The sequence below is a fragment of the Ursus americanus genome, chromosome 11 (assembly GCF_024610735.1).
Source record: "Ursus americanus isolate L20-20 chromosome 11, mUrsAme1.1.p, whole genome shotgun sequence".
NCBI lineage: Eukaryota > Metazoa > Chordata > Mammalia > Carnivora > Ursidae > Ursus > Ursus americanus.
Window position 1 is genome coordinate 7,376,704 of NC_142137.1, and position 72,089 is coordinate 7,448,792.

Below are 72,089 nucleotides of genomic sequence, written 5' to 3' on the forward strand. Positions count from 1 at the left end.
CCAAGTCAGGAAAAATACTCAGATTGAAGATTGAAGCACAGAGACAAAAGAGGATGAAAAATACAAAAAAAAAAAAAAAAGAATGAGACATTTAGAACACAAAGAAAAGTTTTAAACATATGAGTTTTGGAGTCCCAAAAGGAGAAGAGAGAGAAAATGGGAAGAAATAATATTTAAATATTGATCAAGAATCTCCTAAACCATATGAAAATTATCAAGACACTAATTCAAGAACTTTTATGAATCCCAAGCAGGATTAAATACAAAGAAAACGTACTTAGTCATATCATAGTAAGAGTACTGAAACCCAAAAGCAAAGAGAATATCTTAAGAACAACCAGATAAAATGATGCATTCCTTTCAAAGAACAAGTAAGACTGATTGCTGATCAATTAACATTAATAATGGACTCCAGAAAACAATGACATACAGAAGTGCTGAAATAAGTGACAATGTAATACTCTAAACCCAGTGGGAATAATCTTATAAGAAACACATCTCCATCTCCTTTTCTCAAAGAAAACACAAAGATACTGGAATAACTCTGTGATGGCTTTGGAACGTGTCTGTTTGCCTAGGCTGAACTACATTTCCCAGAATTCTCTATCTTGTATGTTCCTGATTAAAGCATGCTAGTAGGGAGATATTTGGGAGATTTGGAAGGTGAAAGGGAAGCAGCAGCTACTGTAGCTGCAGCTCACGGTCGCTGATATGCTGACTCCCCTTGCTGTTGTGGGGCAGCAGCTGGACTCACAATCAGTTCACCTTCTCCAGGATCTTCCTTCAACTTCTCTGACTCCTGGGCCAGGTATGTGTTTAGCTCTGTGACTGAGGGCTGAAGCTTCTGCAGGATGCCCCTGTCACCAAGGTCAGAGGCAACAACAGCAAAGGTTTCAGTGCTCCTTATGGGTTTCCAATTCATGCTTGTTGAGTTCCAGCCTGCTTCATGATCTTCCCTTCCTGAATGCCTGCTCTGTGGACTTCAAACTCCAACATCGGACAAGGAGATAACAGCCTTACAGAGCCTGCTTAACCAGCTCCCCCAATTCCCTGAAAGTCCAGACAGACTCACACATATACAGTCCTTAATTTTTTACAGTGATAGTACTGCAGCACAATGGGGAAAGAATAGCCTTTTCAATAAACAAGGCTGGTCAATTGGAAATCCATATGAGAAAAATGCATCTTATTTTATACCTCACACAATATACAAAATATAACTGTAGAATTATAGATCTAAAAAAAGAAAGAGAAAACAATAAGGATTCTAGGATTCTAGAGGTAATAAGACTATTTTCACGGCCAAGGAAAAATTTCTTAAACATGATATAAAAAGCACTAATCAGAAGGGTTAGTAAAGTGAATTTCAACTTTTCAAGAAATTGATAAATTTAATTTCATTAAAATTAGAACTTCAGAAGATATCACTAAGAGAGTGAAAAGGCAATCACAGGTTGGGAGAAGATATTTGTAATACATCTGAAAAGAGACATATCCAGTATCTTTATAGAACTCATGCAAATTAATAAATAAAAATTAAAAAGGCCAATAGAAAAATAGGAAAAAGAACAGGTATTTTTGCAAGAGGATGCCCAAATGAAAAACAAGCATGGGGCGCCTCGGTGGCTCAGTCAGTTAAGCATCTGCCTTCAGCTGAGGTCATGATCCCAAAGTCCTGGGATTGAGTCCCACATCAGGCTCCTTGCTCAGTGGAGAGCCTGCTTCTCCCTCTGCCTGCTCTGCCTGCTGCTTCCCAAGCTTGTACTCTCTCTCTCTCTGACAAATAAATAGATAAAATCTTAAAAAAAAAAAAAAGAAAAACAAGCATATAAATGGGCAGCAATAGGCAACAAGCAAACAAACAAAAACAACCCAAACCTTGTAGTTTATCCAAAAATTGACTTTAAATGGATTATAGAGATAAATGTGAAACGTATTATTATAAAACCTTTAGAAGGGAAAACAGGAGAAGCTCTTCACAAAGTAGGGATAGGCAGAGAGCTCTTAGAAATGATACCAAAAGCTCTGGTGAAAAAAAAGAAAAGAAAAAGAAAAGTAAAGAAAGAAGAGAAAGAACGAACGAATGAAAGAAAGAATGGAAAGTAGATAAATTGTACTTCATCAAAGTTCAAAACTTCTGCTTTGCAAAAGACCCTGTTAAAAAAATAGACAAGCCACTGACTGGGAAAAAATATTTACATATATGACAAAGGACTTGTATCCAGAACAAATAAAGAATTCTTTAAATTCAACAACAAAAAAAGCAATCCAATTAGAAAATGGGAAAAGACATGAACAGACACTTCACCAAAGAAAATATATGAATGACAAATAAACACATGAAAAAATGTTCAACATTGCTGACCATTAGGTCAATGCGAATTAAAAGCACAATGAAATACCACTACAGATCTATGAATGGCTAACATACAAAATATAAGTAATATCAAATACTGATGAAGTTGTGAAGATACTGGATCTCTCCTATATTGATGGTGAGAATATAAAAAAATTCAGCCACTCTGGAAATCAGTCTGATAGTTTCTTTAAAAATTAAACATACACTTACTGTATGACCCAGAAATTACACTCCTGGAAATTTATCCTGGAAAAAAAATGAGCTTTTATGTTCACACAAAAACCTGCACATGAATGTTTATAGCAGCTTTATTTGTAATAGCCAAAAACTTTAAGCAACAGACTAGGTGGATCTTAAGGACATGATGCTTAGTGGGGAAAAAAGCCCATCTCAAAAGATTACATACTGTATGACATCATTTACATGATAGTCTTGAAATAACAAAATTATAGAGATGTAGAACAGATAAATGGTTGTCATTACTGTCAGTAATGTCAATTCCCTGGGGACTAAAGGGAAGCAGAGGGAGGATGAGACTAGGAAAGCAAAGCACGATCATGTTCCTTTGTGGTGATGCAACACTGTTGAATCTTGATTTTGGTGGTGGTTATAGGAACCTATACATAAAACAAAATGTCAGAGAATTATACACAATGACATAGAAAAAGAATGACTGCATCCAAAAACTGGTGAAATATGATCAATGTCTGTTGTCTAGTTAACTGTATTGTGTTGATCTTTTCCTGGATTTGATACAACACTATGGTTACATAAGATGTCATCATTGTTGGGGGAAGCTGGGTGACGGATATGTGGGGTCTCTGTACTATTCTTGCAACTCCTTGTGAGTCTATCATTTTTTTTTAAGTTTAAAATTGGCGTATGAAAAGAGAATCGTCATCAAGGAAATACAAATTAAATCATAATGAGCTACTCCTACATACTCATCAGAATAGCTAATACTAAAAAGGCCGACCATATCAACTATTGGTTGTAGTGGGTAGCAAATGAAACTCTCATTCATTGCTGGTAAGAGTAGAAATTGGTACAATCGCTTTGGGAAACTATTAAATCTGTTAAAGTGAACATACACCCACTGATGACTCAGAAATCCCAACTCCCAAGTGCATCCGTACGTGCAATACAGGGTTCATAACAGCCTTGAACTGGAAGTGCCCAAATGCCCATCAGCATAAAAATAGGTAAATAAATTGTGATATAATCATATTGGCAACTTCCTCACAAAGACCACCAGGAAAACATGTTGATTAAGCAAATCTTACAGAGTCTTAGTGGAAACGAACAGATGTGAGTTCACTCTTGGGTGAGTCAGAAACTGCACCAGGTTGAGTTGTCACACAAAGGAGATTTTACTTGCAGCAAATAAGGAGATCACAGGGAATAACTTCCAAAGTGGTGACTCCTTGAGCAAGAGCGAATGGGTTCCTTTTATTTAGGGTTAGGAGGAATGTTTAGATAGGGAAGCCTTGTCATTGTATGCAGAGGGGAGAATAAGGTCACGCGTGTGCCTTAAGGAAACACGCCTATACACACATTGTATGTTATATAAATGGAGCTGAGGCTCCTCCTTGGGTGAAGATTTTAGTATTATAATGAGATAAAGGTCATCATCAGCCATTCTAGAGGTCACTCCCTGGTCCATCTGCACAGGTGCCAGTCAGAGGTTCAGCTCAAACAGGTCTGGCTGGTCTGGGCTGGCTGGGAGGTCTTGTTAGGGCAGTTGCTATTGCTCATGGGTGTCTTTGCTTTCCATTTGCCTAAATTAAGAGATAAGTTGAAAAGAAGAGCTTAAGGAAAAATGTGGGACAAAGATCGTTGAGGACAAGCAGGTGGGCATTAAAGGCAAGTCTTCGGGTCTAGCTGGTGACATTAGTAGTGTCTCTAAAAGGGGACATCAGGGAAGAGTATTTGTAGGTTTGAGGATTCTGAACTCAGGTTTATGGCAGGTCTTTTATGGTAGGGAACTGGTTGGGACTGGGTGAAGTTCATGACACAGTATTTTAGGATTGTTGGTCATAGCTAGGTGACAGTCTGGAGATGAGTTTTATGAAGAGCAAACTATTGTCCTGATAAGTGAGTTGTTTACCCAGGTAAGAAAACTATTTGCTTAAAAGAATTGGTTTGCATAGTCATCCTGATGTGAACACTGAAGTACTTTATTGATCTGCTATTGAATTTCCTTTGGTAAGAATTCCCTGGGGATTAAAGGCAGTAATTTGACAGAGGTGGTCTCAGCTATCAGTCCCATCAGTTAAGTTTATGTTGGTGCAAGGAATCGCAATTCTTAAGACAGTGGAATACTCTATAGCAATGGAAATGAATAACTGATAAATGCATCAAGATGGATAAATTTTAAAACATGAAGTTTAAAATATTAATATGGTGATAGAAATCAAAATGGCAGTTGACAGAGGGGAGAGATAGTAACTGAAAGGAGGTAGTCTGGGATGCTGGTGATAGTCGAGTTCCTACTTTGGGTGGTGGTTACTTGGGGGTGTTCACTCTGAAAATCCATCGAGTTGTGCACTTAGGACTTGTATGCTTTTCTGTTTATGTTAGGCTTCAATTAAACAAAATGATTACTTAAAAAATAGAGGTGGGCAAAGAAAAGGCCTAAATTCTGGCATCAGCTTATATCTTAAATGATTGTAATTAAAAATAAATGCAACAACACTATTAAAGAAAATTTGAACAAAAGGAAGTAATTCCTCAAAATTACAAAATCCTGTTATTCTGCTTGCCTTGATTCACCCATTTTCCATTTTTCTGTGCCTGAGTCCTTTTGCCTCACTCCATCAGGCATTAATGGGCTAATGCAGCGCATTGTTTCCTTGCCTGCTTTTTCAAATTGTATTGATCAAAGCTCTACCTCTTGCAAAAACAAAAACAAGCATAAAATATATTTGAGACATGGCTGGAAGACATTCTTGGTTGCTGGAGTGAGTGGTAGAAGTTTATTGATCTAAAACAAAAAGAGTGAGCACCTTGCTCAGAATAGAAAACCCCGACTCCTGTTAGCATATGAGACGCTCCTTTTCTGGAGATTTTATCTTTTTACTGTGACTTTTTAATGACTGCTATCATTAATGAAGAAAAGCACTTAGCTTGTCAGCAGGTTACCATAATTCAGCACATTTGCAGCTTTACTGTGACTACAAACACTTAACCGTAATCCACAAATAACCCTGCCTTCTGCTTCACCTGTTGTAGAACAGCTTCCAAATGACTTGAGGAAAACTCCCCCAAGTGTTTAAGAAGGAAAGAAGGAACAGGGAAAAAAAGAGAGAGAGAAAATCAAGCAAAATAGAAGACAAGGGAATCTTTATTACTTGTTTGAATTTAAAGAGACCTTCCATTGTTGTTTATGGCATTGCAGGACGTCCTATAGAACTATTACAGTAAAGGACTTTATTATATTTCATGCATCTGAAAGAGGACTTCCACTACAACCTCCATTTGGACCTCAGTCTGTACTTTCTAAGTGATTACGTTCTTTCCAGCTCATCTCTGAGCTCAGGCAGAAGACCCAGTGGGCAAAGCGTGGCCCGATGGAAACTAAAATTACCCCCTCAAGCAGTAAGGACTGTTCAGAGCCAGCAAGACCCTGCCCATGACAATGATCCATCTGACATTTGCTGCTCACGGACCTTTGTCCCACGTTTTCCTCAGACAAACCTGGAAGTGTTCTCAGCACTTTGGACACAGTCTTAGAAACACTAGTCTGCTGTCTTCCTGGTGTCGGCCTCACTGAAATTAATTCCTTTCTTGTTTCACTACCACTCATTTCTCTGTTTTTGGATTTTGTCAGTGGTGAGTGGCCGAACCTGGTCTGTGTGGGACCCCCGGAACCAGGTGCTCTTGCAACCCAGCGCCCTGGCGACGCATCCAACTAACTCAATTATTTGCTTTAAGTTCTAAAAGAATGGGGGTAAAAATAATTAGAAGAGAGTCTTTAAATTTCCTAAAATCTCTATTTTTCAAGTCTTAAGAAGCACCTTCTCATGGTGTCATTGCACCCAAATAAAATTGTCCCACTCAATAATAGTTTCACTGATCATAATCCATAGAGACCTATGATAAACACCAACTATGCTTAAATATCCATCATCTGAAATAGTTGTTTTGTGTGCTTTGCTGAAGTCTGATCTATTGGGTCAGATATTTAAATCTTAAGAGGAATTTCTTAAATTAGAATATCATACATCCCTGTTCCCAAAGTAGAAACTGATGTAGGCAGGTTGGGTCAGAGGACTCGGGGGTGGGGGCGGGGGGGTGGGTGCAGGACCAGCCAAGACAGTCCTCAGCTTCACTCAGGATAGAAATCAAATGTGAGCTGGGGAAAGTGGAAGAAGAGTTTGCTGCATAGCACGAGAGAATAGCGACTAGAGTGTTGGGGAGACTAGGAAAGGAAAGGAGAATGAGGCTCATCATTGCTTAGGGTTGAGGGTTGATATTAGAAAGGAGTCTAGGGCATGTGTTCCTTCAGTAATCCAACGTAGGGTCTGATCAAAGGTGAGTGTCAAGTGAACAATAGGTGTTATTCTATAAATTACCAAAGGTAGGGGGGATTGATGCTGGCATCAGCTGAGGTTTGTTCAAAGGTAATGTCCTGGAACACACTTGGAATCCAGCTCTTCTTAGATGTTACTAGGTGTCTGGGGCCTAGAGCAAAATTCAGAGAATGACGAACTTTCTTGCTTCCGCCTTGAGGTGGGAACATAGTTTCTTTGGCTGATTCAGAGGCAAATATCGAACATGAGTAAATAGGACCTCACAGAAAAACAGCAGAGATGGAGCCTTTCTAAAATGGAATTCCCTCAGCTTCTCTACCTCAAAACCATATAATAAAAAGCAATTATATATTATTTGGCAAATGAAGAGGGAAAGCAACCCATGGAGTAGGTCAGAAGTTCTCAAGGTGAGGTCCGAGGAGTGGCAGCAGCAGCACCGGGATTTAAAGTGGAGTTTCCCAGGCCCCACCCCAGACCTATTTTATGAGACACTCTGGAGTTGGGATTCTGTAACCTGTGTTTCATAAGGCCTCCAGATGATTTTGATGCATGCATACTCAAGTTTGAGAACCGCTGATGTAGGATTATGCTGAGGGTATATGAATGTCAGAACAATTGGCAAGGCTTCAGAAACACTAAGGAATCTTATGAGTGCATCCGTGAGGCACTGGGAACTCTAAGAGCTTATCAGTTTGGGAGCACCTGGGTGGCTCAGTCGCTGAGCAGCTGACACTTGATTTCAACTCAGGTCTTGATCTCAAGATTGTGAGTTCAAGCCCTGTGTTGGGCTGTATGCTGGGTGTGGAGCCTGCATTAAAAAAAAAAAAAGTTTGTAAATTTTGTGATATGTGGCATTTTATATGTACATCCAAATTGTTTTATTTCAAAGGCATGGTGCTGCAAACAGCAGTTTCTAATACAGCCCAAATGTCCTCATGTTTCTCTAGTACCTGGATAAAAATAAGGTCACTTGAACATTGATACTGCTATATCACTGACTTATTTGCATGGTTTAGGACCAAGGCCCTCCCTACTCTGGGGCATGGCTAGTTACAACAGCCTGGCATCAAAGTCTCCCAGGGGCCCTTCTCTACCTCTGAGACCTTCCCTCTTTTCTGGAAATTGGGTTTGTGCAAGGGTGGAAGAGTAAGAAGGGTAGTTTGAGGGGTTGTGCTTTTGTGCTCCCAGTAATGGGAGCGAGTTGACAAAGGAATAAAAGATCTATGTCTCAGTATCTAGAGATAAGTTGTTCTGTAGCCCTGGGTGCAATTAAAGACAGAATCAACTGGCACCTGTCGACCTACCCTGGCAGCTCTACCCTCCTCCACTAGGGCTTGCTTTCACAATATCTCACTTCCACCTTTATTCTCATGGTCCATAGGCCCAAAGTAATGCTTTGGTTGGCTTTGCTTCCTCATGGTATCTCCTCCTTAACATCTCCCTAGTTCACACAGCATTGCTTCAACGGATATTTCCAGAGCTTTTCCATGTGTCTGGAAATATAGCTATGAGCAAAACATGGAGCCTTCATGGAACTTATATGGATTTCCATGGAGCTTTCATGGGGTGTTTGTGCCTTCATGGAACTTGCATCCTAATGGAGAAGAAAGACAACAAAGAAACTTTGTGATGTCAGGTAATGATACACCATCTTTTTCTTTTTTTTTAAGATTTATTTATTTTAGAGGGAGAGAGCAAGCGAGCGAGTTTCCTTTTTTCCCCTCACCTCCTGCCCCTTCTACCCCAACCCAAAACAATCACTAGTCTTACCAGTTTTGCCTGCTAATATCACCAAAATCCATCCCACATTCTCTATACTTCCTATTACTGTCCTAATCCAGGTCTTCCTTCCCTCTCTCCTAGAATACTGCATTGGCTATTTAATGAGTTCTGTGTCCTTTAGCCCATCTTGTTCTCAGAGAAATCTATGTGAAACATACATTTGATCATGTAGCTCCTTGTTTAAATGGCTTCAGTAACTTCCCATGACCTTCAGAATACTGTGCCAGTCCCTTACCATGGATGTGAGCCCTCCTGGACTGGCCCCTATCTGTTTCTCCAATCTCATTTCTTCCCATTTTCCATTTTATCATTCACTCTCGGGTGAATATGTAACACACCCCGTCACACTGTATGGTTTCATGCTTCAAAGATTGTGTTCAATTGTTTCCCCTGCCCTGAAACATCCCTTCTAGCTTCCTTGCCTTAGTTAATGCTTCTGATTCTCTCAGCTCAGTCATCAGCCCTTCCAGGCCAAGCTACATACCATTCTCTGTGCTTCCAAAGAAACGTGTGCACATCATTACATTATCGTTTATCACATTATGTTGAGATGATCTGTTTTTATATTTGTGTCCTTCGCAAATCTTTAAGATCCTCAAGGGCAGAGAATATATCTTAATCTTTGAATTCCCAATGTCTAGTATAGTACCTGTCACACTGAATGCACTAATGCACTAGAATGTTTTTTACTAAACTGAACCTAACTGCACTGATAATGAACTCCTGCTTCCTTCACTCAATTAAAAAAATTGGAATAAAAACGTTTTTAATTTTTCTTTTTTAAGGCGCTTTAAGATTATGAGACTTTAGAAAAATTAATATAGAATAAGTCATTATTTTTTCTAGTATTTGGAAATTTGATAAAAGTAAGTATAAGATGACATGACATAGAAAGTATTAAAACCAGTTTGCTAAAAATATTATATGGAAGAAAAACAGTAAATAATATCAGTTGCCCATTCTCGGTTTTTTTTTAAAGATTTTATTTATTTGAGAGAGAGAGTGAGCGAGACCACACAAGCAGGGGCAGAGAGAGAAGGACAAGCAGACTCCCTGCTGGGCAGAGAGCCTGATGTGGGGCTCGATCCCAGGACCCTGGGATCATGACCTGAGCCAAAGGCAGAAGCTTAAGCAACTAAGCCACTCAGATCCCCCCCATTCTCATTTTTTAAACTCATTTATGTTTCCTACCATTTGATAGATTTCATTTCCTTCCCATAACAGATATTCCTATGACACTAGGACCACAATATAGTTTTTACAAATAGCAACCATTTGTTCTTCTTACAATTCCCACTGGAAGCAGAATACTTCTCAAGCTACCAAGCAAATCAAATGCTCTTTGATTTCAGGGAATTTGCAGTGGAGGACATTGTGTCAATTCTCTATTTCCACGATAAAGGTGCACAACAATCAACACACCTATTTAAGCTCAGCTGATCTGGGCAGGCTTGTCTGATCTTGGCTGGGCTTGCTCACATGTGTGGGGACCAGCAGACCAATGGCCAGCCGAGGGATGGCCTAGGTTGGAATGATGAGGATGACTTGGTTTGGCTCTATGTGTTTTTCACCTCCAGTGGGCTAGTTGGGGCATATCCACCAGTTCAAGCACCTTTTCAGCCTCTGCTTGTGTCATACTTGTTAATATCATATTAACCAGAATAAGTCACAAGGCCGATCCCAGAATCAGAGTGGGAGTGGACACGGGTTAGGGGAGGGTATAGAGGAGTAGAGAATAGAGATTATTTTTGTATTATACTACACATACTAAATTTTCTTCTAGTTTGTCAGCTAATAATTCATTCAATGGAGTCAGATATCCCCATGGCCCACAATAATTATATCACCTACTTTGGCTTGGCTTAATGCTGGGGAAAAGAAGCCAGCATTTATTTTATAAAAACAACAGCAACACAACAAAACAAACCCTGCTTTGGATAAAACACCAATAAATAAATGTATGATTTTTATTCAATATTGTTAGTCAACTAATTCATGCCTGAAAAGAAAAGAACCAGCACATCAAAGATTCCCTTAAGAAGGCTCCCGGACCACCAGTATTGTCCCTGGGACACACTTGATGAACTCCTGATGAAAGTAGATATATTTTGAAAATTTGAGTACATTTTCACACAGATGAACTTTTGTTTTATGCAGCTAATCCCATCAAATACAAAATCTCTAATCCTAGTAAATACCAAATCTCCTGTTAAATATTAAGTATTGATGGTTCTGTTTAAAATGATTATAAAAGCTGATTTCAGACTGGCCTCATTCTTCACAGTAATTTCTTAAAAGCATGATAAAATGGAAAGAACTCTTGTTTATTCATATTACTTGCATCGTTTTCATACCCATGACGTTGGCAAGGCCTTTAGGCTTTTCTCTACTGTCTTTACCTACAGTTTAAGCTCTTTTTTTTTTTTTTACATATTCTTAAATTTCATATTCTTTCACCTGATCACTTTGGATTGATCATGACAGTAAAGGTACTTTTGTTTCCTTAGTGATACTTGGCATTTTACTGATTAGGGAGGAGAACCCTAAGGGATAAGGAGAAAATACAGGTATGTTGATAATTCAGCACAAGAACATTTTGTAGCCCTCCATTGTTCTGTGGCGACTGCACAAATAGCTTTTTCTTTTCTTTGAGAGAGTTTTGAACATCATCTGGAAGTCTGGTATTGTATTTGGTATGTAGGTCTTTTGCCTGATTTTGTGGGCAACTTCCCCTCCACCCCAGCTTTACTAAGATATAATTCGCATACATACAACATTGTGCAAGTTTGAGATGTACAATGTCTTGATTTAACACACATATATATTGCAAACTGATAACCACCATAGCATCAACTAGTTAATTTTTTTTGGTGAGAATATTTAAAATCTACTGCTTTAGCAACTTTCAGGTATAAAATACAGTATTATTAACTGTAATCACTATGCTGTGCTTTAGATCTTCAGAAATTATTCACTTCTAACTGGAAGTTTGTAATCTTTGGCCAATATCTCCCCATTTATCCTATGCCCTCAATCCCTGGTAACCAGCATTCTAGTCTCTATTTCTACACATTTGTCTTTTTTAGATTCTGCATATATTTGATATACAGTATTTGTCTTTCTCTGTCTGACTTACTACACTTAGTATAATGTCCTCAAGATCCATCCATGTTGTCACAAATGTCAAGATGTCTTTCTTTCTCAGGGCTGAATAATATTCTATTGTACATATATACCACACCTTCTTTATCCACTCACCCACTGACACTTAGGTTATTTCCAATTTTGGCTATTGTAAAAATGCTGCAAATGAACGTTATGAGGTGCAGATATCTTTTGGATATAGTAATTTCATTTACTTTGGATATATATCCAGAAGTGGGATTGCTGGATCATATGGTATTTCTATTTTTAGTTTTTTGAGGAATTTCCATACTCTTTTCCATAGTGGCTATACCAATCTATATTCCCACCAACAGTGCACAAGCATTCCCTTTTGTCCACATCCTTGTCAACACTTATCTCTTGTCTTTTTTGATGATAGCCATTCTAACAGGTGTGAGGTGATCTCATTGTGATTCTGATCTGCATTTCCCCAATGATTAGCAATAATGAGCACCTTTTCATGTCATAAAAAGCTTTTTAGTTAAAATTTAACTTATTTTGTCAGAAGATTGTCTAGTACTACCAGCTGCTGATGAGCTTTTAGAAATTAAACCTCAAGTCAAATATAAAGTTAATTTGGCTTGAATGAATGAGTTTTAAATTCAAAATTCATTTGCCCAAACTTTACACAAATTCATGCCCAAATCTGGGCATCTGCTATTCTATTTTATTTGTTTTACTATTTTTAAGATTATTATTATTTTAATTATTATTATTATTTTAAGTAGGTTCCAGGTCCAGTGTGGAGCCCAATATGGGGCTTGAACTAGAACCCTGAGATCAAGACCTGGACCAAGATCAAGAGTCAGACCCCTAACCACCTGGACCACCCCTATTTTGTTTTAATGCAACTGGTATACCAACAAACTTTAACATCAGGAAAGTATGTACAAAACAGTAACCGTATCTATTCTTATCACAACCATAGCTACACACACCTTGCATCTTGGAATGTCAAGACACTAAGAGAATGACAGAGTATTAACTGTACATTTGAATGTGCCTCTAAAATCCGTGCAGGAGGTTACCAGATCCCAGCCTTCTTTCTCACCTCAGAATGCTCTCCCCTTTCACTAAATAAATATATATTTCTAGATGGTGTCTCCTTTTATTTCTGCAAAACACAGACACACGAAACGAGAACCCTGGGTGGCTGAAAACGAAAGGTAAGAAAGGAAGAAACTGAAAGCGCCCTTTGCAAACTCCAACAGGTGAATCCGTGGGCCGTGCCAGGGCCTGGGAGGTGGGGAGCCCTGCAGGCCTGGGTCCCTCAGCGCACTCGCCCCTGCGTCACAGCCTCCGAGCTGTAGGGGCCGCTGTGGTGCTGAGCCTGCTGGGTGCGCTGGGCCGCTCTGTCCCGCAGGCGGAGACGAGGGCGGCTGAGAGGACGGTTAGGGGAGGTGACCTCGCGGCAGGTGAGCGGTGGCGGCTGACGTGGGGGAATAGGGCGGCTTCCCCACCACGCTCTGGTCTCTGGCTTTGGCGCGGCGGCCGAAGTGCGGGCCTCATTCCCAGGTGCGCCGGACCTGACGGCGTTGTCCCGAGCACCCCGAATCGTCGCCACTCCGTGGGCGCTCTGAACCGTCTTTAGGATCCCTGGTCCCATAGGGCCCATTTCCCGCCCCTCGCGTGCCCGAATCCCGACACTGGTCACGGACACAAGCATCCTCCCATTTTCTGGGCAGTTTCTCGGTGGCCCAGCCCACCGAACTCCTATTTAGGGGGCAGAGCTGTTGGAATTGTTTTCACATGAAGTGTCTCCTTCCGTCAGTAACTGCGTGAAAAGCCACGTGTTCCCCTTGCAGCGCAGTGTCTGGAACTTAATTGAATTCAGTTTCTTTTTCTGGAGTTTCTTTTTCAGATGCATCTGTCTGAGTAATAGCCGGCTATCGTGTGGGTACCACAATGTGGGGAGGGGAGTAGACCTCGGTGATACTTTCCAGCCTCAGACTGTAACAGCCATTGTGAAAACCTTTCTCCCTCCCTCGGGTACGGTACATTCTAGAGACTTTCTTAAACAGTGTTTATTTTTTTTACATCAAAACACAAATACAGAATCCATTTTAAAAATTTAAGTGATTACAATTTTATGTTTTGAAATTCCGGTGATAACTTGTAAATGCAGTACCTTATCGATTTTGGAGTGTGTGGGGGTGAAGTCGTGGAATAGGGGTGGGCTGGAAATTGAGAGACCTGGATTATCTCACTCCCATTGGCAAAGACAGTCCGTTTGGGTCTAGGCTTCTCTATTTTAAAAAAGGAATTGGACTAGATGGTAAGCATGACAATAGCTATCATTTATTGAACATCTGTTATGTCCTTTAAAAAGTGTTATCTCAGGCAATCCAGCTGTTCTGTGCAGTAGATAACATTACCCATTTAGGTGGAAACTGAGGCCCACAGAGGTTGTCACTTATTCCAAGACCTCCAGCTTATACGTCACAAAGTTAGAATTTGAGGCTGTGCTGAATCCCCTTAAGACATAAAGCCCTCTGATTCTATCCCAAACTTGTTTATTCTAATTTAAATTCTTTTTAAGGTGCTCTGTCCCAGCCTTCAAATGATTTTCTTAAATATTAAGATAGTGTGGTATGTAAAACTAAAATAACAAGTGTATTTTATATCTCGCCAAAATATTTTGTCCATTTTAGAATTCCCTAAGTCTTAAAAGAAAGGCTTTGATTATTGCTAAGGTTCCTTCTCACTAACATTCTATAATTCTGATAATTTTGTTTTGACATCTTCTGTTGAGCTGCTGATTTCAAAAATGAATATCTGAAGATTAAATTTTTCCCTAAAGTAACTCGTGGTCTCTCTATCTTGGTCTAATTTCCATGTACAATGTAATATAGATAGTCATGCCAGTGAATTGTTTAGTATCGGTTGCTAAATACATTCTGGATCATCCGCCTGAGCAAGAATTTTAGTAAAGGAGGGAAAATCATCAAAAAATGATAGTTCAGACTGTCTAGGACTATATTGTACAGCCTCACACATTGTACATTATTATTAATTCCAGGAGGGCACCATTCTCACTCACACTTTGAGGTGTGAATGACCATGAGATGTGTAAGGAGGCATCCTTTCACTCTGCTGCTTCCTTTTCCCGTTACATATTTCCTTCACAAGAAGGTGGGAAGAAGAAAAAGGTGAACTTTTTACCAGGGAGGGACATATGAAGTAAATGCAGCTTAATTTAGATAATTTTTATTTACAGGTAGATATGAAAAATCTTACTCTATTTTTTAAAAAATCTATAAATGACAGTTTCATATCATTTGTCAATAAGGGAACAAGAAATGAGTGATGGAAAAATGAAGAAGAAATATGAGTAGGGGCTCCTGGATAGATTGCACCAGCCGAGGGTGGCCCCTTGGATACCTGATTTATTGAGTATTTTGCAAGTGGGCCCACACACAGACTAATCAAATTGCTTCACCAGGAGCAGTGCAATGCCAAGTTTCCATCATCCCTGCCAGACTCTGTGTGTGTGTTTGTTTTGTGTGATTCCCTTTTTAACACAATAAATGAGGGTTTTTTTCCTAGCTTAGAAATAAACCTATCTTGAAAGTGAGTTTAAGTAGAGATTGGTTAATATCATACGCAAATAAGTAAGTGCTGGTTACTTGCAGTGGAAACAAAAGAGTAAGGGGAGAAGTTGGACAAAGTTATGGGAGGGAAGACAAGAAGTTCTAAAGGAAGTGTGCTAGATGTTAAATAGATGTTTTTGTCTTAGGTACAGTTCATTTGAGTGGTGATGTTAGATTATTGCTGTGCTTTGATTTTATGATTAGTTTTGCACCTTTTAAAAATGGAATTTATATTAGCTCTGCACTTGAAAATAGTCAGCTTTTACTTCTAGATTAAAAGTTTACTTTCGATGTACATATTTGTCTTCCCCAAAAGTTTTGACAGTGAACATATCTGTGAACAGACAACTAAGGTTTTGCACTCTATATGCTTTACTTATCCAACCAACACATCTTGAATTTCTGCTCCAACCATGTATCTATAGCTCCGTGGGCCAGTCATGTGAAGAGATTCAAAAGAACTTTCTACACGAAAAGATTTTGTGTTGTTTTGTTTCTTATAGTTATATGTAACAAATTTTTGGCTACTAAAGCCCTTTTTGGACTCAGTAATCTATATTTTTTTATTTAAGGTGTAGAATGTTGTTAAGATTTCTTTGTTCAATAGATTGTGTAAACAAATTCATGCAATTTTGGGGGGAACTATTATAACATCTTAAGTGACTGTGGCTCATAAAAAACAATAGGAGCCCCTGGGTGGCTCAGTCAGTTGAGTGTCTGACTCTTGATTTCAGCTCAGGTCATGATTTCGGGGTCGTGGGAGTGACCCTCTCCCTCTGATCCTCCTCTCTTTCTCTCTCAAATAAATACATAAAATCTTTAAGAAAAAGGCAATAAAATTGAGCGGTCTTATACCATATCTGATAAAAGACCGATATTTAGTGGAAAATGTTACTTATGTACTTTGCAGAAAGTATCACAAATGATGAAAATTGTGGTATATGAAATCTTTTCAAATGTAATATGGTAGGTAATCCCTTAATTTGTAAATGTCCCTTTAATAAACATTTCTGGTGGCTTCCAGTTCAGGTATTCTTTGTCATTTCTGGTAAAAAGTTTAACATAAATAATGTATTATTAAGGTGAATATGGATGTCTGGAGATTGCAGTATAATACTGCCTTAGTTATTTACTTACTTCATTCATTACAAAGAAAACATAGGTTCTGCTAAGGAAAAGAGGAGACCAAGGAATCTTGCAAAAAAGTCATTACAGGGGCTCCGGGGTGGTCCAACTCTTGATCTCAGCTCAGGTCTTGATCTCAGGGTCGTGAGTTCAATCCCTGCATTGGGTTCCCCACATTGGGGTTTGGGCTCCTTGTGTTGGGCTCCCTGCTGGGTACAATTCATGTTAGAACACTCTTAATCTGTAGTTTTTTTTTTTTTTTTAAAGATTTTATTTATTTATTCAACAGAGATAGAGACAGCCAGTGAGAGAGGGAACACAAGCAGGGGGAGTGGGAGAGGAAGAAGCAGACTCATAGCGGAGGAGCCTGATGTGGGGCTTGATCCCATAACGCCAGGATCACGCCCTGAGCCGAAGGCAGACGCTTAACCGCTGTGCCACCCAGGCGCCCCTTAATCTGTAGTTTTTACAGACATTTCATGTAGGTTGAATTTGGACATTGACGATCACTGCATCCCTTTGATTTGATTTGATTTTTACATTTTTTTTTCATCCCTTTGATATTAAAATAGTGAAATCTCTCTCCCTGTCCCCCCCCCCTCTCGTTTTTGGACTTGAGGTAAGGATTGAATTAACCATCCTCAATTCTTGGCACATTTTCATCAACAAAGAATATAAGTGATCAACTGTGGTTTGAGGACCCTTCTGAGCTTTACAGTATGTGCCGTCATACCCAGCTTCCGCGTTACCTTGTTTTTCTTCCCAGTAAACAATTTTAAACCATAGTGTACTGAATATCTTTGTTTTAATTACATGCAGCAGTTTCTCAATAATTGAAGGAAAATGCCACCTTGTCAGTTTATGGTTAGAATGACTGGCCTTTGTGTATTTGCTTTTTCAGGCCTTCCTAGTATTTTTATCGAATGCCCCAGTTTCAAGTAGCAGTATACTCAGGCTGTGATTTAGTCTTAACATGGCTATTGTGTTAACTATTTCCTGCCTCACATTTTTTATGGGCTTAGCCAATTGCTTCGACTTTAACGTTTGCTTCTTTCTGAATTTTCTTTTCCATATTACAGTCAGTCATGTTATTAACTTAAGTAGAAACATCACTGGCACCTGGCTTAGGCATCTGGTGACCAGCATTCGACACTTAAATTCCAAATGCATTAGTACATGCCATCTACCCTGCTGTCATGGCAGAGAGAGAAAGATGAAATGCTAGCAGTTTTCATAGAAGGAAATGAAAACAATAGGAGTAGGTTGTTGCCATAATAAAGGAGGAGTAGCAAAGGAATTTACCATCCCTCCCCCTATATTATTGAAAGATTAGGCCATAAATGAAGAGGAAGTTAAAGGGGTTCTGGGCCTAAAGCAGAAGGAAATGCCAAGTCCCTATTATAACTGTTTTTGTGTAGTATCAAGAAGTTAGTTCAAGACGGGGCACCTGGCTGGCTCAGGCAGAAGGGCAGGCAACTCTTGATCTTGGGGTTGTAAGTTTGAGCCCCCTGTAGGGTGTTGGGTGTAGAGATTACTTAAATAAATAAGCTTAATTTTTTTTTTTTTAAAGTTACTGCAGGACACAGGCACATAGGTGGACCTTTTGGTCAGCAGAAAGTGGATTTTTTGCCAGCCTTGGACATGATGAGTTTCAAGCGAGTGTATTCTGGCTGAACAAATTTCAGACATGTTATGGAATTGTTTCATAAGTTGTCTATTGTGAAAAGCAAAACAAAACCCAGTGTTCTAGTGGAGAAAATGACTAACTTGCATACAGGAAAAATTAAAAAAAAAAACAATTGCTAGTTACAGTTTGAATGATGTTTGAAATGCTGATGAATTGTGTTTTATGAGTTGTTACCACATATACTTCATGGCTAAGGTGGACTTTGCAAAAGATCTAAACAAAGACTGATGATTGCTCTGTTCCGCTGTAATGCATCTTGGACAGAAAGGGTGAGACTGCTTGTCATTGGCAAGTCAGTTTACCCTCAGTGCTTCAGAAATCTCGTTTGCTCCCCTGTGATTACAAGCCAGTACATGTACCTGAAGGATGAGAGGTTTATTTAATGAATGGCCGGGAAATGTTGACAAGAGAATGGAAGGAGCAAAACACCATATCCTCCTGCTGGTAGACAGTTGCTCTGCCTACAGCACACTCCTATGCTTGGATCATGCACGTGTTGAGTTTTTCCGATTGAACTGCATGAGCCATTCTAAAGCCATTGGATGGGAGTATAATTTTCACAGTGAAAGCACACTTCTGAGACAACTCTTTTTTTTTTTTTTAAGATTTTATGTATTTATTTGACAGAGAGAGACATTGAGAGAGGGAACAAAGCAGGAGGAGTGGGAGAAGCAGGCTTCCCACTGAGCAGGAAGCCTGATGCTGGGCTCGATCCCAGGACCCTGGGATCATGACCTGAGCTGAAGGCAGATGCTTAACGACTGAGCCCCTGAAACAACTCTTTCTAAATTTAGATGGTAAAGAGAAAACGGAGAAAATAGAATGAAGCTAGCTATTGGTATGATTGCTGAGATCTGGTGGTCTACATGTAGAGCCATCCACATAATGAAATTTTGGGAGAAAACAGGCATGATTCCTGTGGAATCCCTTGAGGTCAACCTGAAAGACTGCAAACCAAGCATGGCATTTGAAATAGTCTGGTACTTAATTGCTATCTCCCTTAGTCTCCCAAACCAGTTTGATTTCAAAGACTTTGTGGCTAGAGATAGCAGTTGAACTATTTTCCAAGAGTTAGCAAATCCAAAAATTGCTATAGGAGCGCTAACCAATGTCAGAGTGGAGCCAGAAAGTGATGATGATGATGATAATGAAGAGGACAGTGACAACCGTAACATCCAGTGGATGATGGAACAGGTAACAGTGAGTATTTCAGAAGCCCTGGCGAGTATAGGGAGCGTTGAGAATCCTTTCCTTCAAGTAGGTGTATCTGATGAGGTGTTTATCCAACTAAGTGGTATAGACGAAGTAACCACTTCAATAAAAAGTTTTGAAAAGCAACTCCTGGTGGCTTACGTGGCTCAGTTGGTTAAACGTCTGTCTTTGGCTCAGGTCATCATCTCAGGGTCCTGGGATTGAGCCCCTTGTCTGGCTCCCTGCTCAGCAGGGAGTCTGCTTCTCCCTCTCCCTCTGCCTTTCTCCTCCGGTGTATGCTCGCTCTCTCTCAAATAAATAAATAAATAAAATTCTTCCTTAAAAAAAGAAATAAAATAGTTAAAAAAAAACTGAACTCCTAATTTTCTCCATAATTAATAAAGGTGCAAAAATATTGCTTTTATAAAGTCTGTAAAATGGAAGACTTAATCCTTGTATGAGCAAAGCCCCAATGAGTGTTTAAATATGAATGTTTGATTCTTGTTTCATGACATTTACTGTATGGTAGGGTTACAGCATTTTCCCCAGAGAATTTTATTATATATGTCATTAATTTCAGCCTTTGGAAGGTCTCTTTGCCTACCTCTTCCCTTCCAACCCTCCCCAGCAGTAGGTGGTGGGAATGATAAGAATAAGCTTTTGCTTAATAGTACCTAGAAGAGAATATTCACAAAATATTGACACTCTAGCTGGGAGTACTGGAAGCCAAAAGACACATTTGGATTTAATAGGATGGAGTAATTAAGAGGAAAATAAAAGGATATTCAGATTGAGAAGATAGACCAGTCCTTCCCAGAAAGTCACTGACAGGCAAATGAGGACTGAAAATAACTACTTGCCCTTACTGCTTGGTAGTCATGCTTGGGTCGGCCAGCAGAAGCTAAGGAGCATGGGCCAGGGGGGAAGCTGTGGGAGAAATTGAGGAGTGCTAGTGGGCTTTCGGCTGTTGGAAGGTGAGGAAGAGAAAATGGGAGGAAATAAAGAAGGATATGGATTACCCCCAGCCCCTCTTACCCTTAGGACCCCTTTCATATAACAAGATACAATGTGACTCAGACCAAGGAACAATTCTCCAGGCTTCTGTGAAAGTAGGAAAACAACTTTTGCCCATTTCGCTGGTTTGTTCTAAGAGATGAGAAATAAAATAATTGTTTTACCAAACAAAATTTAAAGCACCATACAAAGTACATGTTATACAAAGTAATAAAATAATTGGCGGGGCGCCTGGGTAGCACAGTCGTTAAGCGTCTGCCTTCGGCTCAGGGTGTGATCCCGGCGTTCTGGGATCGAGCCCCACATCAGGCTCCTCTGCTAGGAGCCTGCTTCTTCCTCTCCCACTCCCCCTGCTTGTGTTCCCTCTCTCGCTGGCTGTCTCTGTCAAATAAATAAGTAAAAAATCTTTAAAAAAATAAAAAAATAAAATTAAAATAATTGGCAATCACTTTGGTATATATCTGGACTGGAATTCAAAAAAATGATTGAGTACAGAATGATTTTTTAAAGAACATTATCAAAAAAAAACATGGTCATGAAGGAAAAAAAATTTTTTTTTAATTTTTAGGTAATAAATCATCATTAGTCAAGAAGATGTCTTCAGCACCTGAGTCTCCTGGCTTTAAAAAGGAACCATCCAAAGAGAAAGACTTCCGAAACCCAGGACTCAGAGGGGCCCGCACAACAACCTTATTTCGAGCTGTGAATCCAGAGCTCTTCATAAAACCTGTAAGAAATATATCCAGGATAAGACATGTTCAGTTTAACTAGGCTGTCAGAAATACAAAGTTTTCATTTTCTTGTAACATTTGATTGTATCATGAAAATTTTATGTTGACTAATAAGACCTCTCTGAATAAAAGCAGGTGGAAGGAAAATTTTAAATGCTATTTCTCTAAATACACATATAAAACTATTTTGAGGGTATTTGAGAACTTTAACAGAATATAGTTACCCTTTAATAGATCAACTTCTCAAATTCCTATTTAAAATTTTATTTTCATAGTTGCACTAATTTGAAGGAAATATTTGTTGTTTGATCAGGTACTATTAAGTAAATAAGATCTAAACAATGAAAATCTGATCATTCTTACAGACTACAATTCTAGCTCTTATTATAATATTTTTACTTAAGGGGTATTGCAAATATGAAAAGTTTCAAACATACTCTTGTACATTGTAAGGGAGTTAGCTAATCATTTATATTCTTGTTGCAAAGTTTTGAATATATTTGACCATTTTTATTTTTAAATAAATACAAATTTATTTTAAAATAAATGTAAATGAAGTAAAATATTATACAATATATTTAAATATATTGAATTTGGTTAGAATATAAGTAACATAATTGCCAGTGTAAACTGTTTTAAAGTTAAATAGGTCAGTTTAACAATCAAATCATTAAGTCAAGGTAGAATGTCTTAAAACCTTTGAAGAAATTTGTTTTAATTGCCAAGTGCATCTCAAGATTTGTAGATTTAAATCCTTTGAGCTTGTGGCCTTTCTTATGTGTCCATCCAAGTGAAAAAGTTCGACCTTTATTCTTTTGATGATTAGGATTTGAAATAGTAATGTAACAGATGTGACAGAAGCAGAAAATACTAATTGAAACTTGTATCACTACTGTGCACTCACACTGACCTTAAGAAAGGTTAATTTGTTGAGTGTGAACATACAAAAAGAAAGATCTGAGTTACACTATAGACAGGACAAAACATTTCCTTAGAGTTGTGAACATCTTTTCGTACTTTTTTGTTCCAATTTCAAAGTTACATCACTTTGTCTCTTACGGTCTTGGATTTTTCAGCAGTTAATCAAGGTTATTATAACAGCATAGTATCTGCCCCAATCACTAAATTTCTTGAGGTTATAGACTAGGTTCCCAGAGAAGAGTGTATACATTGTTATTTTTTATTTTTTAAAGATTTTATTTATTTGACAGAGATAGAGACAGCCAGCGAGAGAGGGAACACAAGCAGGGGGAGTGGGAGAGGAAGAAGCAGGCTCATGGCGGGAGAGCCTGATGTGGGGCTTGAACCCAGATCGCTGGGATCACGCCCTGAGCTGAAGGCAGACGCTCAACCGCTGTGCCACCCAGGCGCCCCTACATTGTTATTTTTGCTGCACTTAATATATGACGTGAAAATGAGAGGCTTTTTGCTAGTGATCCATGAACTCAGGCAAGAAGAGTAGCATATATACTTCATTCCTCACTTCCTAAGAAGATTAACTAATTGAAGGTTTGCCAGTGGAGAAGCTTGGATTCAGGCAAGTTAAGCAACTACTCCATGTCACCAGATAATGGTGAAAACTCTGAGCACCAGAGCCATTTCCATGCCTCGTTTCCCTCGCACCTCTCCCAACCACCACCATCCTGTAGGTGGAGGCCTGAGATCCAGGCTATACACAGGAGAAAGACTGGAGAGGAGAAGCGAGAGTCTTCTCTGATCTCTGAATTATCAGGAGCTGAATTAATTGAATAAGGAACTGAGTAAATTATTATAATGGAAAATATCACCAGAGCAATGCTAGTGTGGTAATAAAGACTTGGTATGTCAAGAGGAAAGTGCAGTGGATATTTGGGTCTCCTTAAATTATGAGTCTTAATGAGGATTTATCATTTTTTTTCTTTGGCAGAACAAACCTGTAATGGCTTTTGGATTGATAACCCTTTCGCTTTGCGTGGCTTATATTGGTTATCTACATGCGACACAAGAGAACACAAAAGACCTATACGAAGCTATTGACAGTGAGGGACACAGTTACATGAGGAGGAGGACATCTAAATGGGATTAATAGTGCTGGATACCACAGATGGAGCTTCGTAAAGGGCTCTGAAATCTTCGAAGGAAAGACTGTGGGTGCATGGTATCAGCTTCTTGTTCTGGAACGTGTTGATGAGGAAAGAAGGTAGCAGTTGCAGCCAGGCCTTGAGGCTGCAGTCCTTTACCTCATTCTTCTCCACAGCAGGAGCTTCTCAATGTTGTTCTTTTATTAAGTCCTCGTATCAAAGTGCTAGGAGAATGGATATCGTTTTAATTATTAAGTTCTATATAATAAAGTACCCAGTGCTGTTAAATTTGCAGGGTATTTTAATATTGTAGGGTGAATTGTGCATTTGCAACTGTTGTGAGGGTTTTGTTTTGTTTTGCTATTTGCAAAGGCAATGTTCATTTTCTTCCTGGCATAGAACCTGTATTTATGGGGAAAAAAAAGAAAGAAAAAATTGTAAATTATTATAAAACCTGTAGTCAACATTCAAGACAGATAATTTTTACAGAATCACATATGGCTCATATATTTTGGCACTCCATTTCAGCTATTTTCGGTCCAGAATTTTATTTCCTTTGAAAAGGTAGTCCCACTCAACTACTAACATGAACAAATGAGAGAATAACCCAATGCAATTGGAGTTTTTCTTTGAAAAAGAAAGTATATTATATTGAGGTATGATGTTTTTATTTGATTACAGCCAAATGTTATCTATTTTAGTTTTTGTAAATTAATATAAACATAAAACCAAATTTTCTTATGGTTATTTTAAAACTAGAACTATTCAACAGATAAGAAAAGAAGGTCTTCTTACTCTCCTGGGTTTACCTTGTATAATTTAGATTTTTCTGACAAGGGTTCTGGACATGTTTCATTTGTAGATTTTTACCCTATTTTTCAAATCCCTGTAATTGGGGCTCAGTAATAAATCTCACCTATGAAATTTTGTTTCATTTATTATTACCAAGTAACAATAACGGCATTCGCAGAGTTTATCATAATAGTATGAGCTTTTAATTTCCAGTACTTTATTGTGGTTTTGTAAGATGTGAAAATGCAATTATGTCTTGTTTGTGGATATTAAAGAGCTTAACTAATTGAGTTCTCTATATGCAACTAAATCAAATCTTTATTTCTGAGCCCTAAATATTTCTTTGCTATGTCTCTCTATATAGTACACTAAATCAGTTTAAAATGCACTTAAATGGTATAAAATGCCTTTTAATTTAAAGTATTATCTTTTGCTTTTGGTTTCCCAGGGCACTTTGGCTGTTAAACCAGAATTCTTTTATTTTCAACTTACGCATTTAATGTCACACTGTCATCTTTTAGAATTAGTCTATTATTCAACAAAATAAGTTGATATTTGGGGTGGGGAGATAGTAGTTCGGTGAACTATCAAGAGACCTTCGAAGCACAGAAGGGCAATGGGAAATGCACACAGCAGCCGTAAGTCATGAGACATCTGTATTCACATGTGTCATTTCTGCTGTATACACTCAGATCAGCTCTTCTGATCAAAGTTGTTTGTCTTTCAGGGGTGTCCGTTTGGCACGAGAAGAATATGGGTTGAAATCTAGCTTCTCCCCTGACCAGTTGTGTGCCTTAGACAGTACACTTAGCCTCTCGGTCTGTTTCCTTATAGGAATGTTAGGGATCCGACATTAATAGGATTGTGTTGTTGCTTTTGGTTATTGGAAAATAACCATAAGAAAATTTGATTTTGTGTTTATAATATCATTGTAACATTAATTTACAAAAACTAAAATAGATAACATTTGTTGTAATCAAAAACATCATACCTCAGTATAATATACTTTTGTTTTTTCTAAAGAAAAACTCCAATTGCATTGGGCTATTCTCTCATAGATAATCCCTATCTTGCAGGTTGGTTATGAGGCTATAATGAAATATTTGTTGACACCTATGCAGTAGATTCAGTAAGGTGCACAGCTGTGAAAAATAATGGGAGGGAACAATCACGTTGAATTTTAGGATCAAGTAACCTAACTATGATACTTTTTACAGGGTGGTTACAAGTGACAGCACAGGCTTTGTGTGCAGAGTGTGAAAGGCTGTCTGGCTGTGTGTTGATGTTCTCATTCATTCTCTAAGGGAAAATGCCACTTTGACAATGTCTGAGAAGGGAATGGTCTGGGCATGAGATGTATAGCATTTTGGGGTCAGGGTTCAAGTGGTTAAAGGAAGGTCTTTCAGTGTGGGAATCTGGCTGAGATTAGGCAAACTCAGGTCTTGAAGCAAGTCTCGGTAAGTAAACCATTAATAAGCGGTAGGTGACCTTTTTTGCCCAGGGAAGTAATCTGTTCTGATAGAAGAGTTGTTTGCCCAGAGGAGCAAGCTGGTCCATTGGTAAATTGATTTTCAAGAATTTCCTGAATAAACAGTGAAGTTATTTATTGGTTTGTAGCCTTATCCTCCATAGGGTGACCAATCTTTCCTACTTTTTCAGGCGTGGAGGTGGTTCTTGGGATGCAGGACTTTCCATTTTTAAATAAGGACAACAAATTACTTAACTACGTGATTTTACAAACCAGGCTTTTTAAAAATCTGACTGAAGGAGTGCTGACTAAAGGAAAGTAATTTTTCCTTTAAGATAACTGTGATGTTTCTCAGTTTTATTGCCATGACACCAAAACATCACATTTGTAGATAACCTGAGAAAAGATTAAGTTCTCTCCTTTGCTGGCCTGAAAGAAATCAGTTGTTTAAATAAACCATTTAAAAGGAAGGAAGGAAGGAAGAGAGGGAGGGAAGGAGGGAGGGAAGGAAAGGAAGGGGAGAGGAAGAGGGAGGAAGGGAAGGAAGGGGGGAAAAGAAAAGAACAGAGACAGAAAGTGGCTGAATAATGATTCCCCTGCTCCCCACCCCCAAAGATGTTCAGATCCTAATTCCTAGAACCTGTGAATATGTTACCTTATATGGCAGAAGGGATTTTGCAGATATGATCAAGTTAAGGATTTTGAGATGAGGAAATTATCCTTTACTATCCATATGGGTTTGATGATACAGTCACAGAGATCCTTGTAAGAAGGAGGCTGAGGATCAGAGGAAGAAGCAATGTCACCATGCCCACGGGCATAGAAAAGACTACGTGATGTGAGACTATGAGCCAAGGAATTTGGTGGCCTCTAGAAGGTGAGAAAGGCAAGGAAAGACTCTCCCCTAAATCCTCCAGAAGGAACCAGCCCTGATAACACCTTAATTTTAGCCTTGTAAGACTCACTTTGGATTTCTGACCTCCAGAACTGCAAGAAAATAAATTTGTGTTGTTTTAAATCACTAAATGTATGGTAATTTGTTACAGCAGCAAAAGGAAACTAGTACAGAGAATATCTGGGAAATGAATGGCTATACCATGCTTCTTTTGTCATTATTTGTAGTTGCTTTTATGAGCAAAGCTTGTCTTACCTAGCAACAGTTGCTAAGTAAGTTAACAATGTAATGCTAGAGCTGGAAGAGAGCCACTGCTTAAATCTTCCCAAATCCAGTGCCCATACCTTATATGACAAAGGCTTTCAGTACCATTCTTTGCCATTAGGCACACAACTACTACCTAATCATGGCAAATCATTTCATTCTTACCAGCTTCTAACATTGTCCTAAAACCTGGAACCTCTTCCAGCTTTCTTAAACTTCTAGCTTTTCTTAAAACTTTTTTTTCATATTATAAGAGTACTTTAACTGCACATAGTAAAATACATCTAAAATTTAATTATGATCAGAAATCCGAATTACACAAGCTTTGTTTGCTGTGCTGTTTGTAATAAAATAATTCCACCAGCCCCTTTTGGGGAAACCTTCAAACGGATCCATGAATACAAGCCATTTAAGACACGCTTTTACACCCACAAAGATATACTGGGTAAGTGGATGCTCTTTTCCTTTGTTCTAATATTTGACAGCATTATGTGTCATTCTTTCTGTTATGTAGACTTTTATCAGCTCTTCTGATCAAAGTTGCTTGCCTTGCAGGGGTGTCTGGCGCGAGAAGAATATGGGTTGAAATCTAGCTTCTCCACTGACCAGTTGTGTGTGTTAGACAGTACACTTAGCTTCTCGGTCTGTTTCCTTACAGGGATGTTAGGGATCTGATCCTATATTAAATAGGGATGTTAATCCCTATTTGCAGGTTGGTTATGAGGCTTTAATGAAATACTTGTTGACACGTAGTAGTAAATGGGAGTTCTTTTTGCCCTTGCCCATACTTGGGCACCTTCCTTACACATAGGAGAGGAAATACCTCTAAGTAACAACGTAATAAGTGGGTGACGCTATAACCTTTACTAGTAGCTGGTGACATAAATGTAGGTAACATGGAGATAACCTGAGACTATTTACTGTCTAAGCAAATCAGATTGTCATCACAGGTTTGTTTCTCTCCTTATTTCCATCAGAGTTTGCAATCTGACTTGGAGCCTTAAAATGTTTTCCTAAGGACTCTCAAAATACTTCTCTGATCCTCTCTTCCTGTAACCTGGTAAACTAGTGATTTGATTTCACTCCTGATCTTTGAAAGTATGAGAAGCTAAAGAATGTAGAGTGTTTTGAAAACACTACAGTATAGGGGAGATCAAATTGGAATTGTTCTCTACAAATATCAATACCAAAACTGATTTTAACTTTCAGTACGTTTAGTATGACATACTAATTATGATGTCTAGAATGATTTGACTTCTTACTCCCAGATCAGTGGATATCCACTCTTAGGTGTGCATTTATTGATTGATTTCTTATGCCTTCTGAGATATCTGAATCCAAACATTAAGTGGATAAATTAAATCTAACTAGCTATAAATTAATATTTTTTATCCAGTGACCTGTATTTGTGATTAACTATTTTAAGTCAAAAGAGTCAAAGAATAAATTCAGGAGCATGGGGGAATGTCTGTATAAATGTTAAATGAATATTGCATAGGGCAGTAGTCCTCAACTTTAGCAGTGCACACAGCTTTTATTTTTTGTGTTTTTTTGGTTTTTGGTTTTTGGATTTTTTTTTAAAGATTTTATTTATTTATTTGACAGAGAGAGACAGCCAGCGAGAGAGGGAACACAAGCAGGGGGAGTGGAAGAGGGAGAAGCAGGCTTCCAGCAGAGGAGCCTGATGTGGGGCTCGATCCCAGAATGCTGGGATCACGCCCTGAGCCGAAGGCAGACGCTTAACGACAGCGCCACCAGCGCTCCCATGGTTTTTGGTTTTTTAAGTAGTCTCCACACCCAACGTGGAGCCCAATGTGGAGCTTGAACTCATGACCCTAAGATTAAGACATGAGCTGAGATCAAGAGTCATCCACTTAACTGACTGAGCCACCCAGGTGCCCCAAAGCACACAGCTTTTAAAACATTTGTTTTTACTACAAATATCTAAATACAGAGTCATAGGACTTAATTTAATACAGACCCACTAAATTAGAACCTTCAGAATCAGGCTTCAGCATGTGTTGGTTTTTAATTTTTTTATATTTGTTTCATATTTTAATAGCTTTTTATTTGGAAATTGTTTAAGACTCACAAGTTTTAAAAACAGAACAAAGTTCCCTTGTACTCCTCCAATTTCTCTCATTGATATCTTACATAATGCTAGTATATTGTCAAAACCAGGAAATTGATATTGGAACAATACTGTTAACTCAGGTGTAGACCTTACATGCATTCTTTTCTTGGTATGTAGTTTTATGAAATTTATTATGTGTAGGCTTATGTAACCATCGCCACAATCAGGACAGAGAACTGTTCTGTCGCCACAAAGGAACTCCCTTGTGTTACCCCTTAACACACCCTAACCTGACCCCCTGGCAACCACTAATCTGTTCTCCATCACTATAATTTTATCCCTTTGAGAATGTTATATAAATAGAATCATATAGTATGTAACTCTTTGAAATTGGCTTTTTTTTTCCACTCAGCATAATGCCCTTGAGATCCATCCAAGTTGTTCTTTGTACTAGTAGTCTTTTCCTTTCTGAGTATTTTTTTTTAAAGCTATGCTGGAATCTTGTTGTACAGTCAGGGTTGAGAAGAATTAATATAAAATAATGGAATTTAAGCATGAAAAAGAGGAAAAGCAGCCCACAGTTGTGTCACATTTTTATGAAGTTTTAATACATTCGTGTCCACGCTTAGTCACCTTTCTTCCTAGATCTTTCATAATCCTATCTACACAGTGTTGGGCCTGTGTAGTATGTGTCCATCTCTACCATAGTATTCACTGCCCTATGTGTTTAGATTCACTAATAATCTAGTAGCAAAGACTCTTAATGCCACCAAACATGGATTTTCAGTGGCAGGTGACAGAAACAAAACTCAGACAGACTATGCATAAAAGAGAATTCCTTGACCCTTTAACAGAGAAACCCAAGAGGAATCTGGTACCAGGGCTTTCGGTCTATCCTCGCTTGCTCTCAATGGTTGGCCCGATTGTTTACTACCAGCCAGGCTTAGTCCTGGGAAAAGAGTAGAAGTGTCCCACACTGCTCTAAGTGGCTATTACCACCAGTTTAGAAATCTCAGAGGAAAAAGCTATATTCTCCTTACATCCTTATATAAAATCCTAAAGAAGAGCTTGGTTAGCCAGGCTGGAACATGTGCCCAACCCTGGGCCAACTATTATGGCCTGGAGGATGGCGATGATATGATGGGCCAAGCAGGTTGGCTGCTGTGATTTGCAGTCCCCCCAGAACAACCCGAAACGAGAGAGGAACGTTCTTGAGAGAAATGGGTCCTGTTACCAGAGGGAGAACAGAGATGCTGGGCAGACACATACGTCCACAGTGGCTTCTCTGTGCTTATCACCAAGCTGGACACTGGGAGAGAGACAACGCAATATAGGATATGCTTTATAATTTTCAGAAGTTGATCGTCAAGACCTAATCACATGAAAAGGTAATAATTCAACAAATCTAAGATATGAGAAATAAATGGAATGAAGAGTAAATAGTGTAAGAGCTTAGACTGGGCAAAAGATGACCATGTGTGTGCCATGAGCACTGAAAAGGCTCGTCGCCTGCACACAGACCTGAGCGACCTCTGACAGTCCGCTCTGGCAGGCGGGATGGAGCTCGGCAGCAGGTCTAGCTCCACCCCTAGCTATCTGGTACCGTGTAGTCCTCTCACCTCTTTAGGCTTTTATTTTTTTGTCCGAGTAGGGAGGCTATTATTATGGAAATATTATCATGTGGAAATTAAATGAGGTCAGTGACCGAGAAGTACCAAACACATTTACTCACTCCACAACTGCAGCAGCTGAACCAGAAGACCTGCACATGAAGAAAGGCCGCACCAGAGTGAAGAGGGCGTCCTGCTACCCCTTCCCTGAGGGAGGTAACGCCGGCACCCAGATTGGAGCAGAGAGAGGAGCAGGATAATGTGCTGATATCGCTTCAATATTCTCTCACTCTGTTGCTCTGGAATCGCAGAATGCGCTCTTTTCTGCCATTTTACTTCCCCAATTGCTTAGTGTGTGGCCTGAGTGTAATGAAGGGAACAGACGATCTCCAGACCCAACAGTGCTGTGAGTTCCCTCCTCATTAGTTAGGGGAAAACTTACCCCTTTCATCGGTATCTTTAAAGAAAAGATTGACATCTAAAAGGCTATATCTTTTAGAGAACATTAATAAATAACTAGGTGATAGTGAAAAGGAAAAAAAAAAACAGTCTGTGGATTCTTGTGATTGTTTTTCCTCAAATACACAGATATTGGGGCAGATATTCTGAACAAAGAAGAGCAATTTCAAGAGGCAGTACTCAAAGAACGTATTGCGAAAGCAGAAGCTGACATATGGGTTCAGGTAAGAGAAGTTGGATATCAACCTCAATGCATCTTTATAGTTCTTTCACTTTTTGGATTTGTTCGAAACAATAGGCGGAACTGACTTTGAATCCTGGTTATTCGTGGGACCCTGGGCCAGGTCTTCAGCTCTACAGTCTCAGCTTCTTCAGATGTGAAACAGGAGCAGTCAGATTCTATAGCATTGTCGAAAGGGTTCAATGCAATAATGTGCCTGGCACACAGGAGCTGTTTAGTGAGAAGCAGACACCATTAGGGACTTCCTTCCTTCCAAATCGCCCTCTGTGTGGATGCCTCCTGCTCTCTTTAATCTCTTTGGATTAAAACTTAAAAAAAAAAAAAGACATCCTTGTTGATAGTTGTTTCATATGTAGACCATCCATTTGTGCGGTGTGTTAACACCCCTGACCAAGTGCCTGTTTTGCCGAATTCTGCATTATGGCCTGCTCTCCTTGCTCCTCCAAAGTCCTTGATACCTTGTCCCAGTGACTGCTGAGGGTTGTAGGGGCAATTTGAGTGTGTTGGGACTCACCGTCAGATCCCAGACACTTAACTGAAGCAAGATCTCAATCCTCCAGCTCATACTTCTTCTAGTCATAGATAGAATAACATAAACAACTTCCCAAAGGGAATTAATGCTCTGTGAGAGCAGGACAAGCTACAGCCCTTGGAACATTATTTCTCAGTTTCTTTATAACATAGACATCATAGCAAAGAGTGTTAGAATTGTCCAGCACCCATGCCAGCACAAGCTTGGTGTTAGAGTACTTTGAAAGTGCAAAGGGTAATATGAATAAAAGTCTTAGTAGTCATTTCTTTTTTTTTTTTTTAAGATTTTATTTATTTATTTGACAGAGAGAGACAGCCAGTGAGCGAGGGAACACAAGCAGGGGAGTGGGAGAGGAAGAAGCAGGCTCCCAGCATAGCAGGGAGCCCGATGTGGGGCTCAGTCCCAGAATCCTGGGATCACACCCTCAGCCGAAGGCAGACGCTTAACCACTGAGCCACCCAGGCGCCCCTTAGTAGTCATTTCTTTATCAATAATAGTAAAATTCAAATTAATTGCAAACTATTTATTATAAACTAAGACAAAGCAATGCTTTTATGAATAATCTACAATTTGCATGTCAGCATATCTAATGATCTGGGCATTCTCTTCAAATTAAATAATAAATACTCTTTCTGAATGCCGGACACAGGAGGTCAGAGTTGGTGCTCAGCCTCCTTTCTCAGCAAGTTCCAGCTTTGTGCATCTTTCCACTTATCTGTTTTTCAGATTTTCTGCAATGAGCAGACATTACTTTGATAGTCAATCAAGCAAGAAATAAAGTGCCAAAGAAAAGACAGCCCAGCAGCTTACAGTAAAACTCTCTTTAGCAATTCCCGAAACAGTGATGTTAGCCCTCAGTTGAGATGTTAGGGCATCTCGGGCTGAGGCAGCCAGTTTGCTGTGGGGGATCGGAGATGGGAACAGAGCAAGTAATTAGGGGCCCAATGGTGGTTGCTAATTTTTCAGTAAACATGAAAAATTGGTGTTAATAAAAGTTTATACATTAATATATAAATATTAATAAGTGGGCTGTTTCTTTTAAAGGCTGATGAACGTCAAAAACAAGCCGTCGAGAAAGCACTTGAAGAAGCAAATGGCCAACACAGGATTAATATTCAGACTCTGGAAGAGGCGCACCAACGAGATTTACAGGTTTTAGGACTGCTTGGTTGTCTGTTTAAGGGTGCATAGTTAGTAAAACGCTCTGGCAAAGGACTAGGAGAAAAAACAAAATATGTAAACCTTGATGGGTGTTTTTGGAGGTTGGTTGGGAGACCCAGGATTTCCACAGAAGAGATGCTGAACTCACAGATGAGAGGCAGCAGTGGTGGGCGGATGTGGGAGAAGCCCATGGTCTCTGATGTGATGAATCCAAACCTTTATGGGGCTTCAGGGCCCAAAGGAGCCACCCCATCTGCTTTACCCACCCCTTCTCTTGCCCCAGCCCTTCTCTCTCAGGGCCCTTTTTTGGGTCCTCAGACCTGAATGCACCACATCCTTCCCACCTCAGGGTCTTTGCCAGAATGTTCTAACCCCACTTCATGGGATTTAGCTCAAACACTACTCAAGGGAAGCTTTACCTCATCAGCTCTGCCCTGCCCCCATGCACTGTCCTGACACCCTGTCCCCTTTTACAGCGGTCCTCACCCATCAGCATTGCAGTTAAATAGACCGTGTGATTACTTCTGCCCCACAGACGACTGTAGCCTTCGGTAGGGCGTGTCTCTCATTCCCACTCTAGCTCAGTGTCCAGCACAGAGCCTTGAGTTAGCAAGTGTTCACGTTGGAGCCGAACGAAGGAAGTAGGCTTCTCCTGGGCTCTCTGATTACCTCCCCTTCCCTCAATTTGCATTAACTGCAGTGCGAAGAGGGACCCTGAGCTGTTAACTGCAGTATTTCCTGCAGCACCAGCAGTCACAAAATGAGGGGTCCTCTTTCTAACCTGGAACTTGTTCAGACACACTACTATAGGTTGAGACAAACTTTCCAGGCAGAGGTCCAGAATTCAGTATTTAGCCCAGTACCTCAGTTACAAAATCTGATCAAAGGAAAAGGATATAGAACTGTTTCCACATGTCGGCCACAGGAGGGACAGGACAGGACATGCTGTAGTTGTGATAATTCATGGGTAGAGGCTGGAGGGAGAGTGGCAGAAGTCTGGCCCCCCATTCAGCCTAACTTAATAAGAACAGAACTAATAAACAGTTCAGGGACTACCGGCCCATTTATTCATTGTTTCGGTAATGAGCACCTACCATAGATCAGATGGGTGTTAGATGAGATTAAATGGACTGTCCTTGTCCTCAGGAAACTTGTCAGCAGGAAAGGGAGCTGTGCCGCAGGTTCCTAAAGGGTAGTGGGGATCCTCCCTGCTCAGTGTCTATGAACAACCTGCTTTAGAGTCTACTCACCAGGGAGCTTAACATGCAGATTGCCAGGCCCCACCTGACCTACACAGTCAGGGGCAAGGTTTTTAACCAGCAGCCCATCTGATTCTTACACGTATTACAGTTTGAGATTGCCAATATGTAGAGCAGAAAACCAAGCTATTCTAAAACCAAATACCATTAAATTAAGATATATAGATCTCACCAGGTATTAATCTTATGATATTAAGAATTTGGCATAAGGCTCAGATACTTGCTATTAAACAAAATTTCAAGATCTTATCCAATGGATATAGGTAGTATTTTGAAAAGATGTTTACATTAACTTTTTCAAATACAATAATATTGAAAAGCAAATGACAAAATGGAAGCAAAGGGGAACTTAGAGTAGAAAATATAATGAAGTCAGGAGTGAATTAAAAACAAAAATATATATATGCATGAGTTCCTACGCAGTTATCACTATTTGGGCCTTGAACTTTCTGGCAGTTAGTGCAAATAGGAAAATGCCATGAATCACCACATCCATAAGGCAGAAACAAATCAGATACTCAGAGAGGCCCAGATATTTCTATATGTGATAGCTGAGAGAAACTTCTCCTAAGGGAGACATTGTGTCATAAATGTCTGTCAAATATCAGCGCAGTAAATGTGATGGATTTCATGAGGCTGTTTCTTACAGTATCTCAATATATGAGCTGATTTACTCAAAATGCATTTCAGTAAAAGTAATTTAACTGGGAGACTTTCCATTGAATAAGGACACTGCCAAACAGTCAGTCATTGAATTATTTTTGTAACTTTAGATATATATTCCACATGCTTTGTGAGGCAGTAAAATGATTTTGCTTTTAATACATCATTACATAAAAGAAGGACTCGGTTTAATTCTTCGAATCCAAGTTCAGAACCCAGCCAAAATAAACGGCTGGGGTATCATTTTTAAATTCTGTGATTCAGATAGAAATATTTTATGATATTACTTTATCTACCTAGAGCTCAACCATTCAGCAATCTCAATTACTGAGAATATACTTGTAAACCTAGAAATAGTTTAAAATATCCCTGAGGAACTTAAATAAAGGCCTCCGACTACAAGACGGAAACTCGGGCTTATCACTCGCAGCAGAACCTCTCCACCCCCGCTCAAGTGTTATTCACACCTACCTGACAGCCTGAACCCAGCAGCTGTGGCTGCCCGGTACCACAGACAGACCAAATGCCCCGAACTAGAAATGACGGAAAGGAGCTCAGGCAGCATGGAGAACAGAGGGTCCTCAGCACAATAGCATGTGAGGAACAAGAAAAATTATAGAAATCAGATATCAGATCTCAAAAAGCAAAGCAGTCTGGGGTCATTTAAAACAGAGGCAAGTAGCCCCATAACTTGAACAATGACTAAGCATAGTGTAAAGTATTTAGCTCAATACAATCGTTCTGTTTTATCTACCAGCCTAGATGATCAAGAAAGGCTAAAGTATGTTCACTATGCTCTTTTTTATGAAGTAAGATAAATGTTAAAGACATTTAGAAATATTTCCATGTAAAATGTTTTATCGTTAAAAAGTTCTAGTCCTCTCAGAGACAAAGCCTTCTGCATATGGAAAACCTAGCTGGCATTTCTAAACAGCCAATGTTTTCCTTGACATTTCTCTCTAAATACATGAACTGAGGCCACTCTGGAGAGATTCTTAAAGTTGTTTTTGTTATTTTATTGCTTTTTAAAAATTGTCACCCTTGGAGTAGCCAAAGTGAGAAGTTGAAAACTGCTTCTCTTGAAAAAACTGAAGTCTAACAAATATTTTAATTGTTGAGACACTTTTTTTCTAAAAAGCTAAAGTGTTCCAGCTTCCATTGAGACATAGAGTTCAAAAGAAAGGAAGAGAGAAAGCAAGCAAACATGTTCTCTGTGTTTAAAAGATTATACAGGGTTTCTGGAATGAAAATAAATTGATGAATCTCTTGAAAGACCCTAGCATCACAGCCAGCAGTGAAGCAAGAAACTGGCATTGAGAATCCTGTTTCTGTTCCTCGTTCTTCCACTGACTCACTATGTGAAATAACTTATTTCTTTATGCTCTCTTGTTATCCCTAAAACAGAGATAAAAATTTACTTTTAAATGAAAGTTTTAAAACTCTAGACAGGGGGCGCCTGGGTGGCGCAGTCGTTAAGCATCTGCCTTCGGCTCAGGGCGTGATCCCAGCATTCTGGGATCGAGCCCCACATCAGGCTCCTCCGCTAGGAGCCTGCTTCTTCCTCTCCCACTCCCCCTGCTTGTGTTCCCTCTCTCACTGGCTGTCTCTGTCAAATAAATAAAATAAAATCTTTTAATAAAAATAAAATAAAATAAAACTCTAGACAGAATTCATTGCTCCCCGTTTCTTACATTGCTACTAAAACACTCATTGCACGATTAAGTTCTGGTTCCCTCCACTAGACCTCCATTAGAAGGAGGATCCCAGCCTTCCTGTGTTTGTAGTAAGTGAGGCTGGCACAGTGCCTGGCACACCGCAGAGTTGGTAGGCCTTTCCAAAATGGTTACAGGGTTTTCCTTGAGAATCTGTTTCTCTTGAGTCCTGGTTTGACTGGTACTTCCTTCCTTTACTTGGCCAAAGGCATCTACAGGTCCTTCTACCCTGGAGTAGTAGAGAACTTGTTCCCGTCCCCTTGGTGAAGGAGAAATGGCCCCTCAGTGCTAATGAGCTGGAATGCTCAGTTGGGAAGAGGACCAGCAGACAAGCTTCTGTGACTACAGTAATGGGCAACTGTTAGCTGCCTGAGCTTCAGGTTCCCCCCTACCCAGGAGACACTCAGGAGGCATAGTCATTATTTCTGTCATTTTCCAGGATTGACTTCCTGAAGGAGAATCATATTCTATATCTCTAATTATGTATAAAGATAACATGACACTATAAATGTTTGGATGATCAAGGAAAAAAAGACCTATTTTCCCTTTTTGCATATTAGGGAATATTCCAGTATTACCTATATGCTCTATAGTTTGCAATATTACTAGCATCATATAAGTGAAAGTTTTCCATATTATACACGGTCTGTACTTATTTATTTATTTAGAGAGAAATCATAGGTGGGGAGGGGCAGGAGGAGAGGGGTAGAGGGAGTCTTGAGCAGGCTCCATGTCCAGCGTGGAGACCAAGGTGGGGCTCGATCTCACAATCCTGAAATCACAACCTGAGCTGAAATTAAGAGTTGGACACTTAACCGACTGAGACACCCAGGTGCCCCCACACTCTTCTTTTAAATCATCAATGTTCACAGGTGCACATTCCATTGGGTTGATGAACTATGATTCGAATAACCTTTTAGTGTTCATTTTGAAACATCAAAGCTGTAACATCTAAACCTATTTAACTGTTGCTTAAGGAAATGGCAGCCAAAACCAAGATAGAGGTGCACCAAAACATGGAAGATGAACTTCAGAGAGAACAGTTGGCTGCGGAACAACGCATGGTGCATAGAATCCAGAGGATTATGATGGAGTGCCACAGGGAGAAGGTCCAGGCTGTGGAGAGGGCCAGGGCTGAAGAGAGGCAGATGGCCCAAGAAGCAATCCAGGCCCAGAAAAGGTATTCCAGAGAACACATTTGCAAATCAGTATCTTACTCTGGCCAAATCAACTTGGAGAAAGGGATACAGTTGAGGCACATAGGTGGATATTTCCCAGGTTCCGTGTTTTTACATTTTTATTATGGAGTATTTCGAACATAGAGAACAATATGTGATTTGTTATGCGTGTGTGTGGTTTAAAGAAAAATAGCATGAATATTCAAGGACCTACCACTCATCTGAAGAGATTGAAAATTGCTAACACTTCTGACGCTCCCGTGTGTTCTTCCTCAATCACATTTCCTTCCTTTCCCCCCTCTCAAGAGGTAACTACCATCCTAAATAATGTGCTTTGCATTCTGTATCTCCAGTTTTAAGAGGCTGAGGAGAGGTCTCAAGAAATATTTCCCTATAAACACATAAAAGTCAATTTTCACATTCGCTAGCTGATATCCTACCCCAGCATGAATGTGTTACTTTTGGTCTTTCCTTATTACACAAGTAATACATGCTGTAAATGAAATCGACACTTTGGAAACATATGGGGCAAAACTTGCTAAGTCCTGACTCACTGCTTCCCTACCCTCCTTGTCTCTCAGGGACATTCATTTTAAATAATGGGGCCCGCGTCCTTCTGTGCCCTTTTGATGTAATTACAGCTTTATATTTGTACACAGTCACAAATAATTTCTACATAATTGAGTTCACTTTTTTAAAAGAATACCAAAGTAACCATTTTTATGTATGCAATGAACATTTGATGGAATTGGCCAATTTTAACAGGACAGCACTCAGGATCCCTAGTGATTATTGGGACCAAGAGAAAACCACAGTTTCCAGCTATTAAGTGACCTGCCCAAGATCACGCAGGTTCAGCAGCGGAGCCAAGACTGAAACCTCTGTGTTTGGCCTTCTAGTCTAGGACTTGTCTCTTTTGCTTTGCTCTTTGACTTAAGAAACAGATCTATTTGAGATTAACGGGTAAAACCTTCTTTGTTAGAACTGTTTAGAACAGGGCCAAAGGTCAAACCCTGTAGGATGTTTATTTTGCAGATAAAAAGGAATGAGGGCTGCAGCTGTGACTGTTTCAGTGGTACCTTCCTCCATGCACAGACTATAAATCATTGGTGAGATGGAAAAGGAAGGTGAAAGAGGATTCTGGGAGAAAGTTAGAGAAGGTGGTAATGCCCAAATGACTTGTGGTCCAATGCAGTGAAAGGCGGTATCCTCCTCTCCCTTCTCCCCGCCCTCCATCTACAGGAACTCTGCCTCTCCTATAGGAGCTTCTGGGTCTACTCCTCACACACCTGCAGTGTCTGCTCCTTCCCTCACTCTGCTTCTTTCACCCCCCCCCCACCTCCAGCCCTTTCCTCTAGGAGGATTGAATAGAAGATTTTCAATGACTGCCTTTTATTATATCAGTTGACTAAAATTAGGGAACTGCCACGTCTATTGTTTAAGGCTATCCAACTAGAATGTCCATTTTGTCCATTGATGTATTCCAAATGCCTGGAAGAGAGCCTGGCACATTGTATGCGTGCATTAAATATTTATTAAACAAAGGTTCGAATATGTTCCAATTAGCTGAACCCATTCCACAGAACATCAGATCTTATTTCTAGACATTGCTGGATTCCAGTGTTCTTTAGAGCATTTGCAGAAACGAATATATGGAGAAGGACCACTGTTTAGAATTCGACTGTAGATCTTTTATTTGACTATAAACTTCCACTGAAGAATTAAGGATTCAGAACATTTACATATTATGACAAATAAGCTAAATTCACAGAAAACTTTTTTGTGGACTGGGGTGATTAGATTCTAAATAGGTTATCTAGGAAACACTGTACTCTTTGGAAGGAAGGAAGGAAGGAAGGAAGGAAGGAAGGAAGGAAGGAAGGAAGGAAGGAAGGAAGAAGGTGGGGGGAAGGAAGAAGGAGAGAAGAGAACAAGCAGGCAAGTTTTGCTTAAAAGGTTTTAGGTGTTTTCTAGCCCAGGATAAAGGCATGAATGAAGTGACTGCTCAGGAACTTTTGTGTTCATGGCTGTAATTCCTAATGAGAGCTACTCTTTGTTTAACACGCAGCACATACAAAGCCCTTTGTGTGCTTCTCACTGAATTCTCATATCCCTTCCCGAGGCATTCTGTCATCCTCCATATCTTCAGACAAAGTCCCCGAGTCTTAAGAGAGTGATTGAGCACCCTGCCGAAGGTCACATAGAGAAGAGGTGACAGGGCCCGATGTGAACCCTGGTCTATACTATACCAAAGTTGATGACCTTCCATTACACTACCCTGCTCATTTCAGCAGAGCTTATAAAGTGCCTTCTATGGATGTGGTCCTGAGTTCTGCTGCAAGGAAATGAGGGTGTTTCCTCAACATGTGTAGTAACTAAAGCATGGCTGCCCCATAGACCAAGGCTAGATGGACGGGTACAGAGAACATGTAAGTTCTGGGAAAGTCCTGAAAACATCAAGCAACAAGTGTGTGGGCTATATGGTGAGGTAGGTTTGTTGGAGGCAGTTAGTCTTGGGTTGGGCCTTAGAGAGAAGGATCGAGGTCCCATTTGTGAAAGACTGGAAAGAGAGAGAACAGCATGAACGAACATGTAGAAGGGAGGGTGGATAGTGTAATGAGGCAGAGCCAAGGGAAGGTGAAGAATATCAGTCACCCTATATAATGCCTGTCACCTGTCTCAGTGTGGGGGTATCACTAATCCTCCTGCAAGACCAGGGAGCAGTTGGTTCCCTGTTTCTTAAGGAAAATCAGAATATATTTTCCTTAAAACACAGTGGTTATAACTGATTGAAATAGTGCTGACGGTCCTATAGTTCAAGTGAAAAAATGGATTAATAGTATATTGTGGGCTCATCAGGCAAATGCTCAGTATCACTTTAAATATTTGATACAAATGAATCTTGGGAACAAATCCCTTTACAATTTAGGAATTGGTCTTAAGAGCCAGGACTTTCATTGATGGACATAGAAAGAAGTGTGCTCTTAGCAACATATATGGGGAAAATGAAAACTTTACTTAGTAGATAGAAGGGAAGGAACAGCCAGATATTATTCTTTAAACCTGTAAGCAATGTATCTTGTACCATTTCAGTAGCCTCCCAAACACAGTGACAGAGAGCGAGCTAAGAGGGTCCCTAAAGAGCAAAACACAAATCAATTGCTGTTATGGTTTCTCCATGCTTTATTTTTTCCTCAAGAGTCTAATGAGGTTGAATTATTATTTATTGGATTCTATTTTTATTTAGTAATCTGTTTTTCTTCTCTGAGAACCCATTTTATAAAATATCAGACTGAATCCTGTAGATATATATGGACAGACACTAAAATTATTCAAAAAGAGTTCAATTTCTGGCCAGCACTGCATGTAAATATGGTGAGTAATTTTGAAATCCCAAGATTAGAGCCTCATAAAGTGAGAGATGGCAGATAGACCTCATCACTTACAGAAAAAAGCGTAAACTTTCACGTCATGTCAGAAAGGTCATTGGAGGTCACCGAGTTGGACCTCCCACTCCTTCTGCTGGATGCCCGCCAGGCATTGGTGAGCCTCCTGAGTGCTGCTGTTCCAGGAATTTTACAGCTGGTTGAAGTGGTTGGTTAAAATGCTGGACGCCTCTACTTGTCCTGTGCTTCCTAATGTGGATCCAGAATGTGCTGGGTCTCATCCTCACGTCCATGCTTGGCTTCCAGCTCTGCCTCCCCTCTACGCATAGTGATCCTTCAGATACTTGAGAAGAGTGAAACACTGGCCAAGCATGTTTGGAGGAGAAAAGAAAAAATACCAAAAAGTACTAAACCAGTTCCTTTACTCCTTCCCCATACGATATGATTTCTAGACCCTCTTTTGAGAAAAAAAAAAAAAATTGTGGGTAATTTGTATAAATCAAAAAATATTTTAGCTATACCACAAGAATTAACTTTTTTATGATGAATATTTTGCTTATGCTAAGAATCCTTTTTAAGCATGAATTATTTCAGGCTTTAAAAATGCTCTCATCCAGCTATTTTTAAATTGGTATTATTTGGCATTAAAAGTATTGGAGAGAACTACATTTATACTACCCGTTCATTCACCCACTCGTTGGTTACCTGTTTATACACACCAGGCACCAGGCCAGACAGGGGGGATAGAAAGCTGAATGGGTACTCCAGACCTTCTCTCCATGTCCTGCACCCACTTTCTTCCTGCCTTCAATTCTATGATTTCAAGGAAATTATCAGAATAAAGATCAGAATAAAGATCCTATGGGATTAAACCAAAAGGATTGAATCCCATAGGATCAAAAATTCAGGCTCTAATGCAGACTGGGAGGAGTTGGAAAGGACATCCCCAAAAATACCAGATCTTTTTAGTGAGAACAGATCTTGAGAGCAAGGTGTTTTAAGGGGGGTAGGAGTGGGCTGTGATGGAGGGGGAGCTGGAATGATCTAAGATGTACCTTATTTGAGCAGTTTTACTTAGGACCAGCTCTGCTGGAGCCTTCTAGTTGGCCCCATAGATGAACACATCCTCTGTGTGGGCCAGGAGAAAACCAGGCAAAGCCAGCAGGAAGCTCACACCTGCATAGGTCAGAGCTGTGGTTCCCAAGAAAGAGCATCACATTCTCTATGGAGATTTGAGGGCCGCTCAAGGAAGCTTCCTTCCAGTTCCCTGTAATCGAAGCCCCAGGGTCCCTGGTCGCCACCTTTACAGCCTCTCCAATATCCTGAAGATTCTATAAAACATCAGGTTAAATCCTCAGGGTATATGTAGAGCCCCCTCCCCCCCCGGCTCTAGCCACAGTGTGACTTCCAATGGCACCTCCATTCTCCTGTGACCCAGGCTGAGAATCAGGAAGTTAGTCTTGATTCTTCTTCTTTCTGCCTCCCCTTTATCCAAGCCAACACAAACTCTGGCACTTATGGCTTTGTAATATTTCTTGGACCTATCATTTTCTCTCCCTCTACCTATGCCTCTGTTTTTCATCATTAATTCAGACCCTAATCATTGCACACCAAGAATGTTGCAAAATAGTACCAATTCATCTCTATACTTCACCCCATCACTTTTCAGTTTAACCACTAATACCAAAATAACAATTCTAAAACGTTACTTTCATTGTGTTGTCCTCCCGATAAAAAATTTATAATGATCTCTCACAGTATTGCAGCAGGTAATGGTCAAGGGCGGGAACTTTCCCACTTGCTCAATTGTGTCACTGAACAGTAACTAAATCTCCCTAAGCCTCAATTTCCTCCCCTGTTCCATGGGAATAATAAGAGGTAGTAAAGAAAAATTGTGCCATCTGCAGTTACTGTGAAAATTAAATGAGATGCAAATGCATGTTAAATGCTTAGCACAGTCCCTGGTACACAGTAAGTACTCAGTAAAGGTGAACCCTTGTTATTAATCATAGATGTAGTCTGATTGGTGGGAAAAGGGAGGAGAGAAATATTGCAGAGCAGCCACAGAGGCTAAGGACAACTGATGTTGACCTCGTGATTGGGGAAGTCTGTCGCGTTTGAAAGTCAAGCTGAAAGAACCGGAGACAATGAGAGAATTGCATCTTGGAGGTTAGAAGTTAGGAGATAGGGCAGGTGCTAAGCCTTGGGAAGATTGTATTAGACCAGAGGCAGAGGAGGAGGATTTTTAGGAACAATCATAAATATTTGAATCAATATTTTTAAGTTATTTTATTCTTAAATCTTGGGAGGTTTTACTGGAACCAGGTTAATCAGAGACGTCCACCAGAAGTGCACTCAGTGGCTAAAAGCTTTTGACCTGGACTTAGACCACCTGGGTTGCTCATTTTGCCACTTGTACTGATTAAGTGAAATAGGGGAAGTCATTTAACCTTTGTGAGCCTCAGTGTCCTCATCGGTAAAATAGGCGGAATCACAGACCCACCTCACGGACGCGCGTTGAGGAAATATTAAGCTGATGTATGCATGGGATGCTCACCCACTTACTTGCCTGGGACATGGTAAGAATTCAAAACAGCTGGCTGCTATAAATTACATGTGATTACATACATTACAGCCAGAGGTCTGTGAACTCATTCATCAGTGGTTCTCCGAGTGTGGCCCAAGGAATGCTCAGTGTCCCTGAAACCCTTTCAGGGGGTCCCTGAGGTCAAAGCTATTTTCTTAATAATACAAAGATATAATTTGCCTTCTCACTCTCATCTCATGAGTACAGAGTGGCATTTTCCAGAATTTTATGATATGTGATGTCACAACAGATTGAAGCAATATGAAAAATCCATCTTTTTTTCTATTAAGCCAGACAAGTAAAGAGTTTTGCAAAAAATGTGAAATTATGCCACTTTTCTCACCAAATTTTTTTTAATATGGAAAATATGTTTTTCATAAAAGGTAACTTAATTGCATTTAATACTTAATAGATTTAATCATACCTTACATAAATACATAATTTTTTAAATGTCTCACTTTTAATTCTAATACTGTCAGTTTCACTAGATGTAACCCATACAAACAAAAGTTGTTTGGGTTCCTTGGTCATTTTAAGAGTGAAAAGGGGTTTTGAGACCAAAAGGTTTGAGGTGGCTATCATAGAGTATTGTTCAGATAAAACTGTGAGTACAGTTTCCTTCCCTCCACCTAAAGGGAAGTTGCTGGATTGATACACAGAAATGCTTTCTCTAGGGGTTTAGAACTCTGACCCTATTCATTTTTAATCACATTGCATTCATATTTTTCTGGCCACAGAGGACTCAGGTCCCTAAAATTACCATCAAACACTAGGCTAGTAGGCCTCACCCTAGTCCCCAGCAGGGAAGTCAGGGGGTGATCTCCCTGCTTGAAAAATGTTTTTGGATTGTTTACAGCTACTGCAATCCAAAAGGTCATCTCTGCCCACCTGTCTCAGACTGATGGCCCCTCTAAACAATTTCCCATGCATCTGAGGCAAAAGACAATCTCTTCTTGTTTTTAGTGGCTAACCCATCTCACTTATAAATCCCTATCTTTTGTAGAATAGCCATGGAGGAAATTTTGAATACTGGTATAACAGCTATGAAGGATCAGAGCAGGAGTGTGAGCCAAATGATAAAAGAAAAACAACATGAAATGAACGTTTACTATTGCATGGCTCAGAGGCAGAAGCAAGAAGAGGTCCAGGAAGTGCTTCAAGAAGCAGAGAAGACACATCAGGCCACGCTTGGAAATGTGATGGATAAACTGGTTAACACTCAGGGGGAGCTGCTGTCCATAGCCAAACAACTAGGCATTATGACAAATTGGAAAGATTTCCTGGAGGAGGAATTACAGGAAACAAGGGAAGCATTTCAAAAATACATCAATTACACATTTCCTAAACTTTCGCCAGGACATGCAGATTTTCTTCTGCCAGAAAGAAAGAAAACACCTTCCAGTCTTGTTATTCAAGAGGAAGAAACAACTCTCGATTAGAAGTCTTTGACTGAAATTTCACTACAAAAGTCAGTGTTCCAAAGACTAAATAAATCGACTCAAAAACCATTTCTTGATCCCCACTTATATGTACTATTGGGCTGCAGGCATTTTGATGGAAAACCAAAATATTCAAAAAGCACATTCCAGGCTACATTGAGTTTTAAGTCTATTTGAGGAGAGAAAACAGTGAGAGGGATCAAAACTAATTAGGAGGGGGAAGGTTTCTTGGCAGAAGTCCAGACAAACTTCTCGAACTGGCTTTGTTCATGTCTACATCAGACATGTAACTATTTTTGTGTTTGTCGCAGTTGAAAACAAGGAAAGGGACATGTTTTTAGATTGTTCCCATTGTGGAGATGTGTGCTAATTTCCGGTAAAGATTATAATTTGGTGAAGTGCAATAGCGTTGTAGGGAAAAAAACAATTTTCTTCAAATTCAGTAGGATAAAACTTAAATTCTGAGAACCCTATATAAACTAATTCAGAGAGGACTTGTTTATATTGGCCAGTTGTGAAAGAAAAAATATGTCTTTATTTTTTTATTATTTTTTTTCATTTGAAAATTCATTTTTTTTAATAATGATTTTTTATTATATTATGTTAGTCACCATACAGTACATCCCCGGTTTCCGATGTAAGGCTCGATGATTCGTTAGTTGTGTATAACACCCAGTGCACCATGCAATACGTGCCCTCCTTACTACCCATCACCAGTCTATCCCATTCCCCCACCCCCCTCCCCTCTGAGGCCCTCAGTTTGTTTCTCAGAGTCCATAGTCTCTCATGTTTCATTCCCCCTTCTGATTAGAGGGCACTCTCCTGCTTCAGGGATAGGGAGTCTTCCTGTGTTTATACTCCAGCCCAGGAGCGCTCTGAACCCACCTTCTTGGGGGAAAAGTGCAGACGACTGTTAAGTACCACAGTGCTCAGCACCAACACATGTCAGCATCTACTAAATTAAAATGAAAGAAAACCCCAGCCATAAATACTTCAAAAATCTATCCACCCTAATGTAACATCCTTAAATTATTCATCACCAGCTTGTGTTGGTGGCTTTAAAATAAAAACTTGGACAGCACTTTTCAGTAAATTAAAAAGTACTGTTCTTGAGCAAGCCTTCAGTTGATCTGCTTACATTGACCATTCTTCGATTTCCTAATGGTAAAAGTACGATTTGTTGACAGTTGTAAATGGACTACACTCTCCTCAGTATTTAGCTCCCTGATACTGCAGGACTGCAGCAATCCCTATTGATTGATTGCCTACCTGCTGGATGTAATAACATTTATACAGTGCTTTACACTGCTTTTTTATGTACATTCTTCTCACAACAATCCACGAGAGTGACAGGATGGGGGTTGTTGTTGTTTTATAGCTAACAAAAGCTATGTATATATTCGGGTGTTTACATTTGTGAAGCATTTGAAAAACATTGATATTTGATCCTCACAATGACTTTTGAAAGTAATTATCATTGTCCCCTATTTATAGGATGGGAAACCCAGGCTAGGGAGGTTTAAGAATTTTCCCCAGAGCACACAGCTAATGACAGAGCCAGAGTTCAAAATATTACAAGGCATAGGCACGTGGATGCAGAGATGGAAGGTTGTTCAGCATCGAGTACACTAGGAGGCTCTAGCGTGTGCCACACACGCTGAACATGGTCCACAAGCGGACTCATTCATTTTCACAGCCGTCTGTGAAAGGTACAGACCAGTAACACAGTCACAGACAGGTTAAGTCACTTCTCAAAGTCACGTAGCTAGTAATGATCACAGCCAGAGAGTGTGGGTCTTCAGTCCACACTTTTAGTCATTAGTGTGTTCAGCCTGAACATCAAAGCTTTGGTGCCTGGTTGGTACTCTGCAAGTGTGTGTCTTTGTGGGTTCTGTGATGAGGACAAGAAGAACGTGGTCTGTCCTCTCTGTCATGCATCATTTTTGTCTCATAGAAGTCAAAGGAACTTATACCTAAGATTGTGGTATCTGAGTTTTCGGAGTCATCCACCAGCTTCAAATCTGAGCACATACCATAGGGGAACAGAAGGAAACTGTCTTCTGAAGGGATTCACTTTATGGCCACAGTTAAGCATGACCCCTTTGGCATCAGTGACACAGTGAGTAACGTGAAAAGAAAGCAGACAATGTATTTTTGGTTTGAAAAAAGGAACGTAGCTTCTCAGTCTTCAACCAGATTGGAAGAAATTAAATTATCTGTGTTTTTAATATATTCCTTGTCCACATTGCTGTCCCTGCTCCCACCTCAATCCCAACCAACAGCTTCCTTAGAGTTTTCAAAGCAATTTGGATCCACCAGAGGACTCCTTTACCCACTCCCCCAAAGCGCTAATCATCACCCTGTCATAGGGGTAGTCACAGGGGATCCTATTAGGACAGACTTCCTGATCCCAGGCCCCCGTTTGCCACTTACTTTGTAGAGTCTGGAGTCAGCACCAACCGTGGCAGGAGGGTCTTCTTTCACTTCTCTTCTTCTCACTCGGCTTCACTTCTCCCAGGGTCACACTGAAGGAACATCATCTTTGCTCTTACCTAAATCCTTCACCCTGTTTTGATCGCCTCAACCAATAGTTCTTCCTAGTTTGAATGTTTCCCAGATAATATACCCTGAGAATTAGAGTTCAAAGTGAATTCATAATTTGCCCTAAAAAGCAGGAAAAGCTGATGGTAGACTAAAAATGAGATGTCACTCACATCTCCAGTGCCACATTCAATGGGACCTCTCAGTAGTCTCTTGTTTCTATGTCACTGATAAGGATGATCCTGATGGATTAAAAAATGACACAATGGAAAATATAGCAATGGCCATTTCTGAGCATGTGCTGTGTGTCAGACAGGGCACTAGCTTCCTTACTAAACCTTGTCTTATTGAAACCTCACAGCAACCCTGTAAGATACCTACGAGGACCCCCATTTTGAAATGAGGAGCCCGAGACTCAGAGAAGCAAAGTCACTTGCTGAAGATCACAGAATTGTTTGACTGTAAGCCCATGTGTTTCCCACAATTACAGCACGTCAGCCTGATTTAGTGCCTGTGTAAACACCGAGTAGCCGCTGATGATGCGTTGCTTTCAAAATACATTGGAATTGTAGCAGGGCAATTCTGAAGTATTGTGCAGAACCCTGACTGTTCCAGTGGCCATGACTGAGAGCCAAGAATGAAGGAGAGCAGACCTGGAGAAATTTCCCCAAACATGCTCAATGAGCTCTCCCAGATACCAAACCCCAAGGGTAAATTTATGGAGGGGCACACTCCCTCCCACCATTCCAAAGTCAAGGACAGATTCCCCCTAGGGTTCCAGACAGAGATCAATTGCCTGTAGCTCAAAGGTGAGAATCTCCAAGTCAAGTGAAAATTGAAAGTGAGGTATGTTTTTGAAATCTCAGTGGGAGCCTTACTCCAGGGTTTTCTAGGGAAACTTGATTGAGACTAAATTGGGCTATTTTCAAAAAGCAAGATTCCTTGAGTGAACCTATTTTTTTTTTTTTTTTTAGCATAATGTACCTTGAGAACACTTAACTCTCCTGGTATCATTTACTTTGAGTACAATACCTAAAGAGACCATTATAGACCTTGGATACTAAGCCCATGTAAGTTATTAAAATTGTAAACATTTTGGAGAATTCTTTAAAGGAGAACTTAAGAGTGCATTTTTCTTAGTTGTGTTAGATGCTACCTGTATAATGGAAGTGCGTGCAGTTCCCATAGTTTCTGATATTTAGGAAGCTATATGAATTCCTGGAGGATCCTGAGAAATGACTTCAATTTAGTTTTCTAGAGTCATTCCACCAAGAAAAAAAAAATCTTGTTTTTGGAGAAAACAGATCTGTAGGCTGGAAAACAGATGCATAGTTCCACTAGGAGAGGTGGAAAAGCCCCCACCCAGCTTAGTCACAAAGCATAGGAGTTGGGCTAGTTAGTAATCAGTGGACCTTCATGTTACAAAGAAGTCACTCTAAATTGGATTCCACTCGACCTATTTAAAGCTCATTTAAATCTATTTCCTTTGGGAGGGCTGATTTACACAGACACCAGGTCGACACCATTCAGCAAAACTTAGGTTCCCTTACAGATCAGAGGAGTTTGACATCCGTTTGCCTCTGCCACACTCTTCTTACTTGGCTGAGATCACCCAGAAAAGGAAAGAAGAAGGCATTACCATATCTGTTGTCCACTTAGCTTAAGCCAGGCAGCGAGTGAGCACCTCCCCCGCGTTCTTCCACTTTGGCCTCACAGCAGCCAGATGAAGAGTTTAGGCAATTTGAGGTTAGGTATTCTGCATAAGGTCACAGTATTTGAGAAGCTGGGATGCATTCAACCTATTGCTATCTGATTGCAAATTGCAGGATTGAAAATAAGTGGGTTTTACTCTAGTGAGTCCCCAATACAAACACTTTAATATTGAATTGAATGAAGTTTAAATTATCCCTTTGTATATAGCAACTGCATGTTGGGTCTTAAAATTTTTGAGGCTCCAAGTCTGTCAGTCTGCTTTTTAAAAATTCTTGGCCATATGTGTTATTTCCTATTTCTCCTAGCTCTATTCCCTTCTTACCTGTTTTGGGTGTCTGTTTCCCGCCACTGGACTACAGACTAGAGGACCGTCTACTGAGGACCCGTACAGACTCCAGAGCCAGGCAGTATCCTTGACATATCACTTTATTATTCTTTTTTTAGATTTTATTTATTTATTAAGAGAGAGAGAGAGTGAGCATAGGCAGGGGGGAGGCAGAGGGAGAGAGAAAGGGAGGGAGCCCGACTTGGGGTTCAAACCCAGGACCCTGAGATCATGACCTGAGCTGAAGGCAGACACTTAATTGAGCCACCCAGGCACTCTGATGTATCACTTTATACTGCACCAATACTTCTTGTCCCCTCACTCCCAACTCCGGGTTCCCAAGAAGAACTATTTATATCACTTGTCCATTTGAAGGGATATCATTTAATTGCATAATAGAATTTTAGAGTTATAGATTTCAATTAGAAATCTCATATTTCTAGAATCTCTACAATCTAGAAAATATAATATCTAGAAACATGGGATACATATGGAGACACATGGGCTATTAATGATCACTTTTGTTTATTCAACACGCATCAGGAAGCAACCTATTAGATGTCAGGTATTATGTTAGGTGCTTGGGTTCTTGGTACATGACATAGGTGGTAGTCTTTAATCTCGGAGAAGTCAGCCAAGTGAACGTTGAATACATGTGTTATAATGTTGTCAAGGGCTGGAAAAGCAACAATAATGTGCCCATAGCCCCATTTCCTAATTCATGTTATGCCATACTGGCAGGTGTTAATATTTACCCTGAGTCGCCTTCTAGCCTGATATTCTTGCTTAGTGCTAAGTCCTGTCCACATTAGTGAAGGAATGGCTTGATGCAAACTTTGTTCCCAGCAAAGTGACTTCTACAATCCGAAGGATAAATTTTCCTAGTTCTCACATAGTTTTGTTCTTTTCAAGCCGTCAGGTGGCCAAGAGTAGATGGTTGTTTCCTCTGTTGTTTCAGGTCAACAGATTCCTATCTGATGAAATATGATCTCTGGGATCTCTGAAATCCAAGGAGAATTGCAGGCTCTGGGGAAGGCCTCAGGAAGATACAAAAGAAAATCCTGCAACTGTGGTCACTCAGTTCCAGGCCGCCCCAGAGGCTCATGGTCTGGCTTCACGTTCTCTGGTCTTACAGATACACTCACTGGATTTGGCCAGGGAGCATCAGAAACATAATGGGTGAATTGTGGAGGCGCCTGGGTGGCTCAGTCGGTTAAGCATCTGCCTTCGGCTCAGGTCATGATCTCAGGGTCCTGGGCTGGAGCCCGAGTTGTGTCTGGCTCCTTGCTCAGCGGGGAGTCTACTTATCCCTCTCCCTCTCCCCCTGCTCACGCTTGCTCTCTCTCAAATAAATAAATAAAAATCTTTAAAAAAGAAAACATAATGGGTGAGTTGTGAGAATAAACCCCACTGTTCTATTGCTGAGGAATTTAGGCAAGCCAGTCTCCAAGGGGTATGTCCATGTCACACCCTGTGTCTCATCTTTGATACCCTGAGAAGACTCTCAGCAAACAAGTAGTATTTGGTAATTCAGTTTACTTGAAGTGTGTATCTGATCTTGACTTTATGACTCACTTTAACTTTGGAACATAACATATGCACAATATATTGTTAAGAAAATGCCGGAATTATCACTCATTTTGTTTTGCATTTTATTCCTTAATTTCTGAATAATTAATAAAAAACAATTTAGTATTCTTTATTTCCAAATAAGAGGTAAAAGAAATAAAGGAGGTTATTATTTAAATCCTTAATTGAAAATAAAAGATACCTCTTTGTATTCATATGGTCTTGTAGCCTCCTTGGATCAGGTAACAAAGGCAATCATTGCATACCATCATCATAATCTCCCCATTTCTCAGAATTCTTTTTTGTATTATCTACCTGGTATTTGATTTAAATAACTTTTTACTTAAGTAAACATTATGCTTTGAGAAGAAAGAGAGAAGGCAGGAAGCATCAGTGGCCTCACAGAGAGTGGCAGGGCCGAGCGGAAGTGCTAAACCCGGAGAGAAGAGGGTCTGAGCAGGTAATGATGACTCCAAGGGCTAAGAACAAGACTGGGCAGGAATCTGGTAGGGATGGGTACAGAACCTCAGCAAAATGAATTCCAGCCTGAGAAAGAAAGGTTGGGCTGGATACAGAGGTGTGAATAGAATTTGGAGGTTAGAGAGACTACAGACTATGGGGAACAAACTGAAGGTTTTAGAGGGGAGGGTGGTGAGGGGACGGGCTAGCCTGGCGACGGGTATTAAGGACGGCATGTATTGCATGGAGCACTGGGTGTTATATACAAACAATGAATCATGGAAGACTACATCAAAAACTATTAATGTACTGTGTGGTGACATAACATAATAAATAATTAATTAAAAAGAATTTGGAGGTTAGATGGTCAGGAAGTTTTGAGGTTGATTTGGAGGAACCAGAGTAATGGACTGAAGTTTGACTGAGGCTGTGAGCACCTGAGGAATGAGTGTTCAGTGCTGGGAGAAGAGTGAAAAGAAGGTGTTGATGCAAGTTGAAGAAATAGGAGGCTGGTGGAAGCATCAGGCTGGGAACTGAGACAGTACCCTGAGGTTGGGTTGAAGAACGATGGCCTGAGAGTGAGAGCAGAGAACTTGGGAGGAGGTTAGGTACCAGGAAGGCTAAGGAAGAGGGTGAAGAAGGGTACAGAAGTGAGTGCAAAGGGTGGGGTTGCCCTAAGGAGGAGCAAAAGCAAGAGGGTCGGTTGCAATGGGGAGGAGGTAGGGGTTTACCCTGGAGAAATGGACACAGAGATTAAGTGCCTGCCGTAGCGGTATGGTCTCCTGAGACTGCAGTGTACAGGTCAACATCCACTGAGGTAAGCGACATGTTCATGTACCACCCAAAGCATCTCTCAAAGAGCGGTTCGTGGTACAGCGCTCTCTCTCTCTCTCTCTCTCTCTCTCGCTCTCTGTGTAGGTGTGTGTGTGTAGGTGTGTATCTCAAATGAATCCTGTAGGATGAAAACTACGACATCTAAAATGAAAAATACCCTGAGTGGGATTAAAAGGAAAAGATAAACTTGGAGTTATAGCAATAGAAATGATCCAAATTGAAGCAGAAAAAAACAAAAAACCCAACCAGACTGAAACTATTAACAAAGCCTCAAAGACCTGTGGAATAACATTAAAAAAAAGCCTAACATACATGTATTTGGAATCACAGGGGGGAAAATGTGGGAGGTGCAGAAGAAATATTTGAGGAAATGATAGCTGAACATTTTCCAAATTTGAGGAAAATATAAAGCCACAGATCTATTAAACTTAATAAACTCCAAGCAAAAAAATAAAGCAAACTGTTGAAAGTAAGTGATAAAGAAAAAAAGCTAAAATGCAACCAGAGAAAAAAAGATATTTTACCTGAGGAGGAACAAAGAATGACGGCGGACTTCGAGCTTCTTAGCAGAAACGAAACAAGCCAGGAACAATACAGCAACATCTTTAAAGTACTGAGGGAAAAGCAAAACCAGTTAGACCCAATGAAACCTTCTGCAAAAATGAAGGCAAAATAATGACTTTTTCAGACAAGCTGAGAAAATCTATTGTTAACACCTCTGCAAGATAATATTACAGGAAGTTCTTTAGGCAGCAGGAAGCGATAACAGATAAAAAATTGGATCTACGTAAAGGAATAAGGAACACTGGGAGTGATAAATACATGAGTAAAGGTGAAAGATATTTTTCCTCATTTTAGCCTCTTTATAATTGACTAAAGAAAAAAATAACGTGTTACGGGATTTATAACATAAGTAGAAGTAATATGTATGACAACAGTTACACCGCATGGGAGGAGGGAGATGGAAGCTACCCCAGGAAGGCTCCTACACACCTGTGTCAAGCCGTGTAATGTCTGAAGGTAGACCGTGATAAGTTAAAGATGTACAGCGTAAAGCCTAGAGCAACCACTAAAACAAAAGGTGAATAAGTGTAGCAACTAAGCCAATAATGTATTCCATTAATACTCACAAAAGATATTCAATTAATCCAAAAGAAGGCAAAAAATGAGAGAAAAAGAAACAAGAGGTGATATTAGTAGAAACCATATATCAATGTGGCAGATTTACTTACATTCAGTGTAAATGGTCCACTCTAATTAAAACATAGAAATTATCTGATTGGATAAAAAAGTAAGCCTGGGCAGCTCAGTGGGTTAAGCATCGGACTCTTGGTTTTGGCTCAGGTCATGATCTTGGGGTGGTGGGATTGCCCCAAGTCAGGCTCTGTGCTCCACGTGGAGTCTGTCCCTCTCCCTCCCCCTGTTTGCTCATGCTCTCTCTCTCTCTCAAATAAGTAAATAAATAAAATCTTAAAAAATAAAAAGCAAGGGGCGCCTGGGTGGCACAGTGGTTAAGAGTCTGCCTTCGGCTCAGGGCATGATCCCGGAGTTCTGGGATCGAGACCCACATCAGGCTCCTCCGCTATGAGCCTGCTTCTTCCTCTCCCACTCCCCCTGCTTGTGTTCCCTCTCTCGCTGGCTGTCTCTATCTCTGTCGAATAAATAAAATCTTTAAAAAATAAAAAATAAAAAAAATAAAAAGCAAGACTCAACCATATGCTACCCATAAGAAACCCAAGTTAGGTATAAAGACACAGAGATAGGTTAAAAGTAAAAGGATGGAAAATGACAATACCATGAAAACACTAGTCGAAAGAAAAGAAGAATAGTTATATTATTAACTAGCGAAGTTGATTTAAGAACAAGCAATCTGGGGCACCTGGGTGGCGCAGTTGTTAAGCGTCTGCCTTCGGCTCAGGGCGTGATCCTGGCGTTCTGGGATCGAGCCCCACATCAGGCTCCTCTGCTAGGAGCCTGCTTCTTCCTCTCTCACTCCCCCTGCTTGTGTTCCCTCTCTTGCTGGCTGTCTCTGTCAAATAAATAAATAAAATCTTTAAAAAAAAAAAAAAAAGAACAAGCAATCTTACCAGGGGAAAATAGGGACATTTCAAAATGACAGAGATTGATTCATCAAGAGATCATAACAAACCCACATGTGTATTCACTAAATATCAGAGCTGCAAATTCTATGACACAGAAACTGATAGAATAGAAAGAAAAAAATAAATGAATCTTCAATTATAGTTGGAAACTTCAACAATCCTCTCTGGGTAATTGATAAAAAAAGAAGACAGAAAATCAGCAAGGATTAGAAGACATGAATAACAGTAGGAAGCAAATTGACCTAATTAACATTTCAAATATATATGGAATATTCATGAATAAGGACCATAAAATGAGCCAAAAAAACAAGTCTCAATAAACTTAAAGGGATTGAAAGTATACGAAATATATCCTTTAAATTAAAATAGAAGTAACAGGAAGATATCTGAAAAATCCCTAAATATTTGGAAATTAAACAACTTCTAAAGAACCCATATATCAGAGAACAAAGCATAAGTTAAATTAGAAAATATATTTTGAACTAAAAAGGCAAGCCACAAAATGAGGGAAAATATTTGGAAAATATATATTTGATTAAGGTCATTAGTGCAGAATATATAAAGAGCAGTCACAGTTCAATAAGAAGACAATCCTTCCCCAGCGAAATTTGAGCCCTTTACCAAAGAAGATATATGAATGGCAATTAAATACATGAAAAGCTGTTCAGAATTAGTATTGGGGAAATGCAAATGAAAACCACAGTGAAATTCTCAGCTGCTGCGCTCTGGCTCCTGCTCCTCCATCTCCTCTCCTCTGGGGCCCTGCCATCATGGGTCCCTGACCCCACTGGCTGCTCTCCACCCTCTTGCTACTCCACACATGCCAGCTGCACTTCGATGCCAAGCTGCTGGGCACCTGGGTCTTCCAGATGGGCCCTGATAGTTCCCAATACAACATCACCTGCTCGGTTACGGTACCACCAGAAAAATAATAAGTAGTGGAGGACCTAGAGAAGTTGGATACTGCATATGGTAATTTTGGCCATTCTGGCCATCTCACCATCATTTGCAATTAAGGCTTTGAGATTGTGTTAAATGACTACAAATGGTTTGCCTTTTTAAAGTTATTAAATAGAGCATCTGTTGAGGGGTTGCTTGAAAAGACAGCCAAAAACTGACTTTGAGGCTAAGAGGCAGGGCAGCATGCAGCCATGGACCTGCCTGCCCCTAAGAGCGAGCAAAGGCCTCTCACAGCCACATTCCCTTCTGGAGTCTTTAGGTGCATGTTTTAATGTTGAGGAATCCTAGTGGCCTGCCACCAAGGCAGCTGCCCTCCTGAACATTTCCTTCGAAAGCCACAACTGCCATTTTGAAATGGGAACAACCAGAGACCACACAGGAAAAAGAAAGAAAAATCTGGATGTCAGGTGGCTTCACCATTCAGCCTTTGAATAAAAGGAACAATAGGCAACTCAAGTTTTTTCTCTTTTGAATATTCCATTAAAATGATTTTTCCAAACTGATTAGGATTTGAATTTTGTGTTTTGTTTTGTTCATAGTGCAAATTTTTTCACAGTTAAATTATCTTCCTGTGTGCCTTCTTTCTCTATTACCTTGAGGAACCCCAGCTCCTATTGTAAGAAGAAAATGATGCTTCAGGATATTTTGCAATGCACAGATATGTTACAGGTGAGAGGGTGGTTCTGTGAAGGGCGTGTTCTGGGGAACAGTCTTTCTGAGATAAGTCACACTGCTAAAGGGTATCTTTTTGCAGATCATTGGCCTGCAGTACCCTGGCTGGAAAGACTGGGTGGTTAATACATTTTTGTTTGTTTTTTTATTAGGTGCCAGCTTTGTGCTAAGAACTTGACGTACTTTACCTTACAAGAATCCCCCAAAGAAGATATTACTAGCTTCATTTTACAGATAGGGAACATTAGTCTCTTACATTGTTTATGCTCACAGGGCATCTAACTGTAAAAGTAAAATGACAAGGGATAGTCTTTCAAGCCTGAGGACCTCCCTGAGGCTAAAGAGTGAAAGAAAAGCCATTTCACAAAGAAGTAATGGTACTTGGAGTGACATTTCAGTGGATTTTATGGTGAGTCCCAGTTCATAAGTATCATGGATGTTAGTTTAATGGAATGGAATATGCATTGCGTTGGCTTCTGTTGAAATTTCAGGAGAATTGGCTTAAAGCTTATGTGTCCTTTCCAGATTAGGCTACTCTTTTTCCTTTCCTAACTCAGGGTCCTTTCGTTCAAGACAAAAAGTTACCTTTTGTAGTCCTCCAAATTGGAAGGAGAGCTTTGTAAACTTCAAATTAACTACCAATTAAGTACCCCTGCCAAGCTGACTTCTCTTAACTACACTATTGTTCACACTGACTGCTATCTTTTCACTCTTTTCTATTAAACAATGGACTTTCCCACTCAGTTGTTCAGAACTGATTAATACCAGCATTAATAAACTGAAAATATGGGGCCATACATAGCCAATGTTTTCTGGGAGGGCATTTCTCTTGTATCTTTGCTCGAATGGAGGAATTTCTAGATACCAGATTTTTATTATGATTTTTTTGGTTCGGATCACTTTTTATGACATCTGAGAGGTACCTGTCTGCTATTCTGGGAAGGTTATGTCTTAATAAAGGTCAAGTAGCCATATACCTGACTACTTCTACCTGGATACTTCTTCCATCCTACCTCTGGACCTGGTAATTCATCACTCCGACCTTGATGCCACCTCTGTGAAATCCTCCCCAGTTCTCTGCATTCGTGGGAGAAATGCCATTATGTTGGTTCACTTGTGCGTTGCGGTCCCCTTGCTCAGGTTGTACTATGCTAACTGCTGTAATGGTGTGATCTGATAACATCTTCATCATCTTCCAGACTGGGAGCTGTAGGTCTCCTTGTGTATCTTCAGAACCTAATTTATAAGTGTTTGGAAAATTGACCACACTTATCTTGTCTTTTCAAAGACTTTTCACAAGTAATATCAGTGTACAAAGAATTAATTCTATAGGATTCTAGAAGCACAAATCAGGAATAATGCTGTGTTTATATTTTTGGTTCTTTGCTCTAAAGAACATCAGGTTACCTGTCTCCTCTAAAAGAGTTGTGTATTTTCAAACTGATTTTCGGGATGTAAATACTGACAAAGCAGCTAATATGTGTAAGAATGTATTTGATATGGAATTTAATATCACCTCTACTAAAGTCTTTTTGTTTTTTTCTATTTCTCTAAGCAACTTTGTGTCTAAATGTTTTGATTATGGAAAAGAAGAGTTGATGGTCAGAAAGTGGAAGATGTTTGTGTTAGGAGATGCCATAAGACAATACTGCTTAGCATTCTCTGTCATAATTGTTTGTCTTCTCCTCTGGTCTGTAAACTCTATGAGGGAAGAGATCAACTCTATATTACTAACCATTTTATTCCCTGTGGATCGCACAATGCATGATAAATAATAGGACTTCAACAAACACAATGAAATACCACTACACCCACATCCACACACTAATGCCTAAAATTTAAATATGAACAATACCAAGGGTAGACAAGGATATGAGTCACTAGAACATTTACCCATTGCTGGGGGAAATACAAAATTGTTCACACACTTTGAAAAATTATTTGGAAGTTTTCTATAAAGATAAATATAACCTTATTAGATGACTACATGATACCCTATGACCTAGAGGTCATATTTGTAGTACTTACTCAAGAGAAATTAAAACATATGTCAAACAAGGATTTGTATTCAAATGTTCATAGCAGCCTTCTTTGTAATTACTTCAAACTGAAAACAACCCAAATGTCCATCAATTGGTGAATAAATAAATTGTGGCATACCCCTGCAATGGAATATCACTCAACAATAAAGAGTAAACTTACTGATACATGAACAACATAATGAGTCTTAAATGCATTATGATACATTTACAAATTCATCCTCAAGGGGCTGCCTGGCTCATCGGTTAAGCGTCTGACTCTTGATTTTGACTCAGGTCCTGATCTCAGGGTTGTGAGATCGAGCCCTGCGTTGGGCTCCATGCCCGGCATAGAGCCTTATTAAGATTCTCTCTCTCCCTCTCCCTCTGCACCCCCACCTCTCTCTCTCTCAAGAAAAAAAAAATTCATCCTCAAAAGACAACTGCTATATGGTTTAATTTATATGAACTTTTAGAAGAGGCAAAACTCTCATGACAGGAAGGACATCAGTGGGGTTGCCAGGAGCCAAGGAGTATGGGGCAAAGAGGTCAACTGTAAAGGGGCAAAGGGGAATTTTGGAGGGTGATGGAAATGTTCAATATTATCATTTTGGTGATGATAACATCACTGAATACATCTTTTAGCATGTATCTGTGCACACGATTAGTGAATTTTATTATGTATATTAAACTTCTATAAAGCTGATTTTAAAAAATCATTTATAATTACCCTTTTAGGAAGAACCCTGCACATGTTTCCATTCTAGCATCTCATTTGTGCCTAGTAGCAGCAGAGAGATCTGGAATTCAGCCTCCTAGGAGTAAATCCCAGTCTACCAGCTGGTAACTGGCTGGCTTTAGACAAATTGCTTATTAAACCTCAGAGTTTTTCCTCCACGCAGTGTAGATGATCATTGAACCTGGATCATAGGGTCTTGGTGAGGATTCAATAGAATGTTTAGCATAGCTCCTGAGAGAAAGGAAGTACTCCAAATGTTAGATATTTTTCATCCCTATAAAAATGAGCCCATAAGACACATATGGTTCTGCATTTCTCATGCAGATCCTAAAGCCATTTATTCTAAATTGTAGGATGTACCGATTTCATTATATTTCCTCAGTCTTTTTATGTGTTTGTGTGTGCATTGTCTGTGTGAATTATAGTCTGTCTACTGCTTGTAGATTTTAAAGTATATTTCGTCTATGATGGGTAGAACTTTTTTTATTCAGGCTTTTAAAAATTTAATCTTATGAAAAGCCTGCTGACAGCTATTTTAAAATTCTTTTACCCCTTTCATCCTGTGGAGTATGTTTACTGACTACAGATGTTAAGCACTTCACTAAGGAATGGGAAGCAGCAAGATAGAGTATGTACTTCACCTGAGTGGTTGCACAGAAACCAGTTGTGTCTCTGAACCTTTAAGAACTCAAGTGGAAAATATACTTAAAAATGTGAAGGACAGAGTTGTAGCATACAGTTTGAATTGGAATGACTGTAGGATTGTTTCAGGATTATAAGACTTCTGTCTAAAAGAAGTTAATAAAAGGCGTATTATGGTAAGCCCGTTATAATTATGATTTTGAACAAACCACTTTAAATTATGCTATAGCATGAACTCTTAAGGAAAAAATGAATAGAAGGATATCAGGATTGCTGAGGCTCAGAGCCCAGAACAACAACAGCCTAAGGCAGTTACGGAGATGAAACCATGCTGGCCCCTGCAACCAAAACTCCAGCAAAAATGAGCTCAGAGACAGAACAGGGAAAGACTGTTTTCCAGTGATTTCAGTATGCTAAAGGCAATAGCGAAGACTGGAGCTGGAGAGCGGGAATGTGGTAGAAACCCAGAGAAATACCACACGGTTATTGTTGTTGCTTTTGTTGTTATCTTGGGTTTGCTCCTGGCATTGTTTTGAGAGGTGATAGACAAGTTGTTTCTAAATTTCAGGTGGAAAAATAAGCAGCAAGAATATTTAGGGAAAGTCTGAGAGTAACTATGATGATGGGCACTGGCCTTTTCACTATATGCCATTAGAAACTGAAATAGTAGTCCTGAGGCATGAGTAGAGCGAGACTCAAAGGCACAGAATAGAATTAAAGAATAAAATATAGGGGCACCTGGGTGGCTCAGTCAGTTGGGTGTCTGACTCTTTTTTTTAAAATAATTTTTATTTTGTTATATTAGTCACCATACAGTACATCCCCAGTTTTTGATGTAATGTTCCATGATTCATTACTTGCATATAACACCCAGCACACCATGCAATATGTGTGGGTGCCTGACTCTTGATTTCAGCTCAGGTCATGAGCTCAGGGTCATGGAATGGAGCCGTGCATCAGGCTCTGTGCTCAGCAAGGAGTCTGCTTGTCCCTCTCCCTCTGCTTCTCCCCCAGGGTGCTCTCTCTCATAAATAAATAAATAAATAAATAAATAAATAAATAAATAAATAAAATCTTTTTAAAAAAAAGAATAAAATATAAGTGTATAGGGAGAACTTGGGGATGTTGTCCCAAATGAGAGAATATTTTATTTTGAATCTTCTTAATGTCACTTGTTAATTTAGCTTAGGGCAAAGATGGCACTTTGAAGTCGTAAAAAAAAATGGCTTATTCAAATTAATGGCTTGGGGGTAAGTGGGTACTCATAGCAAAGTTACCTACTCCTATCTCAGCACATCAAGAGATATTCCAGGTGGATCAAAGGTTCAAAAGTAAAAACAAAACTGCAAAAGTATTAGAAGAAGCCATTTAAGAATGCTCAAATAAATCAGATTGAGGATCGCCATCTACGTCTGACACAAAACCCAGAAGGAAAAAGCATGAATAAACATGGAGCATTCAACCTCGTAAGAGCATTTTTAAAAAATCTGGTGGGCCAAAAATCATGAGAAGTCCCAAAGACAAACCACAAACCAGAGAAAAATATTTGCATTTCCTATCACAAACAAAGGGTTAATTTCTCTGCTATATAAATGACTCCTAGGAGACAAAGAAATAGATCAACAATCCCATAGAAAATACAAAAGAATCAAACATCGTTTATACCTATGGAAAAATGTTCCAATCACTCAAAATAGAAGGCATGCAAAGGAAAGCTACATTGAGAATTCATTGTCTACCTACCAGACTGGCAAAAATAATTGGATTATAAGCTGTGTTGATGACAGTGTGAGCAAACAAACATTCTCACACATTGCTGGAGGGAATGTAAGTTGGTACAAGGTCTATAGAATTCAGCTTGGCAGTACCTATTAAAATTAAAAAGCATATAATACCCTTTGACCCAGCTGTTCCACTTCTCACAGTTTATCCTACAGATAGTCTTACACGTATAAAGTAACACATGAACCAGATTGTCATTACAGAATTCTCTAAAAATAAAACACTAGAATCAATCTAAATAGAACCAGTTATATGACTTGTGTAAATTATGATACCTCTTTCTAATGATGTAATTCCAATGAAACAATAAGCTTCTGTAAAAAAAAAAAAAAAAGAATGAGGGAAAAAATGTATGCACTGATTAAAAATTTCCAAGATTTCAAAATGTCTTTGTTGAATGAATATATCATTTAGTGAAAAAGTCAAGGTGCAAATGATATGCATAGTATAATCTATTTATACATTCATGTATTCATCAAATACATTTGAGCATCTGCTATGTGTCAGGCATCACACTAGACACTTGGGTTATGTCCATAACTTAGACGAAGATCTTAACTGTAGTGGAGTTTACATTCTGTTAAGGGAGACAATTGGTAAACCACAAACGTGGACATTATATAGTAGTATATTGGGAACTGGGAGTTCTGTGGGTGAAAGAAAGAGTAGAGCAGGGCATGAGAGTTCCCCTGGGCTGGGGTTGGAGAAAAGATAATGTGCACTGTTAAAAATACCATAGTCCGTTTCAGTCTTATTAGGGAAGATTTGAACAAAGGCTTGGAGGAGGTGAGGGCATTTGCCTGAAGAGTGTCTGAGAGAAGAGTTCCAGGTGTGGAAGCTAGAGTAAAAGGCACTATGGTGGGCATATGTCCGCTGGTGCGGAAGCAGGCTGGCCAGGCTGAGCAGAGGGGGTCTGGAAAGAGTAGCTGGAAGAAGGTGAGGAAGGCAGGGGGAGACAATCAGTGCAGGGCTGTGGAAGGAGGTTTACTTTCATTCTGAGGCACAAGGAGCCCTGTAGGGATCTGAGGCACCCAGCGGCACTGTATGAGTTTGAATTTAAAAGCCTTTGCCTGGTGGGCTGTGGAGAATAGGCTGCGGGAAGCAACAGTGGAGGCGGAGAGACCTCAGGCAGGGACACTCATCTCCTGAGAGACGCTGGTGGCCATCACCCGGGTGACAGCCGGCGGGGTGGTGGGCAGGGATCAGATTCTGGAAATGTTTTCCTAGTAGCCAACAGGCTTTCCTGACAGACTGGATGTGGCATGTGAACGAGAGGAGTCAAGGACGGCTGAGCCACCCGAAGGCTGGCAGTGCCATGGGCTGAATGGGAAAGTGGCTGACGGAGCCTGTTTGCAAGTGTTGAATTTGAAATATTTATTAGACATCCAAGTGCCTGTCTAATCAAAGTCATCTGTGGATGGTATTTCGAGCCATGACTATGAGTATGTTACTATTTGTATAAATGGAGAAAAAAAAAGGATATATATCCATTTGCTTGTATATGTATAAAATATCTCTTTTCCAGACATATGCACAAAAACTGGTCATTTTGGTTGCCTATTTAGGAGAGAACTGAGTGGCTGGGGATCAAGTGTTGAATGGAGCCTTAGTTTTCATTGCATATCAGTTTACACCTTTAATTTTGAAACATCTGAATTTGTCACATTTAAAAAATAACAAAAACTACAAGCCACATTATCAAACTGCTACATTTCTGCATCTAGAGTTTCTTTCTCATTGCTATTTTTTTTTAATGTTGAGAGAAGGACAAATTAGTTTCATGGATTCCAACGACATTTATTGAACATCTACCATACATAAGATTCTGAAATTTTAAAAAAATTATCAAGATGTGGCCTCTATTTTCTTTGATTTATTTTTAAAAAGATTTATTTATTTATTTGAGACAGACAGCACACGTGCATGAGCAGGGGGAGGGGCAGAAAGAGAGAATCTTCAAGCAGACACCTACACCCCCCCATCGGCTGAGTGAGGAGTCTATCGGGACTCAGTCTCACAACCCTGAGATCATGACCTGAGCCAAAAACAAGTCAGACGCTTAACCTACTGAGCCACCCAGGCTCCCCTGGTCTCTTCTTTAATACAATAATGTGTTAAATTTGAATGTAAATCTGTCTTCTGGAACTAATTAGTAGCAAAAGTTACACCTTATTAGGATTAACAAGCAGCTAATTTTCTAAAGCACAGCTGCCATGGTTTTTGAATACAACAGAGTAGGTAGGTATCATATGGCTATTCTGACCCTTGGAAAAGATTTAGAATTATTTTATGATCCAAAACTAAATGAAATAGCTGAAGATACGAGTTGGTCATACATAGAAAAGAAAATAATGCCTGCACTACTCTTTTATTTCTTGCTCAATACTTTCTGGTTTCTGCGTGTTTGTTCTGTTCTGTTTTGATATAGAAAAGTACAGAGAAGCATAAGAAACATCTATAGGTAGTCCACTCCCCAGAATTAACAAGTGTCAGCATGTGGTCATTGTCTTCATCGGCTCAAGGGGCTATAACAAAGTGCCATGGATTGGGTGGCTTAAACAACAAACATTTTCTTCTCACAGTTCTGGAGGCTGGCAAGTCCAGGATCAAGGCACCAGCCAACCAGCGTCTGGTGAGAACCTGCTTCCTGGCTTGCTGATGGCTGTCCTGCTCATGGTGTCCTCACGTGGCAGGGAGCAGAGGGAGAAAGCAAAGTCTGTGTCTCTTTGTATCAGGGCGCCAGTTGTATCCGTGAGGGCTCCGTCCCCATGGCCTCACTACCTGCCAAAGGCCCCACCCCATAACACCGCCACACTGGGGGTTAGACTCTCAACATACGAATTCAGGGGAGCACATTCAGTCCATAGCAAGGTCATGTTTGCTTTATATATTCTAATGACACATATAAAATAGCACAGATAAAATGTGGGTCTTCTTTATTCTTTTTTCTCCCCTCCTCAGAGACGACCACTCTCCTGAGTTCACCCCCTCCGGTCCTCATTTTACCACAGTTTCGTATTCATAAATAAAAGAAACTTTCAGTAGATGTTCTTATTTTGTATACATATTCTTCTGACACTTTTTCACCTCACATTATGCCTTTTTCACCTCAGATTATGTTTTTGAGGTCTATCCATGTTGATAGATCACCATTTTGTTATCCAGACAGAAGTAAAATCATAGCAGTTTTTATTTATTTTTTCATAAGGAAACCGTATATGAATTGGAATTGGATTATTTGCTAACTGCCCTAAAACATTAAGACTGCATTCTCCAACTGTGTGCCAAGTCGCCCTGGGCCCTGAAGCAAACTCACAGGGGTGAAACTGGGTATTTTTAAATTTCGAGGGAAACACAATGACATTTGTCAGCTCCACACAAGCTACTACTATTGAGTTGCTTAGACCTATTAGGCGCTTGTTTTGGCCTAGGTCCAGAATAATTAGGCCCTTCTTTTGGCCTAGGGATGCCATGAAAAAATTATTGAGACACTAACGTCGTCAGGAACTGAGTAAGTTTAAGAATTTCTGCATTAAGAAAGAACACCCATGAACCTGTGTTCTCTCTGAGGCCCCATTTCCTGGTGTATAACTTCAGGAATGATAGGCAGAGTGCCTCAAAGAAAATGACCAGCCTTGCAAACCTAAATCTTCCTTGATAAAAACAGTAAGTGATGATACGGAGCTCCTAGAAGGAATAGTTTAATGTCTTAACTCTCTGGCAAACTGCCTAACATGAGTTTCTAAACTGCATCAAATTTATGGTTTTCACCCAAAATGCCCCTCCAACTATGATAAAACTTAAATGTGCCCTTAGCTATTTACTTGTGCCAGGAGCGGGGCAAGAGTTGAGAGAGAGTTAGGGAGGGCTTATGGGTGTTTTTGAGAGACTACAAATGAGGAGAAGGAAGACGTCGGCGTGGTTTTTAATCAATAGCAAATCAACCACCTTTTTCTCACAAGCCGTATTTCTAATGATTTAACCTACGATGGATCCCTTCGGGGGGACCAGGAACCCAGCGTGAGGAATATTATTGAATACTTAGCCCCTATTTCATCTCAAAGGATAGCACTAGGGTCCATTTTAGGAATGCTTGAATTCATGATCCAACAATCTCTAGGCGTGCTGTCGGAGACACTGAGCTTTTCTGCAGGGGGAGACGTTGCTTGAGAAGACAGGAAAAGTGACAATGCCATTCTCCTCCATCATGGACACATCTGCACATATTTTCCTCCATAATCCCAGGGCCAAGCCCCCTAGCTTGCTTTCCTGGCTCCTATTTAACCTAAACGCAATTTAGTATTTCATTTGTTTCTATTTAAACATAAAAAGCTTTGGAATGTTGGACTGGCTCAGTCGGTAGAGCACGTGACTCTTGATCTCAGGGTACTGAGTTCGAGCCCCACGTTGGGCATAAAGTTTACTTTAAAAAAAACCCAACATAAACATAAACCTTATAACATAAGCCTTATAACAGAGTCTGTTTATAGAAAATCATGAGGATAGGTTATATAAACCTTTAAAAGGAAACATGAAAAAGTCTGTGTATGGGGGGGAATTGCTGAACTTGAAAGGGGAAAAAAACCCAGTAGCTTTTAGAGGAAATGGCTTTTGATTTTAACAAAATTAATTCCTTATGTTGCTAAGAAATCTGAGCTGAAAATATATTGTATTTTCTTCCTGACTAAGTGATATCCATCTCCCAAAGGACCATCTGTGGTCATTATGATGTCACCTTGGCAGAAACTTGAGGACATTAGTGGATCGGATGTCTTGGGTCTTAATAAAACACCATTAACATTTTAAAATAAATGATTATATAACCTATTCCTACTTTTTTGTAGAGGGGGTGCTTCCAAAAAATATCATCAAACATATTCTCTTTCAATTATAAATGGATTCAAATGTAATTTTTTCCAGGATGCTAATGTCACATTTTATGACCCATTGCAGAGAAATAAATAATTCAGAGTGTTTTCTGGATTACAGGAATCTAAAAGTAAAGCTAGCCTTGAGGTCATGTAATAGTTTTGCAAAACCTAAATCCATCCTAAAGGTCAGCCTCAGATTAGTAGTCATGTTTGCCTAGTCCTTATGTGATTGCCCTACTTAAATAACTGTCGATGGCAGATGTTTTTCATTTTTCCCAGAACTATGATTTTAGATGGAAAAACACCTAGCTGTGGCATTTCGAACTTCATGTCAAAAATGCTCAGGTGAAATCTGAAATGAGGAAAGTGATTTGACTCCAAAATATAATGAAAACCTTTAAGAATTGAATTTTTTTTTCCTATCTTACATAGAGAATTTAGGCTGGAGGTGGTAGGTTTGGTCATTTCACGAAGCATTTGTGGAAAAGCTGTTGTAGTCAGTCACTGCACTGAATCTGCAGGGATTACAGAGATCTATCAGGTAGTGGGAGATGATGGGTTGAAAAACAATAATAACACCGCAAGCCAGATGTAGGGAGTGGTCCAGTGAAGGCATTAACAAAGGGCTGTAGGAGTTGAGAGAAATGTAACAGCCGGTCGTGATCAGGAGGACTGCCAAGGACTAGTTCAGTCCCCATTGGCAGGTGGGTGAGAAGAAGGCAGGGCAATCTAAGCAGAGAGAGATTTATGAGGATGGCACAGTCAGGACGATGTAAACCGTGCGGTACATAGAGGGGGGTTACGAGGAGGGAGACTGGGAAGAGCGGTCAAGGGTAATCTTGGAGGCCCTCCAATACCATGCTCCGGAATCAGGAAGTTACTTGCTAGTCAGGAGCATAATCATGAATATCTTCAAAATGGATCAGAGAAAGATATCCACGGTAAAATCAGAAAATAAAGAGCTCAATCAACCAAGTGGCGCTCCAAATCCATGATGCAGGAGGCTCTTTCGCTCAGTCAAGAGACACTTCCCTATTTAGAAAAAAAGTAGATGAAAGCTTGTTTGCTATCATTATGTGTTTTTTAAATTTGGAGATTGTTTTCTATTGGGGTTTTGAGAAGACCCAAGATTGTTTTCTATTGGGGTTTTGAGAAGACCCAAGGATTAACAAAATAACACATGTGAAAGAGCTTGCAAACAATAAGTCCTATTTTTATGTATTCATGCATTTTTAAAATTCCAGTATAGTTACCATACAGCGTTCTATTAGTTTCAGGTGTGCGATATAGTGATTCTCCACATCACTCAGTGCTCATCCTAGTAAGTGGAATAAAGTCCTATTTATCTCTTTCATCTCAAGTAACATGAAACAACCATTTACACAAGCAGAAGAATAAATAACATTCAGGACTTGGAACAGAAGTATTTTATTGTATAAAAACTACTAATACTCTTGAGGACAGAGAGAGAAGGAGACACTGAACGGCATGCAGGCAGGGAGATGGAGGAAGGGAACAGGGAAGACAGGAGGAAAGGCGAAGACGGGGGAGAAAGGAAGGCAGATGGATGGAGGTACACAGGGTCCATAGAGAGAGACACGGGGTGGGGAATGGTTAGGTACACAGCTGGCAGGGACTTACAAGAACCCACACTTGTTCTCTTTCCTCTGCTGACAACTTCTCTTCTCATCTTCCAACACTGGTACTCCCTCCAAGCTTCTGAGCTGGCTACTTCTTTCTCCTTTCCAAGTCAAGGAATAAAGAGAACCTAGGGGTTAGATTTAGGTCATAATTCACCTGATGACCGGATTCTCAATAGCGTATGAACAGATAGCAATCTTAGGAATCACCTACTTTTGCAAAAGGCTTCATAGATGTATGATTTTACTGCAAAGACATTTCAATTCTCAAAGCGCCTTCACGTCTATTACCTCCTGAGAGCTTCTGGTTACTGTAGAAGGAGCGTCCTTATTCTCGCTGGACAGACCAGAAGAGGAGAAATGGTCGTAAGGCCTTCCTGTGTAAGTGATATCCGTCTCCCAAAAGACCATCTGTGGCCATTATGATGTCACACTGGTAGAAACTTGAGGATATGAGTGGATCAGATGTCTGGAGAGTGAGTAGAAACTCTCTCAAGTCTTAATAAAACAATCAATGATTATAGAACCTATTCCAGTTTTTTCTTTGGGGGAGTACAGTTTATTACAGTGAAAAGGGTACTGGGTCAAATCAGAAGACCTGAATTTTAATAGTATTAATGATACTATTGGCTAATAAAAATAGCTACAGTTAGTCAATGCTTCTGGCAGACACTGCGCTAAACCCCTGGAACACGTCATTCCCTTTCCCCTCCACCACGTCTGTGTGAGGTCAGCACTGTTTTTTGGTAAGTGATAGAACTAAGGTTTAGAGAGCTTCAGGTACTCGGCCAAGTGTTTTAGTGCAGGCTCTGTATCGCTCAAACTACTTATAACCTCTTTGGGTTTCTTATTTCCTTATCTGTAAAATCAGGCCACTAAGATGATTTGAAAAAGAATGAAGATATAGTTTATACATCAAAGATAGACAATGTCAGGGGTTGCTGAACTTTTTCTGTAAAGGACCAAATACAAAATATTTTCGGCTTTACAGGCCGCACCATCTCTGCTGTGGCTACTCAGCGGGCCGCTGTAGAGCGAAGTCGGCCACGACCACGCAGAGGATGAACGCGACTGCGCTCCAGTCCATGACTTTCATATCACTTTCACATGTCACAAAATATTATTGTTCTTTGGGTTTTTTTCCAACTACTTAAGAATATAAAAATTATTCTTAGCTTGCAAGTCATTCAGAAACAGGCAAGGGGATGAATTTGGCCTGTGGGCCAAATTTGCAGACCTTTACTTCCTGTAAAGATGGCACCAATATCTATGTCCACAGATATTCCTAGAAAACAGGTGCAACTATAAATTACATTTTTTGTAAATGACTGGAAATAAGTGTTTTTGGAGTAGAAGAAACCATTTCATCTGTTTTCATCAATAACCAAGGACTCTGCAGTGCCTTGTATTTGTGACGGGTGCCAGGTTAGAAGGACCTGCTGGAACACACAAGAGTCCATATACCCTGGGACTAGATGAGGTCAATTCCTTACAAGCTAAGACCAAATTGATCCCAAAGGCAAGCCCAGAAAAAACTTCTAGGTAAAGAAAGCAATGTTCCTAAATTAAGAAAGAGTTGGTTTTTAAAAATAAAAGTATTCAACAGTCATTTAGTAAAATTAACGGATAACTATTTGAGCATCTACAATTATGGGTCTGGGCTTCTCAAGGTAGTCAGGCTCCTGGCAGCAGCAGGCAACAGGTTTGGAGGCAGCATCATAGACGTGATTGTGAATGTTCCATCCTCGATTTAATCTCCATGTGTAGTCTTCTTGATGATCTCCCAGTCATTAGCACCTCAAATTACAGTATCTAGAAACAAATGCCCGTCACCACCCCCTAATGCACGCACATGCAACCTCACGTGCACATGTGTGCTGTTTTGTCAGACGTGCTCCTGGCTGGAGGGCATTCATCCGCTGGCTTCTTTAATCTCTCAGGCATTCTGCTGTGAGAATTCTTTTCGTTGTTTGATACCCTGAAGAAAGGAGTTGGTTTGTGGCCACCTACTACGGGACATATAAATATCTTATCCAGACGTTAGATTTAGGATGTGCTGTCTCAAAGATTACTGTTCTTGTTTCCCATACAAGACCTGAGAACAGGTCTCAAAAAATAGATGAAAATTTAAAAATTAATAAAAAAATAAAACACAGGTCTCCTTCCTGGAGGGAGTGGCTAAATGGAAGTCATCTCCCCAAGAGAGCACTAAACACGTGTCCATCGTCTGTGGAGGAAGCGTGTGTCCTCATACTGGAAACAGGAATCTGAATTCTGTGTCACCCCACAGAAAAGTCTTACTTCTCCCGGACCCAACCCTCTAAGGGCTTAGACGAAAGGTGCCATGTGAGTGCTTTTGTGGGGTAAACACAAGAATGGAGCCTCAGCAGGAAGGCAGGTCAAGAGTCCATTTTGTTCAAGCCTTGGAGAGCTGGCCACATCGTGTAAGCAGATTGCGGTACTCTTTGTTATGCTCTTTCTTTGTTTGTTTTATTACCCTGGGCTTTGGTAAATTCTGACTAAAATGTTCCAGCCTTGCATTAGGATCGCTGTGAGTTTTAAAAGGAACCTGGCAGAAGCCAAGGTGTTAAAAGGGGAGCAGTGCCCCCCTGAGGCCAGCTCAAGCTGGCAACAGTAACCAGTGACCCCACGGGACTGCACAGTGTCTGTGGACACCCTCCCTCCTGCACCACTCCTGCAGACTGGGAGTCGGTATAGTATGGGGAAAGCATCTTCCTCATTGTACAGTCTTCACAATTTCTAAACTCCTTTGCAGATAAGCATTCTCCCATAGTAAGTGTGAGGTGATAGCGCTTAGAGTAAGCCTAGGCTGGAGTATCTGTGACCTCAAGCAAGTTACTTGACCTTTCTGTGCTTCGGATTCCTCGATCATCAAATATGTATAATTTACGTCTCTGAAATGACATATAAAAGGATACAATAGGTTACTATGTAAACACCCCTGCCACAGCGCCCGGCTTATAGCACATCCTCGGTACAAGCTTCCTGTTACTACTCTAGTATCTTGCCAGACCAGTTTTTCATCAGCCTGATTAATGGGACAAAATGACCTTCTTTCCTGGGTCTTCGGACTTCCTGTAAAATTAGTAAACTGTAGTAAAACTCTGGACATCAGCCGGTAGGATCCTAGTGCTAGGCTAGGCACCGTGAGAACTCTCGAAGAATTCTACAACATAGTTTTTGTCCTCTGGGTGCCTATAAACACATCTGAAAAGCCGATGTTGGTTTAATGGTGGCCACAGCGTGTAATAGCCTTGATGATGTTGGGCAGGGTTTTTTCAGCCTCACTAGACCTCAGTTTCCTCTTCTGCAAAATGGAGATTATAATAGTAACCACCTCATAGGGTTATTATGAGAACTAAATAAGTTAATGGAAGTGCTTACAACAGTGCGGACATATGGTAAATACTGGCTCTTAGCGTATGTTACCAGGAAGCAGCGTGTGAATGATGAAGTGTGGACGAGAGTGGGGCCCCAGGGACAGAACAGAGGTCCCAGGAGAGGCCATTGTGTGCTGGAACAATGACAAAGTCTTCACGAAGAAAATAAGACTGCAGCTGAGGTTGTGGTTTGGGTAGGATGGGGACAGGCAAAGACAAGCTCAGGAAGGAATAGTATTACCAAAACACTAAGAAGGAAATTGGCAGGGACATTTGTTATTACAGGGTGCCTTATGAATTCCAGCATGACAGAACCCCTTTTGAGTATTGCAATGGGTCATAAATGGATTTAAGTGCTGATGAATATTTCCGGACTTGCAAAAGAGACAGGGGACGGTGGGTGACTTCTCCCTGACAGTGATCTCATGTCAGTTTCTTGAATTCTACAGAGCTGTTGGTCTGGAGCTAGCTTAATGCAGTAATGTACTTGGAGGGAAATGGAAGAATTGTAGCCAGGGGATCCTCTTCTGACAGCAGACGGCCCCTGACATGCAGGTGAGAAAAGAAGCACTGTGGTCTACATAGGAATTATTTCAGTCCTTCGTGTGGCTGCCACATATTGTATATCACGGAGGCTGAATTTGGAAGTAATCCTTTGCATTGATTTTTTGTATGAAAGATGATATTAATGCAGCAGGAGGAGCTCCCTTCCTAGGAGCTGTGCTTACCTCTGAGGATAACAACCTGATTATTGTTCTTTCTGGGAATGAAAGTCACACACTTGGCCGTACGTACTCCCTTAATTCCCTCATAGAGGTTGCTCTTCAGCCTTAAGAGAGCCTCACTTACACACGCTGTAGACAGC

General features: G+C 40.0%; 2 protein-coding genes across 5 annotated transcripts; both read left to right on the plus strand.

Moving 5' to 3' along the window:
* The first annotated feature begins 13,186 nt into the window (after window positions 1-13,186).
* Window positions 13,187-23,727, plus strand: SMIM8 (small integral membrane protein 8). Of its 3 annotated transcripts, none has more exons than XM_087865308.1 (4): window positions 13,215-13,253; window positions 13,688-13,827; window positions 21,014-21,174; window positions 23,083-23,727. In XM_087865308.1, exons 3-4 carry the CDS (start codon window positions 21,040-21,042, stop codon window positions 23,239-23,241), a joined length of 294 nt encoding a protein of 97 aa, XP_087721434.1. In that variant the 5' UTR covers window positions 13,215-13,253; window positions 13,688-13,827; window positions 21,014-21,039; the 3' UTR covers window positions 23,242-23,727. The 3 variants fall into 3 exon arrangements, with proteins under 3 accessions (XP_045627920.1, XP_087721434.1, XP_087721435.1); XM_087865309.1 differs by having other exon boundaries at window positions 13,226-13,253; window positions 13,700-13,827; XM_045771964.2 differs by lacking the exon at window positions 13,688-13,827 and having other exon boundaries at window positions 13,187-13,253.
* Window positions 23,228-45,025, plus strand: C11H6orf163 (chromosome 11 C6orf163 homolog). Of its 2 annotated transcripts, none has more exons than XM_087865307.1 (5): window positions 23,228-23,355; window positions 30,928-31,022; window positions 32,616-32,723; window positions 37,344-37,546; window positions 44,521-45,025. In XM_087865307.1, exons 1-5 carry the CDS (start codon window positions 23,343-23,345, stop codon window positions 44,954-44,956), a joined length of 855 nt encoding a protein of 284 aa, XP_087721433.1. In that variant the 5' UTR covers window positions 23,228-23,342; the 3' UTR covers window positions 44,957-45,025. The 2 variants fall into 2 exon arrangements, with proteins under 2 accessions (XP_087721433.1, XP_045627921.1); XM_045771965.2 differs by lacking the exon at window positions 23,228-23,355 and adding an exon at window positions 23,879-27,100.
* Window positions 45,026-72,089: the final 27,064 nt, after the last annotated feature.

Bases quoted from the DNA above. Each gene is read 5' to 3' on its own strand.
- SMIM8 (XM_045771964.2), top strand. From the start codon at position 21,040: ATGTCTTCAGCACCTGAGTCTCCTGGCTTTAAAAAGGAACCATCCAAA. The intron at 21,175-23,082 runs GTAAGAAATATA...TTTCTTTGGCAG, and splicing joins CAGAGCTCTTCATAAAACCT to AACAAACCTGTAATGGCTTT.
- C11H6orf163 (XM_045771965.2), top strand. From the start codon at position 26,953: ATGATCAGAAATCCGAATTACACAAGCTTTGTTTGCTGTGCTGTTTGT. The intron at 27,101-30,927 runs GTAAGTGGATGC...TCAAATACACAG, and splicing joins CACCCACAAAGATATACTGG to ATATTGGGGCAGATATTCTG. The intron at 31,023-32,615 runs GTAAGAGAAGTT...TTTCTTTTAAAG, and splicing joins AAGCTGACATATGGGTTCAG to GCTGATGAACGTCAAAAACA.